Source organism: Trichechus manatus, unplaced genomic scaffold (genome assembly GCF_000243295.1).
Source record: "Trichechus manatus latirostris isolate Lorelei unplaced genomic scaffold, TriManLat1.0 scaffold00006, whole genome shotgun sequence".
NCBI classification, from domain to species: Eukaryota; Metazoa; Chordata; class Mammalia; order Sirenia; family Trichechidae; genus Trichechus; species Trichechus manatus.
The window spans coordinates 24363917-24435627 of record NW_004443942.1 but is presented as its reverse complement, the minus strand read 5'-3'; the positions used below and the strand labels follow the sequence as shown (position 1 = coordinate 24435627).

Sequence of the window (71711 nt, the reverse complement as noted above, 5' to 3'; positions counted from 1 at the left end):
TTACTGGATTCTTAAATTTAAAAAAATCCCTTAGAGTTTAGCAAGAAGGGTCATTTTCTCACTTCCAGCTACAGAGAACCTCCCCAAAATCTTAAGATTTAATCCACCTCTGGCAACCATTTTTAATTCATTTTCCATTTGCATATTTATCTAGCAGCCTAGATATTATATTATCTATACAAGAAATTAAAGTAGTTAAGGATACAGTAGTCCTGGTGATTCAAAAGAAAAGACTCAACTATATCTAAATCTGAGCTTGTCATCCTTCACATTCAGTGTATTTTAAAAATATCAATAGTCTGACGATTATAACGTGAACATGTTTGCAATTTGTTATTTTAAAAAGGCAAATGGGATAAACCAAAAAACCAAACCCGTTGCCATTGAGTTGATTCTGACTCACAGCAACCCTATAGGACAGACTAGAACTGTCCCATAGGGTTTCCAAGGCTGTAAATTTTTACAGAAGTAGACTGCCACATCTTTCTCCCGCAGAGTGGCTGGTGGGTTCAAACCGCTGACCTTTTGGTTAGCAGCCAGACGCTAACCACTGCGCAACCAGGGCTCTTGCAAATGGGCTACACTGTTATAAACTGTTTTGCATTATTACAAGTGCAGCATAGTATAGGAGGGCTTAACTAAAAGTAAAAAGACTTGCTTCTATGTATAGTTGTTACTCAATAACAGAAGCAGATCAACCACTAAATCATTTTTTAACTTCAGTTTCCTCATCTGTAAAATCAACTGTGATAGTAGTTACCTTTCTGCATAGGATTTTCCTGAGGACTGAATGAGATCATGCATGTGCAAATACAGTGTTGAAATGTAAAGGTGAATTTTTTTTAAATATTTAAAATCATTTTTAATATCCTAGAGGACAATAATACCCGAGTTTTGTTTGAACGAGTTTTAACATCTGGAAGCCTTCCTCCTGAGAAGTCTGGGTAAGAATTGTGAAAACTTGTTTGTCAGGTTCTGCTTTAATAATTTAATTGTGATCTATGGGATCACATTCATCTTTGAGATTCTTCTATGGGATGAATGTTTGCTTGAGTATGACTTGCAGGAGAAATTTCCCTCCTCCCTCAAGACTTATTTTATAAATGCCTACCTGCCATATTTTCGTACCTGTGTAGGACTATTTTTGCATAGTGATTAAACTTGTTTTGACAGGTGCTGTAGCAATTTATTATTAAATATTTTAATACATCTTTCTAGTTTACTGTATCCCTAGAAATTGATATGAATAAGTTAGAGTTGTGAAATTTTACCTTCCTTAGTCAAGAGCATTTCTGCCTTCCTTGTTTATTGAAAGTTTAAGTTTGTTTTATGTCCTTGACTTATGGGTTTGACTCTGTCAGTTTTATCATACAGAGGAACAACATGGTATAGCAGTACAGTGGAAAGGCTTTGGAGTTGAACAGTCTTGGGTTCAGATTCCAGATCAGCCAACTAGACCTTGGGCAAATTTCATAAACTTATCAATCCTTAGTTTCTCACTGAGTAACAATAATATTTACCAGTATAGGATTTTTGTGACAGCCCAGTGCTAGGTATATGATAGGCACTCAATATATTACTTTAGTATGATGCTTAGTGACATTCAAGTAGAGTCTGAGAACATTAATTTTGGCTGTTAAAACCGTGGTCAGGCACACATTTGTCCCCAGTGATGCACATTAATATGAAAAAATAGAGAAGAATCAGATTTTGGAATATATTTTTATCCATACATTGGATGAAGAATGCATCCTACATGTTATTACTCATACCACTAAACCAAATGATGAGCCCACATTATTCAGGAGAAACTGGAAATCTGTCTAGGTTCCTTTTCCAAGTCTTCCACCCAGAGTTTACCCTCTCTAAGGTAAATGTCTCTCTTACTGACCATAGGGATAGGAAGATATGCTAAATAAGTAAAAAAAATTAAAAAAAGGCAGGAGGGAGCAGGGGACTTAAATATTGAAAAAGTATTCAGGGTGAAGTATTATGATGTTTATAATTTACTTAAAAATACTTAAGCAAAGGCAAGATGAAGCACATATGGCAAAATATTCATAATTATTCAGTCTAGATAATGGTATGTAGGCATTCATTATACTACTTTTCTGTAGTTTGGAAATTTTTATAACAATAAAAGAGCTAAAGGAAAAAAAAGGGGACTTACAGCTTTTTTGTAAACGGGCACCCCCCCCAACCCAGAATCATTGAGTATTGATTATATGTATTTTCTTACAGAGAAATATGGGCCCGATTTCTAGCTTTTGAAAGTAATATCGGTGATCTAGCTAGTATTCTTAAGGTGGAGAAAAGACGGTTTACAGCATTCAAAGAAGAATATGAAGGCAAAGAAACAGCTTTACTGGTAGATAGATACAAGTTCATGGATTTATATCCTTGCTCTGCAAGTGAACTCAAAGCACTGGGTTATAAGGTATGTACCTAGGATTAAGATGTATGCTGTCCTTACTTTTTCATTGTTTTAGTAGAGTTCAGGTATAACCTTTATCCCAAAGCAAATTCAGAAATAAAAATGAATCTAGTTTTAGAATAGATTCACAGAAAACAAGAAAAATAGACCAGGGATTTTCCTTTGGTTTATGAAACATTTAATACCAAAGGTAGCTAAACAAAATGAGAAGTAAAATGAGATTAACAAATACTTTTATTCCTTCCCTGAAATTGTCAGTTTCTTTATCTTATGCCTAGTGGGGTGGGGGTGGGGGTGGTGGAAAGAAGAAAAAAGAAAATATGAATGTCTTCTTAGGTATTAAACTTCCTTTTTACTAATAGTTCTTATCAAATTGGTGAACATCCTTTGACAGGAGATCTTAAACCAAATGTAGTTCCTGTTATGTATTTTATAAGATATAATGAAGAACCATTACAGCTTGTTAAATCCATAAAAGTTCCTTGAGGGATGTGAATCCTTTAAATTGTGTTCCTTCGGTGGGTCTCCAGGGAATTAGCTTACCTAGGAATGAACAGAACTAGTGTTTATAAGAGAACAAGTCTGATAGCTGGACCTATGCAGGCCAGGGGGCAGATTAATGTTTATGCAGCCCTAGAAATAGCCCTTGTTGAGAGAAACCATTTTTCTATCATTTCTTGATCTTTCTGTGTTGTGTGAGCAAAGACCAAGATGGATATACAAAGGCAAACTATTTACACAAGAGTCTCAGGTGGTCCTTTAAGCCAAACAGCATTAGAACGTTCCTCATCATCATTCTCCACTTTCTCACTGCCCTCTTTTGGCCTGGGTCTCACTCTATCTGAACTAGTTTAAAATGTTGAGAAAAACTACCTATAATTGAGTTTCAGACCTTGTCATTAATGGGAGCCCAGTTCTGTGCCAGTCCCAGATTCCTATTCAGAACCAAGATGTTATTGCTCAGGGATGAGCAATTTCTGCTTTAGTTAACTACTTCCCAACGAAAGCTAAAGACATTTTAGCACCACTTTGTGGAATTATTTGAAAAAGCTATTTCAACTTTTCTAAGATGGAAATGGAAATTTAGGAAGTTTATGAAAATAAAGAACTTACTGTTTCCAAGTAGCACTACATCTTGAATGTGAATTTCTCATCTTGCATTTCTATTTCTATTCACACGTGGTGGTGTGTGGTGGGTGTGTGTGTACGTGTGTGTTGTGAGAGAGGGAGAGACAGGGAGAAGCAGTTCCCCAATATGCCTGCTTATTTAGATTTAGATTTATTTAGATTATTAGATTTGCCTGTATAATAGCTGGTATGATCAGTTGCATTTGTGCAAATTTTGAGAAAATGAAATGCTCTTATATCCCTGCTGGTGGAAACAGGGGCTCTTTTGTAGGCATATTGACACTGGGTTGCCTGTACCAGCAGAATTCATTTGGGGTAGAGCCTCTATTAAAAGGTAGATATACTTCTCCCTTTGATTTAGAGAGTTGTTCTCAGCCCTAGAAGGGCATTGCTAATATATTGAAAAGAAGATTGTGTATGGGTTTTGAGGTCAGAGAGGCCTGGGTTCTAATCCCCTCTCTACTTATTAGCTTTGTGACTTTGGAAAAATCAGAACCTCTTAAGCTTCAGTCCTTCTGTAAAATGGAGATGTTATTATCTACCTCATCAAAGAGGGAATAAAGGGCTAGAATTGCCTGAAAAATAATGGCTGCTCAATAAATGTCCCTTCTCCTCTATAGCAGTATATTAGGAATAGTTTTTCATTTCATTAGTCCTTTATAATAAAGATGTACCTAATGTTGGGATTCACCTAAAATAACAAAACGGTGCAGTGGTTAAGAGCTTAGCTGCTAACCAAAAGACTGTCAGTTCGAATCTACCAGCTGCTCTTGGAAACCCTATGGGGCAGTTCTACTCTGTCCTGTAGGGTTGCTGTGAGTTGGAATCGAGTTGACGGCAATGGGTTTGTTTTGTTTTGTTTAGTGTGAGGTAGGATAAACTATGTTTTAGCTTTCCTGGAGCAGGACCTCACTTAATCCACATTCTTATTTAATAAGAAACTGACAGATGTTGTTCAATTCTAGGTGTCAAAAGAATACCTAAAATTGAAATTTTTCTTCCAAGTTACTCCACCCTCTACTTAGTGCCTAGTCTTATGACTTTCCCCATTAAAGCTTGTATTTATCCTACAAATGTCCTAACTGGTGACACTGAGTCTAATGATTCTTAACTGGGGTTGGGGTAGGATTATAAAATACTGAGTCAATGATTTATCAGTCTTTAAAGTCTTGTAGCTTTCCTTGCTAAATATTTAACAATCGTTACTATCATTAAAGTTCTTGCTTATCCCTTTCCATTTTCTTTCTGCATTTTAACTCATGTATTCACACTCTACCCTCAAGACTGTAGAACTGCACATTTATACTGTATAAATCCCCTTTTCAGATTTAGGATTCTTCTGTTCTGCATTTTCAGGATGTCTCCCGTGCTAAGCTAGCAGCTATAATTCCAGACCCAGTTGTAGCTCCTTCTATAGTGCCTGTTCTGAAAGATGAAGTGGATAGAAAACCAGAATACCCTAAACCCGACACTCAGCAGATGATTCCATTTCAGCCACGACATTTAGCACGTAAGCCATGACTTTAGATCCAGTACTGAGACCTCAGTTTGTTTTCTGATTTCAAACTGATTTAAATCCAGAGGTATGGGGGTGAAGTAACATGACCTTTTCATTGTAGGTTAATTATTAACTTAGGGTCACTATGACAGGTAGCTTGGCTGTAATCTTTGAACTAAGATGAACTAAGAATCTCTCTTAAAAAAAACTCAATGATCCAGATTCTGGTAACCCATTTGGCAGTAATACTTAAAAGTTTTCAGAAATACTGTTATATACAGATTGCCTGTACAGCTGACTTCCTTCAGTGATGTTATTTGGTATCATTCACATTTCCTAATGCACTGTAGCCCCTTTGGATCTAGTCTGAGAAAGGCCCTTATGATTAAATATATTGTTGAATAACTATTTGACTTTAGACAGGATTACTGAACAAATGACTGTGGGGCTCAGAGATGGCCTTTGACAAAAACTGACTTTAGGTCAGCCCCTGGGTTATTTTCTGAAAAGCAACTTGTCTACTTTGCTGCCTCTCCATGGCCATGTGGTTGAGGCTGCTTACACTGTCTCACCCGTTTGAGTTTTGGTAAAGCAGGTAAGCACTGAAAGCAATTTAAAATGTCCTGAAGAAAGCAACATAGACATAGAAAATATTTATGTACAAATCTACTTTTGTACAATTTATTGTAGCTCCTACATGTATAGAAACTCGTCCATCCCATTTGGCTCATACTCTTCTTCCTCTCACAGCTCCAGGCTTACACCCTGTCCCTGGCGGAGTGTTCCCAGTGCCGCCTGCAGCAGTAGTTCTAATGAAACTTCTCCCTCCTCCTATCTGTTTCCAGGTATGTTCACTATTGTTGTGGTATATATTGGCTCTACGTGTTACAATAATTATATGCTTTTTCTTTTGTATCATGAGAAATACAAATTCCTGCTATTTTAACTTGTCAGATTACTGGGGATTAAAATTTATTTGTATCAAAATAGGGTCCTTTTGTACAAGTGGATGAACTGATGGAAATCTTCCGAAGATGCAAGATACCAAATAGTAAGTACTGAAAATTCCATTTTCAGGGTGGAATTCACATTGTTGCCTTGTAGCCAGGAGAGACTGTTACTCTTTGCCACTGAATTCCAAAGCTAGGCAACTTGCAGAACTACAGTGAAATCCAGGAGTGATCCGAATCCTCTTTGGCAGATAGAGGCCTGTTCGTATTCTAACTCCACTAAGTAAAATGTCATCGAAGCTTACTTTTTCTATTCATGTGAACATACACTATGAAAATAATTTTATGAAATTAATTTTAACAGCACCTTTTGTGTTTTCCTTTAATAGTGAAATGTACTATTCTGTGGGGCCCTGGTGGCACAGTGGTTAAGAGCTCAGCTGCTAACCAAAAGGTCAGCAGTTTGAATCCACCAGCCACTCCTTGGAAGCGCTATGGGGCAGTTCTACTCTGTCCTATAGGGTCACTACGAGTTGGAATCGACTCGACGGCAACAGGTTTTGGGTACTATTCTATTCTAAGACAAGTTGCTAATAGTAGGCTATAAAATTAACGGTAAAGTATCCAAACTAGTACATACGTATTCTTTCACACTAGCATAATCTTAAACATCCTCAAACGGCCCTTTCTGTTTTAACTAGCTGTTGAGGAAGCTGTAAGGATCATTACCGGTGGGGCCCCAGAGCTAACTGTAGAAGGCAATGGCCCAGTGGAAAATAACGCAGTACTCACCAAGGCTGTCAAAAGGCCCAATGAGGATTCAGATGAAGATGAAGAAAAGGGAGCTGTTGTCCCCCCAGTTCATGACATTTACAGAGCACGGCAGCAGAAGCGAATTCGGTAAAGCAGGCTCAAAACTTGCCTCTGAAAGAAAACTCTTATCCAGGATTCCCTTTTTGCCTCTTAAGTCGTATGTTTATAAGAGACAACGCTTTGTTACAAGGATCTTTGAAACAAAGTTGTATTGTCATTGGTGCCTCTATCATATGGTTCTTGAGGGAAAAAAAACAAACCTGTGTGAATTTTAGAATATGGAACAGACCTATGCTCTAAACAAAATTAGGTTTTCACAAATGTGAGAACAGTACAAACTGGCAGAACCACATTTTGTTCCCTCTTCAAGGGCGTCTGTATGTGTATGTGCCGCTTGAAGATTTGTGAGTTTTCAACAGTTTTATTTTAAAAACTGTATGGCTTATGATTGTAAAGCGTTTTATCACATTTTCTGAGAAACAGTTGTCCTCGGTTTGCTTATGTAGAGTCCTGCCTTACTGTTTGTTTTTATTTATGGCAGAATGTATGGAATCTGTTTTGTAGTTTAAAATTTTAAAACAGTCCTTTAAAAAAAATAAAAAGATTTCCAAATGTCATGCCTCCTCCTGCTTCTTTGATTCAGACTTTGTTTACAATAGCTACTTATTTTATGCCATTCAGTCAATACCGTTTGAAAATAAGTGTCAACAATACAAGGAAACCTCATCTTGTATTAGCTGTTGTATACTTAACCAAATGTCTTTTCCTGGTCTTTTTTGGTACTAACTGAAAATATGAAAGATCCATTCTTCAGAGGCAAATTAAATATTTATTTAGAAATCCTCAATGCATTTTTCCCCAATTTAATCTGCAGGCAGACTGAGATATTCTGTTATCATCTTTCATCTCTCTTAAAAGCAAAATAAATGTGGGAATCCCTCTAGCCTCCCACTGTGTTGTTCACACACAAATATATGTCGAAAGGTCCTCAGTGCTCAAGAACATTTTTTTCATGGGCTAGACATACGTAGATAGCATTAAAAAAAGATGACTGCCAATTAACCAAATTCTAATTACACTGAACAAACACTTGTCATGCAAAGTTAAGTCCAAAGAACTAGGCTTTTGTTGTTTGTGTTTGGTAGCAACATTACCTCCTCAAACTCATTTCTAGAAAAACTACTAGACAGAAAACTAGTTAAGCTTAGTGTGGTAGTGATTCAAAATGAAAGAAAAAAATCAGGAAGAAAAAGTCCCAGACAGAGCTGGAGAAAAATGTAGAACAAAATTCTAACAAAAAAAGACCAGACTTACTGGCCTGACAGAGACTGGAAAAATCCCAAGAGTATGACCGCTGGATACCCTTTTAGCTCAGTAATAAAGTCACTCCCGAGGTTCCCCCTTCAGCCAAAGATTAGACAGGCCTATAAAACAAAACGAGACTAAAGAGGCACACCAGCCCAGGGGCAAGGATGAGAAGGCGGGAGGGGACAGGAAAGCTGGTAATGGGGAACCCAAGGTCAAGAAGGGAGAGTGTTGACACGTTGTGGGGTTGGTAACCAATGTCACAAAACAATATGGGTACTAATTGTTGAATGAGAAGCTAGTTTGTTCTGTAAACCTTCATCTAAAGTACAATTAAAAAAAAAAAAATCAGGAAAAAAAAAGAGGGTAAGTATTATGATTATAAAGAAACTAATTTTGAATTTAATTCAAGTGTGATTAATACTAATCTTACATTTTAAAATCAGCTGATAGCTCCATAAAACTTTTACTTATAATGTAAGAAAGGTTATCTTAAATCATTTCCTTATACACATTTTGCAGCAAGGTTATATTTACATATGTTGGTCACAAGCATGTTTAGTTTCCTGTATTTTCCCATTGAAGCTAAAACATCCTCAAAAGCAAGTCAAATGGTTCTAACTTTGTTATCCTCTCAAGTGTCATTTTCAAACTAGGTTTTCTTTTTTTTTTTTTTAATATCATGGTTATCAACAAAATAATCTTAAAGGCATAAGTAGTACCATATGGCATAGATTTAAAATGCAGAGGTGTGGAATATTTCCTGAAGTGCTAATCTTTGGATAGTGTTTTTAAGAAGACAAAATACCCGTAAGTGGTTTCAAATACCTGTAAGTGGTCTGTAGTAGTGTCTCCATAGACTACAAAACAAAGCCTCGTGAAAGTGCATGGAAAACAATCTTTTTTGCATTGTACTGAAGAGAAAGTATTATATACACCTTACTGAAAGTGCCACTAAATACTGTTAAGGCCATTATGTATAACTGGTCTTACTGCATTTATTTCTAAGATTTTTTCCCCTAGAAATTATCTGATCTTTAAACATAAAGATATGTTAAAACCAGTTGCTACTGAGTCGATTCCAACTCATGGTGACCCTAAGTGCGTCAGAGTAGAACTGTGCTCCGTAGGGTTTTCAATGGCTGATTTTTTCAAAAGTAGATCACCAGGCCTTTCTTCCGAGGTGTCTCTGGGTAGACTCAAACCTCTAACCTTTCAGTTAGCAGGCGAGCACATTAACCATTTGTACTACCCAGGGACTCCTTATTACTTGTTAGAAGAAAACATATTCTAATGTTCTGTTATAGGTATGTATGGACTTTTAGTTTAAAAAGTAATTCTGCATGAATATAGTTTTGATATATTCATAGTATTGATAAACATAGTTTTAACAAGTTACACTGTTAGGAATCTGAATTTATCACTGGAAATCTAATGTGCAGGCTCTCATACGACTGCCACTGCTACATGTCCAAGGACACCCTTGTTTATCTGTATTGCTGGACCCAGAGAAAATGCCAAAAGATAACCATATTTTTCCTATTTATAAAAGTGATGACATCTCCCCAAGATTCTAGAACTGGAGAAAAATTTCAAGGACTAAGTCAAGTCCTTCCTAAACAAAAATTAGCCAAGTTTTGGCCTTTATGTCACACATAAGAAAAGGTTATATAGTAAAGCTACATAGTAAATTTAAAACTCTAAGCAACCAAACTCTATCAATGAAAAAGAATTAAAAAATATACTACTTTTGTCAGCCTACTGATGCTGGTCAACAATCGTGAATTTATTCGGTAGTTTTATAACCCTCTATATGCCTATGGGAAACCCTGGTGGCGTAGTGGTTAAGTGCTACGGTTGTTAACCAAACGGTCAGCGGTTCGAATCCACCAGGCGCTCCTTGGAAACTCTATGGGACAATTCTACTCTGTCTTATAGGGTTGCTATGAGTTGGAATCGACTCAATGGCAATGGGTTTGGTTTTTGGTATATGCCTATAGGGAGCCCTGGTGGCACAGTGGTTAAGCATACACCTGCTAACCCAAAGGTTGGCAGTTCAAATCCACCAGCCACTCCTTGGAAACCCTATGGGACAGTTCTCTGCCCTATAGGGTTGCTATGAGTCTGAATCGACTCAGTAGCAATGGATTTTATATGCCTATAGTTAATATGTAAATGTAAAATTCATTCACCCAATAGCAAGTGTAATAACTATGTTCATAAATTCTGTTCTTATTTACATTTCAATTTCCAAAGCAAACTTCATTACCATTGGTAGTTCTTCCTTGACTGACATTCAGCAAGTGAAGTTGTTCATTGTATACTGAAGAATTGTTGTCCGTTGCTGTTGAGCCGGCTCCGACTTATGGTGCCCTTACGTATAACAGACCAAAACTTTGCCCAGTTCTCCATCTTCACTAAGAATTAACTGACTCAGTGGCAATGGGTTTGGTTTTTGTTGGTTTAAAAAGAGGTTGAGAGGTCCCTGGGTAGTGTAAATTGTTGACACACTTGGCTGCTAACCAAAAGGTTAGATGTTTGAGTCTACCCAGAGGTGCCTCAGAAGAAAGGCCTGGCAAACTACTTCTGAAAAATCAACCATTGAAAACCCTATGGAGGACAGTTCTACTCTGACACACATGGGGTTGACACGAGTTGGAGACAATTCGAGGGCAGTTGGTGATGAGTGGTCTGGCCTTTGCTCGCTCTCAGCTACTGGGAGGTCATCTCCAGGCCCCTGGAATCTCCTGCCTGATAGGAATGCCCTTGTTTGCCTGGGAGCTTTGTCCACCAGACAGTTTAACAATGTGGTTTATGATGGGTGGCTTGGGACACACCAATCTGTTCCAACCTCCAGAGGAACTGATGACTAAAGGTATTAGGCCAACTGCCAGGAGGGGCTCCAGACTAAAGGTCAGCCACTTAGGCAGTATGTGATCGAGCTGCAATCAAAACTCTGGACACCAAAGGCTTAGCTGAGCTTTCTGGTTGGCAGTACTCTTAAGTATCATCACACATAACTGGGAAGAGGTAATGCAGTCCAGTACTCCAAAAGGAAAGGACGACCGGAAGCTTTGTGGTTGGACCCCTCCTACACTTTGCCCTATGTGTTTCTTTTACTTTGCCAGATTCTAATTTGTAATATATCCTTTCACTGTAATAAAACTAAGCATAGAGCTTTCCTGAGTTCTGTGAGTCATTCTAGCAAATTATCAAATGTAAGAGTGGTTGTGAGGACCCCTGAGTTTGTAGCCAGCCGATGTGAAGTGAGGGTGGTCCTGGGGAACCCCCAATTTGTGGCTGGTATCTGAAGTAAGGGCAGTCTTGTGGGAACTGGTCCCTCTGAGTTTGCAGTTTGGCTAACTCAGCATTTATCTTTATTAAAAACTTCAAAAGTCTTGAAAGATAATCCATACCAGGTAACTAAATTTAAAGGTGCCCTGGTGGCTCAGTGCTTAAGCACTCGACTGCTAATCAAAAGGTTGGTGGTTTGAACCCACCAGCCACTCCATAGGAGAAAGATGTGGCAATCTGCTTTCTTAAAGACTGCAGCCTTGGAAACCCCATGGGGCAGTTCTACCCTGTCCTAAAAAAAACCCACTGCCATCAAGTCGATTCCAACTCATAGTGCTATGAGTCGGACTCTGTCCTATAGGGTTGCTATTGAGTCGGAATCTACACCACAGCAATGGGTTTGGTGTTTGGTTTAATGAAACTTAGATGCCACGTTACTGATTTAAGTAAAATTTTATATATTCAACGGAAGTGCCAGCTTACCAAGTTTTGGGGAAAAAAGTCAAGAAAAACAATTCAGCAGCTTACTACATTTTCTTCTGGCAACACTGGCCAAAGTTCCTCTTTGAGCAAAAGGAAGACCCTACCTTAAAAAGCAGAGGCAACGTGAATATGAGAAAAAAGGAAAAAAAAAATGTTACGTCAACTTTAAGGTTACTTTAAGTCAGAATTTGCACTTTAAAGTTCCCAATATTTGGTTCAGATAAAGCAAAACTTTAAAATATAAGGCGAACGGGAAGTGAAATCTGATTATTGCTACTAACCTTAGACGCATCTGATTTCAAAACCAAAATCAAACCAGGCCTAAAGATTAGCTCTGGTTCTGAGGTTCAGAAGGCAATATATTTATGTCAGGTATGACAGAAACCCACATTAGAGGAAGCTTTAAATAAAATTCTGTCTGTTTAGGTTTCTGACACTTTTCTAGGACTCTGGCTATTTCTCAATGTATCAGCGAAAATGTTAGAGGTTGAGTTTATTGGGCTAAAAGGTCACCTCCCACCCATAAAGTTGCTTTGAATACTATGAATAAAAAAAGTCATTCATTGAAAGATTTATATAATATAAAATCTAACATAAATACACAATTGCAAATATCATTGTAGTTATTTAGATCAGGTTTTTAAATGAGATAGTGCCTTTAAATATGACTTTCATATCCCACCATCCACCACCATGCATTCATCCATTCATCTGTTCATTCAGACACACATACATTCGAGTAATGTAGAGGTAGAGATGGGAGAAGAAATCACTGAGGTGGATGTCAGGAGGTAAGGAAAGGTAAGATTGCCAACTCTTGTACAGAAGGGATGAAGAAAGAAATTAACAGATTAGGACAGGATGGGAAGACAACCTCCACAAGTCTGTAATATGTGCTTGACTGAGGGAAGTTCGGCACCGATAGTTGAATCTATCACTATAACAGACGTGCACCTATAGGCAAAGGGTTGTAGGCTCTCCTTTATTATTAATAAAGCAATTTTATAGTCCTTTTCCATGTACAAAGCATTTAATATCCATTATCATATTTAATCCTCACAGCAACAGTGTGAGTTAGCAGTGTTCCCATTTTACAGATGAAAATACTGAGGCCTCAGGGATATCATACAACCAGTAAGAAGGCAACAGAGGCAAGACTCAAAACCCAGATCTTCTTTAAATCAGGTGCCACAATATTATCACAGTCCAGTTAAGCCAGACTTATCACAGAATGTCAAAACTGGAAGGGAGCTTAGAGATCAAGTCTAGTCCTCTCATTTATAGGTGTTGGGCCCTGATTTGCCCCAGCTAGTATATAACAGAGGTGGGATCACACCCCTGGTTTACTGACAGTATTCAGTCTTTCCAGTCTATTACCATGCCTCAACATGAAAGAAACACTAATGATATACATATGAATCAGCACTGGATCAAACAGCAGAACAGCTATTCCCTTTGAAACTACGAGGACCCTGCTGGCAGCAATACTTCTCCCCTACTCCCAGGAATCTTATGGCTTGGAGAAATTAAAATAAGTACCTCCACAAAAACAGGACTGCTAGAATAATCCATTCAGAATTGCTGGCCAATATATGCACATTGTATACCTACTCTGTCAAATCTATTAATAATTTCTTCACAGGAAAAAAGTTCCTATACATTTAATCAGACACTATATGAGTGTGGTTCTTACCTGAAGTATACTTATTATTGGCTTATATGGTTACATAAACAGTCAGATTTAATCCATCTAACCAACATTTGCTGAGAGCCAACAAAGTAGCAGTTACTGCTCTAGACATTCATTCATTCATAAGACTAAAATAAATCTAAGAGGCTTCGTGATATTGGCCTAACTCGCAAGGCTCTCAGTTTTATCCACATGGAATGAACTACTGTCAAATAAACTTAGCAATTTCATGAAAGACACTTATCTCAACAAACCTGTTAGGCAGGAAGTCACATCACATCCAGCAAGTATGCAATATATAGAACCAATACAATTCTGAGGAAAGATAACTTATACTCCAAAGGCTGTTTTGTTCTGGAGTGGGAGCTACAGGGAGGAGCCACAAGTAGGTGCTTAATAAATGCTTCCTGAGTGACTAAATGAACTTTTCCTGGCCCTTAGTAATGATCCTATGAGGTTCCACGAAGAAAAATAGCTCACTAATCTTCAAGGAGCAAGTACAAAACAATTCAATATGAATATTGTAATTCTGAATTTTGTCACCTTCATCCTTGGCCTTTGTCACTTGTAGAGTTCCACTGGCAGACGCCAAGGTAGTGGGGGAGCCAAGAGCGTCTGGAAGCTCCCTGTTATATATGCATCAAGATTCCAAACTTAACTCTGTCAACCTAGGAACCCAAGGGAGAAAAAAAATCTTCAAAGAGTTACAGAAAAGTTATTAAGATTTAGGAAAAATGACTGCAGAAAGTAGTGATTCACTCTGTGCATCTGAGGGTAAAGCTCCTTTCCCTCATCCTTGTAGGAGGAGAAAAAACCCCAAACACTCTGAGCCTGAAGCAGGCAAGAGAGTGCTGCCCCTGGATGCTCAGAGCTTCTCAGGCCATGGAGCAACCTCTACCTCAGGGAACAATTCCAAAAGTGACCTTATTGAATCCACTACAAAAGATGAGATTTTGTTCTTTAAAAGTACTCTGATGTAAAGTGTGGCCGGACCGCCAATTTACAATGATCCCAGATTCTCCAGGGTTTTCTGCTGGAGAGCTACACAGTATCTAAAGATACACCTGGTTCTACCTTTTCTTTTTTTCCTTAAATTTACCATATCATCCTAAGATTATAACTAATTTAAAAGCTGATGTGTTTCCACATAATCTCTACCTGGGCTCCTACAGCCAGATCCAAGTTCTCTGCATGAACACTGGGAACATCAGAAAGTCTTAAAAATACTAAAAACAACAGAATTTATTCTGATACTACTAGGTCTGATATTCTTCCCGTGGAATAGCTGCTTTCCTCCCTCTGATCAGTCCTACTGCAGTACCTACCCTCTGAAGTGCAACCCAAGTGGTTCTTTAAGTCTTCCTTCAAAAATCAGTATCACTCCATTACTTACATGGAAGGACAGAGAACACAACTCCCTGCAGGGAAAAGTGCCCTTTCCCCTGCTGCCCAGGGACAGCTGCTGGCCTTTCTGAGGCCTTTATGGAATGGCTTCCAAGTTTCTTTTAGCTTCTTGTCCAAAAATCTTTATGTGCTGGTCAATAAACACAGCATACATTTCTGGTTACAAGTACATACCACCACCGGAGCAGAGTTTGTAGCAGGTATTTGGAGAAATCACACTTTGCCCTAATAATTCACGCCTGGTAGTGCTAGATGGTCTACAGAGTGAGTGTGCCCCCACCCAACTCCTCACCTTTAATCAAGGCTTTCCTTGCAGCACTTGACCCCTCGCTGTTCTGGCAGCTGGAGATCACTCCAACAACTCCATGGCTCTGCTTCTAACATAATGCCCTGTCAAACACACCCACCCACCCACACACACACACACTCTTATTGTTTTAACAGAACAGATCATCTGTGAGGCCCAAACTACTCTTTCACAGTCACAGAAGGTGCCAGGAATTCTGGTCCCTGAAGCTCCTCAGATAAATATTGCTCAAAACCAGGATTTTTAATGACCTTCTTACCCAAAAGATTAATGAGTTTGGGCTATTTTGCCTGAAAACACTTGAATCTACTTCCCAGAATTTTAATTCAATCAACATATCTGTGTATTGTATCAGCGTGAATTTTTCAATAAATCACAGACACTTGTCTTTTCATATATTTGCAACGGGTAAATTTGCTGCAAAAGACCTCTTTAAAGTGTTAAAAAGGAAAGATGTCACCCTGAGAACTAAGGTGCACCTGACCCAAGCCATGGTGTTTTCAATCGCTTCATATGCATGTGAAAGCTGGACAATAAGTAAGGAAGACAGAAGAAGAATTGAAGGATTTGAATTATGGTGTTGGTGAAAAATACTGAATATACCATGGACTGCCAAAGGAATGGACAAATCTTTCTTGGAAGAAGTACAGCCAGAATGCTCCTCAGAAGCAAGGATAGTGAAACTTCATCTTGCTTACTTTGGATATGTTATCAGGAGGGACCAGTCCTTGGAGGACATCATGCTTGGTAGAGGGTCAGTGAAAAAGAGGAAAACCTTCAATGAGATGCACTGACTCAGTGGCTACAAGATGGACTCAAATATAACAATGATTGTGAGGATGGTGCAGGACCAGGCAGTGTTTCATTCTATTATACATAGGGTCGCTATGAGTCGGAACTGACTTGATGGCACCTAACAACAAAAACAACGTATATATACATATATTTAAAAGCTTCCGCATTAACTTTCAATGCTTAAAAGTCAAAGAATTTCCTTTCTCTAGATCCCATAAGTCATAACTGCTAAGTCATAACTGCAACCATACAGGCTCAGGAGTCATTCTGTATAAAAGAACAAACTTTTTATAAATCAAATAATTCTCCTCTAGGACAAAAGAATCAGCACAAGCTCTGGGGTCTTGGCTAGTCTAGGCAGAGAGGAAGCACTAAATAGAAAGGACAAAAAAAAAGAGCATTAAGACTGGATAGCCCTTCAAACACAAAATATCCAGAGGGATGAGGAATGGAGGGCCGTGCAAGAGAGGAGCAAAAGTCATGGCTTGGATTTACTCTTGGGTGGCTGTCAGTATAAGGTATCTGAAAGAATATCTATCCAGATTGCAGAAGAGAGAGGTCCCAGTATTCCTGGAGAGACATGGCTGCTACAATCAGTGTAAGAGTAGGGAGTGAAGACACATAGGTAGTCAACTGGTTGAAAGCTGAGTGTTACCTATAAAACTCAAGATAACAAAAAGCTTCTTTGATTTGTAAACTTGCACTCATAAATACAACCCCACAAAATAGAATTCAGTGCATATTTCAATACGTCTTTTCAACACTGATACACACTATTCTTCCCTTCGGAATCAGTGCCATTAAATAGAAATGTACTAAACAGTCATTTTCCAAAGCAACACTACAGTTGGGAACAGGTATTCTGAGCCTAGTGAATAATACTGCTATAAGGAGCATACGGGTTAGGATCTGACAAGGCTCTTACTGAGGATTGCATCATAGTAGGGACTGAAGACCATCTTGTTATAGTTGACCAGGCGAACAAATTTAACAGCAACTTCCTCCAGCTCTTTCTGAATTGGACCCAATCCGCCAGGTACTGTGGGAAATGGCTTCTGATGCCCTGAGGCAAGGTAGGTTTCTAAGAAGGTCAGGATTCGGGAATCTGTGATGGAAAAGAAACTTTGTGGTGGTTTCTCATTCAGGGTGCATTTACAAACTTCTGATTATTAAACATCACCTCTTCAGGGATGTCCTCCCTGACCAGCCCCCAGGCCAGAAACCCGTAGCACCTGCACTTCTCAACATTCGTTCCACTTGTAATGCTTTGTCTCCCCCTCTAGATGGTTAGTTTCATAAGGGCAGGAACCTTGCCCATCTTGTTCATCATGCTCTCCCCAGCACCCAGCACGGTGCCTAGCAAGAAGCCTGGCTATTGTCTGAAGACAACATAAGAAAAAAGGGAGGAAAAATAAAGCAGGCATTACGAGTTCGAAAAATAAAAGAGATCATTGTAGCACTGTTGGTTTGTATCTACCTTTTCCTGCTAAGCTCACATGAAAGGGGCATGAGCTTTCTTCTTTAATGCTTATAATGGAAGACCACAGAAGACATGGGCATTTGTGAACTTGTCCAACTGTGAGGAATAATTTAGGTTGACCCTTTCTTCAGCTCATTCCCCCTGCAATATTTTTGCACTCTCTTGCATATCTTCATCAGCCAAAAAAGATTTAATTGAGCCATTACTTCTTGCAGATTTTACTACAAAAACAATTGTTGCTAGCTGCTGTAGAGCTGACTCAGGCTCATGGGAACCCCATGTATGTAGAATAGAACTGCTCCATAAGGTTTTCAAGTCTGTGACCTTTTGGAGGCAGATCACCAGGCCTGTCATCCTAGATGCCTCTGAGTGGGTTTGAACTGCCAACCTTTTGGCTAGTAGTCAAGTGCTTAACCGTTTGTGTCACACAGGGACTCACAAAAAAAAATAATTAAAAAAAAACACTCTTTGCCGTCGAGTTGATTCTGACTCATAGTGACCCCACAGGACAGAGTAGAACTGCCCCATAGGGTTTCCAAAGAGCGGCTGGTGGATTTGAACTGCCAACCTTTTGGTTAGCAGATGAGCTTTTAAACACTGCGCCACAAGGGCTCCACAAAAACAATAGGTACATTTATATTGAGTGGGTTTTTTCAAACTACATGTGCCCTGTCCTCTGCCCCTGCAGAGATTCTACTGCATTCCTAGTGAGTGGAGAATCTTCTCAGTTGCAAATGACTTAATCACACTGTAGTGATGAATCACATTCTCTCCTCACTCATCAGTACTCATAATCCCATCAAAAGCCCTCCTAGGTTCCTTTCGAAGGGCCTGTCTTCTAGCACACCTGAGAGCACACCTGTTGCCTGCCTCCCCCAAAACGTACCCATGATCCTGCGAATGGGGTCCTCGGGACTGGCCACGGCCTGGATCTGACCCTTGAGCACGGTCTCCTGGTCTGTGGTGAAGGGGGTGAACCCACACAGGGAAAGGCAGCTGCTCACCTCCACACAGACTTTCTCCCCAATGGTAGTCAGGGCATCCTTCAGATGGAAGGAGCTTGAGAAGACAGGGTAAGGAGAAGCCGGGGAAAAAAGGGCCTATGAATAAAGTGCATGTACAACCAGCTCAAACATTCCATGTCCTGACAAGAGTTACAATACCCAGTCAATGGACGTAGGCAGTCAAGGGAGAATCTGTTACTCTTCCCTGCCCCCAATCTCCCAGGCTGTGCGCACTGACCTTCTTTCACCCCCTCTGCAAGAAAGGACAGCAGGATGGAGAGGGCTCAGGTTATGACTTATTCTCCACACATTTGTGTGCTGAAATGGGCCTGGATTTGATTTAAGAACATCTTCAAATACCTCTGGAGCATGACTTAGGGGCAGTGCAAAAGAAATCAGAAATTGGATGGCTATGGGACAGAAGTGGGAGAATTTCCACTGGATACTCTTTTGTACCTTTTGATTTTTGAAACATGTGAGTATATTAACTATTTTAAGTAACACTGAAATTTAAAAGTTAAAAGCATTAGCACCTTGATTGCTTGGGCCCCAGGCTCTCCTGAGCGCTGGTGGGGAACCCAGATGTCTCGCAGTGCTGAGGCTGCGTTTCCCAGCACCCTCCTGCTTATGGGTATTCTGTGAGAAGGGAATTGCCTTTGTTCGCTGTCTAGATCCTTTGGACTGTGTAATTAGTTGAGAGTAAGGGAGCAAGCCCTGGGACTCACTTCCAGCACCAACTCTGGGCCGGCCCCCTGGCTACTGGGTGGATTTGGGAGGGCAGACCAGGCTCCTGGGGAAGCAGCTGTACTGGTTCCCCCTCATAGTTAACTTTGCCAGAGCAGCTCTACTGGGAGGGGACCTAGGTGATAGGCTAGGGATGCAAGTGCCTCAGGGGAGGCCTCACCTCAGCAAACACCCTCCTGGCCCAAGTCAAGACTACTGTACCCCTATTCACTGCAGTGTACACATGCATGCTTTGTGCAAACTCAGCAATAAAATCCCTCCATTTTGTAAGAATATGAATGTTTGGGGGGCATTTCCCTTGAAGATTCCTCTGAATTGGAACTTGTCAGATCCAATGCTTACTTAGAATCAATCAAAAATATTCTATAAATCATATAAATCACCGGACATGACTTGACTGCAGGGGTAGTTGCCACAGCCTGCACTTGCACAAATGTATTAGTGCTGATAAATAAAACAGTATATTTATACCCAGCACAAATTATCTCTGAGAAATGTGCAGAGGGCAGAAGACTTTCATCACATACATGCAACTCAAAGAATACAGCTTGCTTCTTTTTTCAATTGTTCCCTAAGGCTGTGTTTTTCAAACTGTGAGATGGTTGTGAAATCAGTTCAGTGGGTAGTAACCAGTATTTTTTTTAATGGAATAAAAGAGAACAGAAAATATCAGGATGCACTAAGCATAGTTAGGGTAAGTTTCATTTTGTGAGATTTTTTATTTCAGTTACTTATGTGTCTAAGTGTGTACTAGCTCACAGTGCAAAATGTATTTCTTATTGTGGGTCCCGATTACAAACATTTGAAAGTCGCAAGACTAGAAAAGCCTTGCTAACTCTAGTGTTGGTTCGAACTTTGACCCTCTGCTGAGTAAGTTGTGCTGGGGTCTTCACCAAATGAGCAAACAAGTTAGAGAGCAAGGTTTCCTCTAGGTTCCTAGGGAGTGGACCCCTCATCCTGCCTTAAAATGGGAGACCCTCCATTTCAGTCTGCTCTCGGCCACCTGCTGCCTCCCATCCATCCATTTATAAGTCCACTCCACAGCTCTTAGCCACTTACGGAAGATGCATATCTGTTAGCAGAATCTTGACAATCATCTTGAGTTTCTCAGCAAAATCAGCCTGGCTGGAAATTCCTGGGGCTGCCATGTTGAACGTGACCAGCAACACAGCCCCCAGGATGGTAAGTTGCTCCAGCTGGAGCTGGAGCTCTTGAAAGCGAGACTGGTCCATCAAAACTGTCTGTAACAAATATGAGAGAACAGTCATCACTGAGCTGTAGATTCGAGCTGGTCAGCAGGGGGCAGTGGGCCACAGCGCCTCCACATACTTCCATGGCTTCCCTCAAGATTTTCTAGAGTCATTTCAGAGCCATAACAGAGTCAAGTGTGAATCATTCTTCCATCTCAGAGTCCCTTCTTCCTTAGAAAGAGGGCGGTATAGCACACTGGTGAAAAGCATGAGACTGACCTAGGGGTAAATCTGGGCTCCTTCATTTAATAGCAGCATGACCCCATGCAAGTTTCTTCAGCTCAACTCTACTTAAAACAAGGATTCCTACTTAAAATGGCTGCTTTAAAGATGAAAAAAGATCATGTATATAAAGTGCCTGGCAGAGCCAACACTCAATAAACAGGAGTTATACTACTGGAAGGAGTCCCTGGGTGGTGCAAACAGTTAAGCACTCGGCTACTGGCCCAAACGTTGGCAGTTTGAACCCACCCAGAGGCGCCTTGGAAGACAGGCCTGGTGATCTGCTTCCGAAAGGCCACAGCCTTGAAAACTCTATGGAGCACAGTTCTACTCTGACACACATGGGGTCACTATGTGTCAAGAATCGACTCAGCAGCAACTAACAACATATCATTAGAAAGGAAAGAGTAATGAGGTACAGTCACATACTCATCCCACTTTGTCCAGTACTGTCTCCGTTTTAAAATTTAAAGTCTTGAGTCCTAGGAACCCCCTCAGTCCTAGGCAAACCAGGACAGCTGGTCACCCTATACAGAACATTTGAGGGAAACGGGGAGAAAATTTCCTAAGAGACTATACTTATTCACCTGGGTATCCCTCTCAGCACCCGGCAGAAAGGAGGCTCTCAAGAATGAAAAAAGAAAGAGCAAAATAAATAGTAAGTACGAAGAGTACGAATGACAGATAACAACCCAAAGCTACTCTGGAAAGCAGCCAATGAGAGCGTTTCCATGACTGCTCCTCCCATGCTTCTAGTCACTCCATGAAGATACCTCGGGGTCCTACCACACCAAAGTGTGGGATGAGGGAAACAGTAGCAGAAAAGCTGAGGAAATCTGGCTTCTGACCTGAGTTCTAACAGGTTAATCAAATGACCCTCTGGCCCGCTTGCTCTAAGAAACAGATAAACCAAATCAAGACATTAACAATTTGGTGCCTTAGCCCAGAATTCTTCTGAAGAAGCTAAAAGCTATATCCTCTGTAGTTGATAGGTCTGTTGAAGCATACGTGTCTTTTTATCAGCCTTTTTTTTTTTACTTCACTAAAAGGCAGTGTCCTTGCTTTATTGCATTCTGGCCTGCCAGAAGTATGCAGTACTTGAGCTTCGGGTCCAAAAGATTTCCAAGGATCAACTCTGAGAGGAGTAGTAGACATCTCTCCCCAGTGAATACACCATCTTCCCCAAAGCTGAGTATATTTTTAAGAAAAACCTCAACCTGGGAACTTCCCTTTAGGAGGGAAATGCCACTATTCAGAAAGGAACATAACCCTTCCCTTCCAACAGGCCTCCCTCCCTTAGATCTTCTTCCTGCACAAAACAGAAAACTCAGCAGCAAAGGTGAAACTTCTTGGAAGTAAAAATAAGGAAACTTAAATGAGACTGACATTTAGAGAAGTAGCAGGATCTGAGGCTAAAGAAGCCTGTGTGCCCTCAAAAAGTGGGGAGAAGTGGTGGTGGTGGTGGTGGTGGTTTCTACACACCAAGTCAGATACATACAGACAAAACAGGGAATCCCTTGTTAGTCATCCTCTTAAAGGAATACTACAGTTAGAAGTGATGACTGTGAAAAGCATAAATAGGACAAACCATAGCTAACAATGCAGAAACGTCAGAAGAGAAACTCGATAACTGGGAGCTCCTAAAAATCAAACACTTATGCCCCTCAAAAGACTTCATTAAAAGAGTAAAAAGAGAACCTACAAACTGGGAAAAAAATTTTTGGCTAAGACATATCTGATAAGGGTCTAATCTCTAAAATCTACAAGATACTGCAACACCTCGACAACAAAAAGACAAATAACTCAATTAAAAAATGGTCAAAGGATATGAATAGACACTTCACCAGAGAAGACATTCAGGGAGCTAACAGACACATGAGGAAATGCTCACAATCAGTAGCCATTGGAGACATGCAGATCAAAACTACAACGAGATACCATCTCTGCCCAACAAGGCTGGGACTAATCCAAAACACACAAAATAATAAATGTTGAAGAGGTTGTAGAGAGACTGGAACACTTACACACCACCAGTGGGAATGTATAATGGTACAACCACTTTGGAAAAAGATTTGGTGCTTCCTTAGAAAGCTAGAAATAGAAGTACCATATGATGCGCAATCCCACTCCTAGAAGTAAATGCTAGAGAAATAAGAGCCATCACACGAATAAACATATGCATACCCATGTTCACGGCAGCATTGTTCACAATAGCAAAAAGATGGGAACAACCTAGGTGCCCAACAACAGACTGGATAAACAAATTATGGTATATACACACAGTGGAATACTACGCAACGATAAGGAGCAGTGATGAATTCCTGAAACATCTTACAACATGGATGAATCTGGAGGGCATTATGCTATCTGGAGAGCATTACGCTGCGTGAAATTAGTTAGTCACAAAAGGACAAATACTGCATGAGACCACTATTCTACGAACTCAAGAAAAGGTTTAAACGCAGAAGAAAACATTCTTTGATGCTTATGAGGGTGGGGAGGGAGGGAGAGGGGTATTCACTGACAAGATAGTAGACAAGAATTATCTTAGGTGAAGGGAAGGACAACACACACTACAGGGGAAGGCAGCACAACCAGACTAAACCAAAAGCTAAGGCGTTTCCTGAACACATCCAAGTACTTTGAGGGACAGAGTACCTAAGGCTGAGGCCTAGGGACCACAGTTTCAGGGGACATCTAGGTCTACTGGCATAACAAAGTTTATTAAGAAAAGGTTCTGCATCCCACTTTGGTGAGTGGTGTCTGAGGCCTTAAAAGCTTGCAAACGGCCATTTAAGATGTATCAATTGGTTCCAACCCACTTGGAGTAAAGGAGAATGACGAACACCGAAGACACCAGGAAAATATTAGCCCAAGAGACAGAGAGGGCCACATAAGCCAGAGACTCCACCAGCCTGAGACCAGAAGAACTAGATAGTGCCTGGCTACCACCAATGACCACCCTGACAGGGAACACAACAGAGTCCTGGACAGAGTGGGAGAAAAGTGCAGAGTAGAACTCAAACTCACATAAAAAGACCTAACTTAATGGTCTGACAGAGACTGGAGGAACTGCCGAAATTATGGCCCCCAGACGCTCTGTTAACCCAGAACCTAAACCACTCCTGAAGCCCACTCTTCAGACAAAGATTAGACAGGACTATAAAACAAAAAATAATACACTTGAGGAATGTGCTTCTTAGTTCAATCAGATACACAAGACCAAATGGGTGGCTCCTGTCCAGAGGCAGGATGATAAGGCAGGAAGGGACAGGAATTGGTTGAATGGACACAGGGAATGCGGGGTGGAAAAGGGGAGTGTGCTGTCACATTGTGGGGATTGCAACTAATGTCACAAAACAATGTGTGTAAATTTTTGTATGAGAAATTAACTTGAGCTGTAAACTTTCACCTAAAGCACAATTTAAAAAAAAAAAAAAAGAAGAAGAAAAGCATACAAAGGAAAAACTATTGCTCAGTATATAGAATATACCATGGACTGCCAGAAGAACAAACAAATCTCTCTTGGAGAAAGTACAGTCAGAATGCTCATTAGAAGCAAGGATGGCAAGGCTTCATCTCACATACTTTGGACACGTTATCAGGAGACCAGTCCCTGGAGAAGGACATCATGCTTGGTAAAGTAGAGGGTCAGCGTAAATGAGGAAGCCTCTCAATGAGATGGATTGACACAGTGGCTGCAATAATGGGCTCAAGCATGACAATGGCCCAGGACCTGGTGGTGTTTCGTTCTGTTATACACAGGGTCACTTGAAGTCAGAACCGGCTCGACGGCACCTAACAACATTGCTTAGCATGGAAGGGAGAGCAATTTCTTTAGATAAAACTGGAAAAGCGGTATGGCTGTTACAGCTGTGGTTTTAATTAGATGTGTGAAACAGGATGGAAGTTTACCGACACAAATTGGGACTCTCACACATGGCTAGGATTGTAAAGATGATGCAGCTATTCTGGGAAATAGTTTGGCAAGTCTTCAAAATGTTAAACATAGGGTCATACCAGCAATTCCACCCCTAGGTATATATCCAAGAGAACTGAAAACACTGTCACACAAAAACTTGTACATGAATGTTCATAGCAGCATTATTTACGTAGCTGTTGTTGTCATTAGGTGTTGTTGAGTCAGTTCTGATTCATAGTGACCCTATGTACAACAGAACGAAACACTGCCCAGTCCTGTGCCATCCTCACAATCAGGTTATGCTTGAGTCCATTGTTGCAGCCACTGTATCAATCCATCTTGTTAAGGGTCTTTCATTTAGCAGCACTAGATAACTAAGACAGGCATTGATTGTGGATACAAGTAAAATGAAATCCTTGACAACTTCAATCTTTTCTTCATTTATCATGATGCTGCTAATTGGTCTAGTTGTGAGGAGTTTTGTTTTCTTTATGTTGAGGTGCAATCCATACTGAAGGCTGCAGTCTCTGATATTCATCAGCAAGTGCTTCAAGTCCTCTTCACTTTCAGCAAGCAAGTTTGTGTCATCTGCATGACGCAGGTTGTTAATGAGTCTTCCTCCAATCCTGAGACCCTGTTCTTCTTCATATAGTCCAGCTTCTTGGATTATTTGCTCAGCATACAGACTGAATAAGTATGGTGAAAGGATATAACCCTGACGCACGCCTTTCTTGACTTTAAACCTCGCAGTATCCCCCTGTTCTGTTCAAATGACTTCCTCTTGGTCTATGTACAAATTCCTGATCAGCACAATTAAGTGTTCTGGAATTCCCATTCATTGCAAAGTTATCCATAACTTGTTATGATCCATACAGTCGAATCCACACAGGTAAACATCCTTCTGGTATTCTCTGCGTTCAGCTAAGATTTATCTGACATCAGCAATGATATTCCTTATTCCACATCCTCTTCTGAATCTAGCTTGAACTTCTGGCAGTTCCCTGTCGATGTACTGCTGCAACCACTTTTGAATGATCTTCAGAAAAATTTTACTTGTGAGTGATATTAATGATATTGTTCAATAATTTCCACATTCTGCTGGATCACTTTCCTTTGGCATGGACACAAATACGATCTCTTCCAGTTGGTTGGCCAGGCAGCTGTCTTCCAAATTTCTTGGCATAGACAAGTGAGCGCTTCGCGCACTGCATCTGTTTCTTGAAACATCTCAATTGGTATTCCATCAATTTGTGGAGCTTTGTTTTTCGCCAATGCCTTCAGTGCAACTTGGACCTCTTCCTTCAGTATTATCTGTTCCTGATCATATGCTAACTCCTGAAATGGCTGAACATTGACCAATTCTTTTTGGTACGGTGACTCTGTGTATTCCTTCCTTCCTCTTTTGATGCTTCCTGCATCATTTCAATATTTCAACTCAAGGCTTGCATTTTCTTCTTCAGTTCTTTCAGCCTGAGGAATGCCAAGCTTGTTCTTCCCTTTTGGTTTTCTATTTCCAGGTCTTTGCACATTTCATTATAATACTTTACTTTGTCTTATCAAGCTGCCCTCTGAAAGCTTCTGTTATAAAAAAAGCTCAGCAGCACAAAAGAAATATAAGCAGTTAGAATACTCAGAAGTACTTACTTCAGGGAAAGGTCTCTGGAGGTGGTCCCATTTCAGAAGCTTCAGGTATGCATAATTCTGGACAGCAACAGGACTCAGCATGGTTGCATCTCCAGAGCCAGCAGCTCCTCCCGCAGCTGGCAGGGAATTTTTATACTTCTGATTCATAAGGTCATCTGAGGCTTCTTCTAGCCACTGAGTGACAAAGTCCAAGGAATCTGTGAAAAATACAACTGCGAACATTACTGTGACACTTAGGAGTTATGTTTCCTGGAATTACTTTAAGGAAGATCATTTTGGCACTGTGGTAAAGTGTAAAGTGTGGACTTTGGAATGAAATAGAACTAGCTGAGTGATCTTAGGCAAGTTATAAACACTCCGAATATCAGATTCCTAATACAAAGAAATTTACAAACACAACACCCACCTCACTGGCTGCTGTGAGGACTAAATAAGATAATGAATATAAAGCACCTACCTACGGATCACCACATACCAGACTATCAACAAACACCGGTTCTCTTCTCATCCATCCTGACCACTGCATGAGAGGTGATGACTCTAATCTGTGAGATGGCAAAAAGTCTTGCCTAGAGACAGATGGCATGAGTCTCCCTAGGTAAAGTAACCACTGCGCTGAAGCTGAGGCTTTTTCCTTGTCTTCTAGATCTTACTCTAGTTTGAATCTGGTTTACGGTCTGCCGTATAGGAAGTAAGAGCTGTCATGTGTTTGATATGTATTTATTACACAGAATTTACAGCCCTGTCCTGGGGAAACACTGAGGTGGCTTTAATCTGCCATCATGCTCCCTAAACTCTTCTAGGCTGAGAAACACACTGGGGACTCTGAGGGATACAAGAGAAAGAATATCTGACTCTTTCCTGGTTATTTGAGAAACAAATGCCTCTGTCATCCTGGGAGAGGTTGCAGCTCTGCCAGTGGAGGTCTCCTTAAAACCAAGTGGGCACCCAGGTCATGGCTGTAGTCTACTCTTTTGCTGATGCAAGAGGAGGCACCTTCCGGCTCCATCAGCACACTAACCCCACTGAGCTCTCAGCTCTGAGTCCTGGGCCTTTTAGCTCCACTCTCCCTCTAGCCTTCTGCAGACCAGCATTCTCTGTAGCCCACCAGTTTTGGGAAACTTTAGTACTAGACTCTGACACTTCCACTCCAGCACCCTGGATTCCAATACCTGGCTCTCATACTAAGATTATTCAGCTTGCAAAACTGTTCCAACTCCTAAAAAACAGTACAGTGTAATGGCTGAGATTGTGAGCTGTATGGTCAATCAATTCTGGTCAAAAATTTCTCTAAACCTATTTCCACGTGCGTAAAATGGGGTTTAAAAGTTGTGCCTCCTTCACAGGCTTACTGTGTGTGGATTATATACAATAATCCTGAAGCCTTTTGGGACTTAAGTCAATACAAGCCACTCTTGTTTTCTACTACTACTACTTCTACTCTGCTCTTTGAGGGCTCCTCCTGGCCCCCAGCATCTCCTCAGCCTTCTGTCTGGGGCTCGATGAACCAACTTCTCAGACTACCATTTTCATCTTGGGATCAGGAAAGTGAGAGGCTTAAAGGGAACTCATAACGAATTACATCTGAAGACTGCAATTTTCCCAGAACAACAGATGCTAATGCAGAGACAAAAGGGAACCCTAGAAATCCTACTAGGACTGTTTTTCTACAGTCATTTGAGAGGTTCATAAAAATGAGACTTTTTCTTGAGTGTGAAACCAGAGGATTTATGCATATAGAACAGAAGCAAAGTAAAATTTTCTGCTGAACTTCATAGGGAGAAGAAAAGTGAATTAAACTATTCACAAGAAGTTTGTTCTGTTTTTAAAATCAAGACCAAGAATGCAGTTTACTTCAAACTGTGTTTTTATTAAAAAACCATTTCTTTTAGTACTTCTTTGTTCTTTTTAATCTCTGTTCTTATATCCTACTCAAACTTCTCTTGTATGTCAATTAAGTTTTCTTTCCAAGGCTTAGCAACTCCAGAGGTATTCCTAAAATTTTACGTTTTTACTTCTTCAAATTAGACTACTCTCATACTAAAATTTCATTTTTGTTTTTAAACAATAGTCATTATGCAATAAGCTACAGTAACTGAAATGAAAAAACACAGACAATGAAAGAGCACCACAGAACATTAAACATACTTGGCTGCTTCTCCAAAAGCTCTTGAAACTTCTTCCTTTCATATTCAACTGACTGCTGCATGAGATGTGGCCTAATGCTAGTGACAGCAAAGTTCGCCATGTCCACTTTCATTAGGTCTAACACAGAAAAAATTGCCCTGAAAGAAAAGAGATGAACGGATTTAGAACTGGGCGCTTGTAAAATAAGCATCATTTTAAAAAGAATGAAGCGACCTGATTTGAGGTAAATCTTTTCATCTCAGAAAGGGTAGCAAGGTAAGTTAGAAAAGTCATGAGAAAAGTATTAAGAATAACAAATTTAGAATACATAAAAATTTAAATAATTTAAATGTTTGAAAAGGATAAAATTTTAAGCCCCTTTCTGTCCTTCCACTTACCTCCCAAGCAAACATAAGTCCCCCCGCCCCGCTGCCTTTCTGGCCCAGAACTCATTCCTTGGCTCTGAATGGGCCCTTGTGGCAGCCACAGAGGAAGGAAAGAGCCTAGGACCCAAGGAGAAGGGTACAGAGCTTATCACCACAGCTTCCACATTCAAATAGGTTAATTCACTTTTCTAAGAAAATTAACTGTCTCTTCTCTCCCTACCCAGTCTCTCTTAGTTTTAAGGTATGTTTAATGCTCTGGTTCTGAAGGTATAATTTCTAGTTCAGACTCTGAATGTGCCCAGTGATTCCTTCAATGCTGTCTGTCATATACCATTAACCACTCTTGTCAGCTGTCAAGAGCTGTTGGTGGCCTACTTGCAGGAGGTAGTTAGTTAAGAACCCAAGATGCAGGTTTGTGTGTGGCCTACACAGAAGTAAGAACAGGATCAAATGTCCTCTGAAGTCCCCTGAAGCCCTCTGGGACTGGCCATACCATATGTGACAGAATAAACTCACCTACACACAATGTAATTATGTATGGGAAATGATACACTGAGGAATAATTAAAGCCTTCTTCAAATTCTGAGCCCTGCCCCTGTCACTCTGTCCATCTCCCAAACACACGGGGTAGTCCATCTCTCTTGGAGGGCATTCTGCCCTTCCTTAGAGGCATTTCCAACAGTTCCTCAAGTCCATCTACAAGAAACCAGAGGCTTTTAGAAACTGCCCACTGGTGGCCCACTAACTGGAAGTAACCCTCAAGTATGTTTTGTGCTCACACAGTGCTTTTGAAAAATCTGGATTTCCAGTTTCTCTTGAGAAATCAAAAGATAATCTGGATTTCCAGTTTCTTCTTGAAAAACCAAACCACAGGCCCATGATCCATCATGGCCACAATCAGCTAGAACTAAGTGGCCACTGCTGTCTCCTTTATACAGGGCAGGTACTCCCAAGTTTGCCACAATTCCCTGAGTCCTCTTTATGCTTTATAATAGGAATTTGAGTTTGCTACAAGATATTTCCCCAGAGGACTCTCTTCCAAGCAATTCCTCATCTAATTTGATTATAGATTTTAAGTTCTTATCCACTATTTTTTTTTTCCTAATGTCTAGCACCATGCCTGGCACATAAAAGGTGCTCAATAAAAGATGTGGCACGAATGAATAAACTAAGGACTATTCTTAGTGGGTCTTTTTTAACCTTATAACACAGGGCATTTTTGTATGTACTAAAGAAATGAGAAAGAATATGCCATCTGTTCTCTTTCATGATGGACATCAAGAAAGAAAATGAAATTTTTATTGCTTACAAAACACTTATAAAACAACTTAGTAACATGCAATGAGAGTCTTAAAACTGTTCATACCATCTGATATGGTAATCCTGTTTTTAAGAACCTATCTTAAGGAAATAACCTAAAATACAGAAAAAATATTTTGTGCACAAAAATATTCATTGTCCAGTTCAACAGTAAATAATAATAAATAATCTCATTGTCCATCTTAAGGAGAAGCAGTTAAGTAAATTTATGCAAATAAATATTTTACAGCCATTAATAATGCTTATGGGCAGTTTCAAAAAATAACATAAGTTGTTTATGAAATGGCAACATGAGAGATCTTGTGGGGTTAGAACTGTTCAGTATCTTGACTGTTGAGGTGGATACATGAACCTACACGGGTGATAAAATTATATAAAACTCAATACACACATACACAAAGGCATACAAGTGAAACAGGAAATCTAAATAAAATCAGTCGATTGTATAATGTCACTGAATTGTACATGTAGAAACTGTTAGATGGCATATATTTTGTTATGTATATTTTCATCACCCATACTCACTGCTGTCAAGTCAATTTTGACTCGTAATGACCCTACAGGACATAGAAGAACTACCCCACAGGGTTTCCAATGCTGTAATCTTTATGGAAGCAGACTGCCACATCATTCTCCCACAGAGCCACTTGTAGGTTCAAACTGCTGTCCTTTTGGTTAGCAGCAGAGCACTTAGCCACTGTACCACCAGGGCCTCCTTGTATTTTCATCACAGTAAAATAAATTTTTTTTTAAATCAGTGGATTGTATCATTGACAATATCCAGGTTGTGATATTACAACTTTGTAAAATGCTACCACTGGGGGAAACTGGGCAAAGTATACAAGGGATTTCTCTGTATTGTTTTTCACAACTGCATGTGAATCTATAATTATCACAATTAGATTTTCAACTAAAAAATAATTCAAATGACATGATTATCATTAACAATGATAATGCTACCGGAAAAAATCAGGCCTGCAATGCCCACTGGGGGGTCTCAGGTTCAACTAAACATTCACACTCACAAGACTACCCTAGGCCACACTTGGCATTACCTACTCCAAGAACAAAGAACAGGAACACAGCTTGTCAACAGGGCAGCACCAGATATCCCTTTTCTACGGGAGTCACATTCACAGTCATGCAACAGATAGCTCAGACACAAGGAGAGCCATACTAGGAGGGTGCAAGAGGCACCTGGCTTAAAGCCTCATGTCCCACAGGAGCCAATATATTTTTAACAAATTCATCGCATGGCTTCCAGGGTCTCCAAGAAGGATACATCCAACTCTTACAGAGTTACCCCACTCAGGGAAGTCCAGAGTACGGTATCTCCATCAAGTACTTATAGCCTGCTATCGTTTCTTTCAGTCCAGATGCAATTTACTAACCAGGGGTCATTTTCCCCACATAAGCAATGTTGCCTAATGCAGCCCTGGTGACACAGTGGTTAAGCGGTAACTGGCCCTATTTCCAAAAAGTTCATATTCATAGGTACCAGAGGTTAGGATTTCAACATATCTTTTTGGGGACACAATATAATCTATAAAACACATGCACACATACTTAAATATATGTAAAAATAAAAAGCAAATATGATAAAACATTAAAAACTGGTAAATCTAAGTGAAGGATATATGTATGATTGTACTATTTTGAAACTCTTCTGTAGGTTTGAAGTTTTTCAAAATAAAAAGTTGAGGGAAAAAAGAAAGATGAAAAATATAGACGAAAATGATAACAGTGATTGTCTTTGGGTGTTAAAATTATGAGTGAATTTTTTTCTTCTTTCTACTTTCCTATATTTTACAAAATGTCTGGGTTTTATTTTTTAAAACTTATGAGTACCTAGACATAAAAACCCAAAACAAACTCATTGCTGTCAAGTCGATTCCAACTCATAGCAACCCTATAGGACAGAGGAGAACCGTCCCATAGGGTTTCCAAGGAGCGCTTGGTGGATTCGAACTGCCAACCTTTTAGTTAGCAGCCATAGCTCTTAACCACTATGTCACCAGGGTTTCCACCTAGACATAAGGAAGTCCAAATTTAAAAATAGGTTCTGCACTGGGTGTGATTAAAGGAGCCCTGGTGGCACAGTGCTTAAGCACTTGGCTGCTAACCGAGATCGGAAGTTCAAACCCACGAGCCCGTCTGTGGGAGAAATATGTGGCAGTTTGTTTTTGTAAAGATTACAGCCTTGGAAACCCTACAGGGCAATTCTACTCTGTCTTATAGGGTCACTATAAGTCGGAATTGATTCGACAGCAATGGGTGGGTGTGATTAACACAATTCCATACCTGAAAAGAGGCACTATTTCCTTAATGTCCTTCAGTTTCTTTACTTCCTCATCTCGAGCAGGTGCACACAGTGTCCCCATCATGCCAATAATGAATTCTGCCAGCTTGGAAATGTCCAGGGCCCCATTTTCTGCTTCCTGCTTGATCAAGTCCAGATCCAAGACTTCTGTTATCTGGTTTCTCAGTCTAGTGTGACCGGGCAGCAAGAAAGATAAGAGTGTCTGCAAGAGAGCATAACTAAATTTAATCAGTTTCTTAGTCAGACATCATTTTTCATTATATATAAAGGACTTTACAGCTACCCAAACAAGGGCTTAACAATTGCGAATGCAGTGTTGTACATATTTTAATCTCATGTTCTGCAAGTCCACAGAAAAACAGATGTTTACAAATCATTTAGAACAGCTATTTAAGCTACCTTCTATTTAAGCTCTAAGTAGCAATCAACTGGATACAAAACGAATAAATTGTTAAAGGTGACAAGTGCAAAACACATTTATTAAGTGTGAGCCTGTGAGCCAACCACAGATGCCATTTCCATGGAGACATATCTTGTTCGAATACTACTAGTAAAACCATTGCAAAAAGTCCATCCTTCCACCAAACGTTTCATTTATCTCTCAGACTAAATAACTTAAAGCCATTGTAAACTGAATGTGTCCATACCTGTTATATGCTATAAATAATTTATAAATCACCTAGACTTTGTACAATAACTTTTATTTTATTTGAATAATTCTGTTCTTTTTTTCATTTACAAGGATAATGCCTTCAGGTTATCATGGCTTGCTTAAAATAAAGAAGGAAAAAAAAAAAATAGCAAGGTCCAAAAGGCATTAAGCCAAAAATACTCTTATATTCATATTTCCAAATAATTTGACTTCTTGATTCTTTAATTTTTCTTAAAGTCTTCTGGCACAGTAACACAGAGAGGTTGAGTAAATACTCTTAACACACCAGAAAAGCATCATTATTTGCTCTGATAAAGAACTCACCTGTTTGATCTCTCCTACCAGTTTGATGGCATGGTCATATGTTGGGGGGTCTTCACTTAGCTGGGTACTCAAACAATCCCAAAAAGCTTTATGTACAATATCCTTTACTCTCTTCTCCAAGCTGCAGGCACATGAAAAAAAAAAGGCAACAGACAAAATACTTGAACCTCAAACCACTTTCAAAAGCACAAATTCCATGGGTTTAAGGGTTAGAAATTTTAAAAATAATTTGAATCAAGGAAAGATTTCTCACACATACTTAAATCAATGATATACTTTATTTTTAGTGGTTTTTTTTCTTTTCCAATAATTACCTCATTGAAAAGGATAACTTTCAACTAATCTGAAAGCAGCCATTAGTGCCATTCGCAGTATGTAACTATTATTTTATTGTGACTTAGCAGTGTCACAATAAAAACACTGGAAAATTCAAAACTGTTTTTCAGTCCCCTGATACTAGCAAGTTGCCTAAGATATTTATGATTAAGTAGTTTATGGTAACAATTCAGCATGTATACAGGCTGAAGAACTTTATTTCCTAAAAATAGCCTACACATATATGATATTGGGATGACTGCTTAACCAGGTACCAAACTGTAACAAGTTACATATAACATCTTATTAAAACGAATCTTTTTGTAATGAGAGCAAAACAAGTAATTCTTCATTGCTAATGTGAAAAAGCAAGTACTATGTATATAGACATACATGAAACGTCTGTAAAGTCATATTTAGAAGCCTCCTCAGGGAGCAACTATAGCTTGCCAACTCAGCAGTCATTCCTCCTTTTTCTTTGCTAACAAAACCTCAATGTTTTTCAGGGTAGCAAAATGCCCTGCTTCTGAGAATTCCAACCCATTACTATCGAGTTGATTCCGACCCATAGCAACCCTACAGGACAAAGCAGAACTGCTTCATGGGGTTTCCAAGGAGCAGCTGGTGGAGATGAACTGCCAACCTTTTGGTAAACAGCCGAGCTCTTGACCACTGCACCACCAGGGCTCTGCTCCTGAGAATATACCATGATTAATCTAAGCCCATCAAGGCAGTTCTGTTCCCTTTTGAGAGAGTCAAGCTTTCCCAGGCTTGAATCTTACAGCTGGGGTAGCACGTGACCAAGTTCTAACTAAAAAAAACATTAGAAGTCTGCTGTGTAACTTCTGAGAAAGATGTTTCCCTCTAATAAAAAGAGAGCCCCGCTCATCCACCCTTTTCCTTCTTGCCTAGAATGCTGGTGTATGATGGGATGTTCAAAGCTGCAGCAATTTTGCAACCATGAGGAAAAGCACAAGCAAATCACAGATGTACCATCCCAGAGTCCTGCCATCAGTGAACTGCTGAAAGAACGGCATCTATACCCATATTTTGTTGTTTATAAAATAAACCCTTTCACCCTACATTTTAACGTCTCTGAAACTTAGATCTTTCTTAAAATTGATGGCAGTTTTACAGTTTTAATGGGTAGTGTTTTTTTCCTTTATTGTGACAATACATTTTAAAAAGATGTCCCTTACAATCAATGGAGTTTTAGATTCAATGAAATATAATATGTGCCAGACACCACGGATGCAGAGAATAATGCACAGTCCTTGCCTTCATGGAGTTTACAATCTGGTGAAGACAGCACGTAAACCAACAACTACAGTACAAAGAAACATATGAAATGACACAAGAAAACACAAAATGAGGCAGTTAAATCATAGAGCAGGAAGAAGATGTCAAAAAAGACTTCCAGAGGAGATTTCTGGACCTTTTACTTGCATTTTGAAGGATCAGTGTTCCTGAGATCTACCTTCACAATCTAGTAATTCCTAGTATATGAGAATTTTTTAGTAATAATGTTCAAAAGGAAAAATATGTTTGAATATACTGGCATTAACTGAAAGAAACATCTCCAGACCAGGAAATGACAGTGTTCTTCTATGTAACGAGACAACTCCATTAACCACTTTACCTGTCTTCTGGTAATTCAACTGGTTTAATCCGAAATTCTCCATTTACTGCGATTTCATGGGCTAGAGCCATGTTAGTGACTCCTTTTGCTGTCTCCAGGAGCTCTTCTACTGTCACAAATCGAGGAGGACTAGCTGTAACAAAACCCAGTGTAAGACATTTGCTTCTCTATATTAGAATCTCTATTAAAGAGAAGGGAATGATTCTGGTACCAGCCAATCATTTCAGTTATGCCTCTGTTCATTAAAATGCTTTGGCAATTTCAAACAACAATAATAGCATTTATCTATTTCATACTTATTTTTTCTTTTAACCTAGGATCCTAAAAGCAGAAGTTAATTTACAATACTCAAACATCTGGTTTTTCCTAAGACTAGTCAATGGAAAATGATTACAGTAAATTGGGGCTTGAAAATTTTTTTAAGTTGCAGACTATCATTTTCCCAATAAACTGAGAGTTCATTTTTTAATCCCTTTGCCTCCAGTCTACCCTAAAATAAAAAAAGAGGCACTAGATTCTCAAATCTTCTCTTTTGTCCCCACCAGCAGTTTCTATTTTATACCATCACTAACACTGTCCTATGAATTAATCTCCCCAAATTAAAATAGCATGGAGTTACTTCAGGGCATCAGGTGCTGCTTAAACTATGCTAAACCCAATACCCTACACAGCCTACTAAGGAAGAATATGAGAGTTCTGAACTGACCACTGAACAGAGCAGAAAGCATGACATGAGTCAAAATCTTTAGAGTTACCTTTGATTTCTCCCTTTTCACTGCCCACCTATCCAAGTCCTGTGTATTTTACTTCTGTGTTCAACTGTTTCATAATTAGTCTCCATATTTTTCTCTTTTGATAAGGCTCTTACATAAAAACCTCCCGCATGTAAATCTCCCCAGGTGTTCTGATCCAAGGAACAAAGGGTAATTTTTATTCTTAAAAAGTCTATGATATTGGTTCTCAAACTTTAGCCTGTATCAAAATCAGGGAGGGGTTCTTAGATTGCTGGACCCAATTCTCAGGACTTCTGATTTACCTGGTCTGGGCGGAGCCCAAGAATTTGCATTTCTAACAAATCTCCACCTGATGTTGATGCTGTTGGTCCCAGAGACCATGCTTTGAGAAGCACTAGTCTATAAGATGGCTATTCTAATTGTAAGTGATGATGGTAATATCTGGGTATAAAATGAGAGAAGTAATGTCACTCTCTGGTTTGCACAGGGTTTAACAGTTATAAAGATAACTGATCTTCTTATGTTAGTGAAAAGTTATTTTCCTTCTTTTATCCTTTCTCTTCACTCACCCAAAAAAAAAAAAAAGAACCAAATCTAAGAGCTGGTCATACCCTGTCTGGTAAAAATCTTTATTTGGTCAATGTTATGGATTGAATTATGTCCCCCAAAAATACATGTTGTAAATCCTAACCTCTATGCCTGTGGTTATAATCCCATTTGGGAATGGTTTACCTTTGTTATGTTAATGAGGCAGGATCAGTGTAGAGTGTATCTTCAGTCAATCTCTTTTGAGATACAGAAGAGATTAAACAAGCAAGCTAAGCAGAGACGGGGAAAGAAAGATGCCAAGCAACATGAAGACTGCCCAGAAGCAGAAGCTCAAAGAGACAAGAACCTTCCTCCAGGGCCAACAGAGAGAGAAAGCCTTCCCCTAGAGCCGTCACCCTGAATTTGGACTTCTATCCTCCAAAACTGAGAGAAAATAAACTTCTGTTTGTTAAAGCTACCCACTTGTGGTATTTATGTTACAGCGGCACTAGATAACTAAGACAGTCACATAGAGGGAAGTTGGGAAAACATAAAATTCCTCCTCAAAAAATTCTTCTCACCATTTCCAGAGAATACTAATAAGAACACAAAATAAATAAAACTTGCTTAATAAATACTGGCAAAATATCCAAAATCAAAGTCCAGATATATCTTTTCAATTCTCAATATTGTTAAGATGTCAATTTTCCAAACTGATCTACAGATTAAATGCAACCCCAATCAAAATCCTAGCAGGCTTTTTTTGTTGAAATTGACAAACTGATTCTAAAATTTATATGGAAATGCAAAGGACCTAGAAAAGCTAAAAGAATTTTGAAAAAGAGCAAAGTTGAAGAATTTACACGAACTGATTTCAAGACTTATGTAAAGCTACAATAATAAGACTGTTTTTGGCATGAGAATAGATCAACTGAACAGAGCAAAAAATCCAAAAATCTATCCAGATTGACCTTTGACCTCACATGATAAACAAAAATTAATTCAAAAAAGTGAAACTATAAAACTTTCAGAATAAACAGATGAAAATCTTTGTCACTTTGGGTTAGGCAAAGATTTCTTGGATAGCATATAAAAAGTTCAAACCATAAAATAAAAAAAGTTGATAAACTGGATTTTTTATAAAATTTAAAACCTTTACTCTGTGAAAGATTCTCGCAGTGCAATTGATTACTTTTGTGTGTGGTCTTTCTAGACATGGTCTTGAAACTCTCACCTAGGTGACTGGGCAGGACTATGTGATAGAGTAATTGTGGCCCACCAAGGGGATTGGTCAATTTTCCCTTAAATGAGAGCCAATTCCAGAGCAGAGAGGAGGATCCTACCACCACCAAGGAAGAACAGCCAGGAACAGAGAACATGTTCTTTGGACCCGGGATCCCTGCGCTGAGGAGCTCCTGGAAGCAGGAGGCTGAGCAAGAGAGCAAGCTGTAACCCTGAAGACAGTGAGAAGCAGTGGCAGGAGAGACCTGGCAGCAGAAGACAGGGTGGTGGACTTCCCCGCACATGGAGGGGGAAAGCTGAGTGCCTTTGGGTAGAGGCCTAGGGCCAGGGAAAGGTGTGCCCTTGAGCACGGCTGGGAAGAGGCTGTCCTGATAAAAGAACTGTATCCCAAGTGTTCCTGAGCCTGAATTGTAATTGTTACTTCCCTAATAAACCCCATAATCGTGAGTATGGTTTGTGAGTTCTGTGTGATCACTGCAATGAATTATCGAACCCAGCAGAGAAGTAGAGAGTGCTCTGCGAGGGGCGGTTGGTGTCAGAATTGGTAAAGATGGAGGAGAGAGGAAGCTTGTCAGGTCTCTGCCTCATGAGTGCCAGCCTTGCGCTGCTGATCTTGGTTCTCCTTTCAAACCCTTGTGAAGTTAAAGGTCAGACACCACCCCCAAGCTGTTTTTACAATTCTATTAAGAAAATGAAAGGCAATACACAGGAGAAAATATTTGTAAAACATATATCTGATAAAGGGTTTGTATCTAGAATATATAAAGAACTCTCACAACCCAGTAACAGAAGACAAACCACCCACTAAAAAATGGGATAAGATTCTAAAGGACATTTGTCCAAAGAAGATATACAAATGGCCAATGACTAACAAATGCAAAATCATAGATGAATCTCAAAAGCATTATCTCAAGTGAAAGAAGCTAGACACAAAAGACCACATACAGTATGATTCTATTTATGTGAAATTATACAAAAAGCAAAATTATAGTGAGAGAAAGCAGATCAGTAGTTGCCAAGGGCTGAAGAAGGGGGAAAAAATTCACTGCCAAGGGGCACAAGAGAATTTTGGGGGTGATGGAAATGGTCTAGTTCATGATTGTGGTGGTAGTCACATAACTGTAAATGTATTCGTCAAAACTCATCATATTGTACACTTACAATTGGTGGATTTTGTTATATATAAATTATACCTTAATAAAGTTGATTTTAAAAGTCTAAGTTACTCAGTAGTTTAGTATATACATATACATGTAATGACTATTAAAATTCTTCAAGACAGTATATTCTGGTACCATTTATCAGAAAATGGAACTTCCACTGTAGATATATCAAGCATCAGGAGTTATTAAACTCCATCAAGTTCTTATCTTTTAAAAAGAAATTAGAGGCTGTCACCCCTTGTAAATATGGTGTAGTGGGGGCATCTGACTGCCTCTACTTCACAAGACTTAAGGAGAAATAATCATTATCAGCATCAACAGCCTAAGGCTGATTCCTATGAGGCAGAGGTCAGACATACCTCCTCTGTCCAACCTTTCTTCCACTTCTGACACTTCAGTCCCTCCCATGGCACTCTCTACTTCTCTGCTAGGTTCAATAATTTGTTACAATGGCCACATAAAACTCAGATCACACTCATAGTTACGGGGTTTATTAGGGAAGGAACAGGTTACAATTTAGGATCAGGAATGACTCAGGATACAGTTCTTGATCAAACACAGTGTCCTCTCAGCCATGCCCACAAGTAGGCCTCTTTCTGGCCGTGGGCCCCAACTGTTACAAAGCTCTTTAGATCTGCCAATAAGTGCTCGAGGGCACCCCGCTCTGCCAGCAAGCCTTGGCCTAAGGGTGCCTAGCTGACAAGTGCCTGGAGGCATCTCACTCCACTAAGAAGCCTCCTGCCCAAAGGCACTCAGCTCTCTCACTCAGTGGGTCAGCACACCCACTGTAAATGCCTTACTCCGTGGGCCCAGAAGCTTACTGTGCTATCTTGCACTGGTCTCCTGGTTCTCTCCATCTTGCACCATCTCCAGTGTTACAGCTCTTTCTGTCTCCTGAGTCTAGGAAGTTCTCTGTACAGGGATCTTAGGTACACAGGACATGCTTTGCTCCCATCTCTTCTTGATGGCAGTGAGGTCCTCCTTGTCTGCCTCTGGAATGGCTCATTTTAAGCCTAGAGGGTTGGCAAAACTGACCAATCCCCTCATTAGGGGTCCATATACCTTATTTGTATGGTCCCACCCCCAAAAGGGTGCCATGCACTTTATCTGCATTATTAGCAAACTATCCAACCTCCTTGGTGGGCCACAAGCACTTCATTTTCATAGTCCCACCCAGTCATTTGGTGAGAGTCACAGGATCACGGTGAAAAAGGCCAATTAAAAGTGATTCATCGCACTGCAGGCCATTCCTTGGCTTTTCTAGCCCTGGTTCTTTCATATTTGGAAGATAACTTCCCCCTCCAATCATTTTACTAGTCCAAAACAGTCATTAACAATTAGTCCTTCAGTAGGGCAAAGAGTCCTCAGGGTGAGGTTACTCAGGTACCAGCCATTCAGGTTTGCTGCAGGTATCTATCTGATCTGGTCAGGTTCTCCAAAAGTAATCTTGGCTTCACCCTTCCTGGCCTCTGATAAAATTTAACTGAGAGAAGAGTGTTCCCTTGCTCTAAGCCTCACAAGGCATCAGCATAGCAAAACCTTTAAGGGATTTTATGTTTGATCACTGCACTCCAGTCCAGCAGTGCCTTCCTTAGTCTACTCTTTCACAGTTACTGCTTCTACAATTAGTTTTTATAATCACAATTAACTGTTAACAATCATTACTCACAGCTAAACCCAGTAATTGTATCAGCATCTTCCCCCACCCTCTCTTTCCCAGACCCATTAGGAAAACAGGAAACTACTTAGTGGGGATCCTCCCTTGTCCTCCTCATTTTGAGTGTAAGGACACCCACAAAAACATGTAAGTTAGCCACTTCATACCTTTATCTCCCCCCATTCTAGATACCCAATGTTTAAACTGTCCATCCTGATCAAACCAGTACTCTGAGGAGACAAGCATGTTCCTTGGTCTGAGGAATCTTCTGTTCCAGTTGGAACTTTGAGCATCTTTATCCATAAGCAAAGTCCAGTCCATAGCAAGTCATCAAATTGCAGCAATTACACCAGCTCATGGTGTCAAACATCTCTCTCTTTTCATTCGGTCAGATTCTGGTCAGCTCATTCCTAGCCCCTGTGGGCTCAATCAACAAGCACTACCCATAGGCTCAGGAGTCCACACAGCTCCCCGCACTTCAGACCAGGCAGCCCCTTCTTTCTCATCCCCAGCCCCCATGGGCTAGGTCAACAGGTGCCAAGAGAACATGTCCAAACTCAGCCCATCTCTTTATTGCTGTGCCTCCCCCACTTCCACTCATCGAGTGGACCCAGGTGATCACCACAAGCAAGTATACAGGACTGACTACTTGCCAGCTCCCTTTAACTTCCAGTCCTAGAAGGGGGTTCTTCTGATGAGCACTGACTTTTCCTGACTCGATGCATCCAACAGCAAAACCTCTTGCTCGAAATTCAAAAAGCAAAACAATCATTTTTTTCCGTAGGTCCTTCTTTCAAATGCAAATTTCCTGCTTTCTCAGCAGTTATGGGTGGGTCTGCATGTCTTATCAAATACAAATTTCCTGACTGCAAAGATTCTGCGAGGGGCTCAGGTTTTCAACCTGTTGATATTGTTATGTGCCTCCAGTCAGTTCCAACTCACAGACACCCTACGTACTAAAAAAAACCCCAAACCTACCGCCATCAAGCAGACTCTGACTCATAGCGACCCCACAGGACAGAGCAGAACTGCCCCATAGGGTTTTCAAGGAGTGGCTGGTAGATTCAGGTTGCCAGCCTTTTGGTTAGCAGCCGAGCTCTTAACCACTGCACCACCGCGGCTCCACCCTATATACAACAGAGTGAAACATAGCCCTGTCCTGCGCCATCCTCAAAATTATTGCTGTTTGAGCTCAGTGTTGCAGCCACTGTGTCAATCCATCTCGTTGAGGGTCTTCCCATTTTTCACTAACCCTCTACATTACCAAGCATGATGTCCTTCTCCAGGGACTGGTCCCTCCTGATACTATGACCAAAGTACATGAGACAAAGTCTCACCATCCTCTCTTCCAAGGAGCACTCTGGCTGTACTTCTTCCAAGACAGATTCGTTCATTCTTCTGGCAGTCCATGGGATATTCAAAATTCTTCGCCAACACCATAATTCAAAGGCATTAGTTCTTCTTTGGTCTTCCTTATTCACTGTCCAGCTTTCACATGTATATGAGGTGATCTGCTCCAGTAAAGATTACAACCTAGAAAACCCTATGGGGCAGTTCTACTCTGTCACACGGGGTTGCTATGAGTTAAAATCGACAAGACAGCACCTAACAACAACAATACAATGATGCAGAGGTCCCTAGGTGGCACAAATGGTTTGTGCTCAACTGGTAAACCCAAAGGTTGGCAGTTTAAACCCATCCAGTGGTATCACGGAAGAAAATGCCTGGCAACCAGCTTCTGTAAATATTATAGCCAAAAACCCTATGGAGTAGTTCTACTCTGTAACACATGGCATTGCCATGAGTTGGAATCGACTTGATGGCAACCAACAACAACAACATAGCGATATAACTTAGTGAACAACATGGCAGACTTCACCTCAACTTTTGAAGAGAATCTGAGTTGTAATAAGAGCCATAAAAAAGCAGTAAGGTTACATATATTTTACCCTGGAGTTTATTTTACTATGCTATATAAAGCTAAAACTGTTACTACATCGTTACAGTGTTTGTGCACTAATGCCCTGTTAGAGAAAATGAAAACCACATTAAGTTAAACATGTCCTTTGGGAGGCTGACAAACAGATTTTCTTTATTTTAAAGATGAGAAAACAGAAGCTAAGCAAACATACTGGAGACAAGCCTAACATGTACATTATGTTATAACATATGTTATTAACAGCATGTTTCCACAGATACAATTTGACCTTGTAGTGTACTTATCAAAATCTGTGTGATAATACACCATGATAAAATGGGGTCTACTAATGTTTGCTAAAAGAATGCTATATTGGTTAATAAACTACTTGGGAAGCGCTCTGATCATTTAGAAGAAACACACTCAAAACCCAAAAATGTTTGCACTGCTTCCAAATATGTAGAATTACTGATCATCTACACTTTAAAGAGATAATATCAATACTGACATTTTTAGACTATGAAACTCCCTCTTAAAACTTTCATTTCTGGACTCATTTCAAAAGGCTTAAGTATTCTTAATAAAAGATATGAGCCGGGGCAACTGCTGGGGAGATGCATAGAAACTGCCACCCTTTCATCTCCTAGGCTTGCTCCCTGCCAGGGCTCTGAAATGACTTCACTACACTACATACATTCTGCAAACTGAATCTCCTCAACCTCATGGGAACTAAGCCCTCACGTAGTGAAGTCAGGGTGTGGTGAACTCACTCACATTCAAAAATCATTATTTTTTTCACCTGCACAAGTACTGTCCTGGCTGGAACAGGCCTCAGACTTTTCAAACACTCTTTTAATTAAAGCTTCAATTTGCATTCCACTGTCCAATTTCTCAGAGCACTTCACAGAGACTGGAATGTCAGCAAAGGAGAAAGACAAGAACATCTGGGACATTATTCTAAATTTTAATTTCTCATGCAATTGAACCTGCAAGTGGCTAGGCTGCCAGCCTAGAAACTATTGCTATTTTAAATGCTAATTATTGTCAATGTTATCATATTATTAGAACCTAGCTCAGGGCCACAAGAACAAGGAAGCCTAGTAAAAATATCATCTGAAAACAGTGATAATGCTTTCTTTTAACCAAAGTCAAACTTGCTTACAGTGAGGTCTTTGCACTCTTTGGGGGCTAGGAGAGCCCGGCTTTATTCTTTTCTCTAAAGCTTCATCAGAACCTTCCACAGCTCCTCCGAGGTCTTGCTCAGAATCATTTGATTTTCCTGCTTCATTTATGTTAGACTGGTCAAGGTTTTCAGACATTCTTAATTAAGTTTATTCACTGTCCTAGGAAAGGAAAAAAAAAAAGCAATGAACCAAAAGTGTTTCAATTCTTTCACCAACTAGCAGTGTGACCTTGGGCATATCATTTAATCTCTTTGGGTTTCAGTTTTCACATCTGTAAAATAAACCGTCTTGCTAAGATCTTAGCCAGTATAAGATTCTACTTCAATGATTAAATAGGTACTTGTGAAATGACACTTGAAATTATCAAATTTATGGACTTGTATCTCAGACAGGAGCCCTGGTGGCACAGTGGTGAAGTGCTCAGCTGCTAACCGAAAGGTTGGAGGTTTGAACCCACCAGCTGCTCCATGGGAAAAAGACATGACAGTCTGTTTCCGTAAAGATTTACAGTGTTGGAAACCATGTACGTAGATCTACTCTGTCCTAGAGGGTTGCTAAGAGTTGGAATCAACGCGATGGCAATGGATTTGGTTTGTTTTTTTTTTTTGGTACCTCAGATAAACCAAACAAAAAACCCATTACCATCGACTCAATTCCAACTCATAGCAACCCTCTAGGACAGCGTGGAACTGTCCCATAGGGTTTCCAAGGAGCAGCTGGTGGATTCGAACTGTCAACCTTTTGGTTTGCAGCCGAGCTCTTAACCACTGCACCACCAGGGCTTGGTAGCTCAGATAGAGAGTGAATGTTCTTGTCCCACTCCTGAGTCTCATGTCACAAGAACACAGGGCCTTAGACTACTATAACACTGTAAACTGTCTCCTTCTATTTTAATCAAAGATAGTGATTAAAGCTTAAATTTTTTACTTTCATTCCCAAGAGCTGGTAGGAAAACTTCTTGGAAACAATGCCTTTAATCAGGCATTCAAGTGAATACACTATGCCGAGGAGTTGATTCCCTGATCCTATCATGTGGATAAGATACCTAGGGATGACAGACAGGATGTAGTATCTTATGAACCATGTGTTCAACAGGAATTTGTGGGGCAGATGCTTTTACTACTTCCTTGCTACTCAGCAGGAAAAGATGCTGAGTAAAACAGGAAGCTGCAAACAACCAAAATGTATGTGGTTGGATACGATTTTATTTTTTTTATAGTTGATATTATCAGTTACCAGCTGCCTTCGAGTCAATACTGATTCATGGCTATCCTATGTGTGTCAGAGTAGAATTTTGCTCCATAGGGTTTTCAATGGCTGATTTTTTTTGGAAATAGATTGTCAGGTCTTTCTTCTTAGGTACCTCAGGCGGACTCGAATCTCCAACCTGATGGCACTCATTAGTAGCTGAGCGCATTAATCAATTGTACCACCCAGGGACTCTAGTTGCTGATTAGAACAGGAATAACACTTGATATTTTGGTACGGGCCAGTTAATAAAGTCCTGGAATAGTAGCCTTTCTTACTTACTGTAAAAAATTGTCAGCTTTTTTTCAATTTTTTCCTCCTAGGTTTCTCTATTACTATGGTGTTTCTAATTAAGTGGGAAGAAAGACACAATGTTCTTGCATTTACAATACTGAAAATAATCAGCATTTCTACTGTTAGCACTCAAAGATCACAAAACATTTTCATAAACACTAATTAGGCTTTATTACATACCTGGAAGGTAATCCAGGGATCAAAAGAAATGTCAACTGCTTTAAGGTTTGGCAGAGTCTCTTCTGCACATTAGAGAAAGAAGAAATCACTTGACATAATTATCTGAAATCTCAGACCACCATTAAATGGAATGAAGTTGTTAGAATTTAAATTTTCAGATCATATTATTAATATGAAGGATGCTTTAATGTATTTCCCCTTTCCAGTCCCACTTTAAACAGCACCTTCCAACACCTACTCCAGACACCCATCTTCTCTCTCTCCTAAATCCTATTAGCCTCTGAAAATGCTCCAAAATCCAAAAGACAACATTACTAGCATATTCTATGAAAAAGGAAAAACAAAAACATTTCTAATTTTATCGCCTTCACATGCTAAGAATGAGCCCAGAAAAGATGAAGTAACTCATTCTGTGCAGGGGGAAGAAAGGCAGGCATCTCCAGGTCTCCAATACTTGGCTTAGTAAATTAACCCCATCCTTTCAAGATTCAGCTCAAGTCCCACGTTCTGCTATGACACTTCCCCAACCTCATCAGTGTTTACTCTTTTCTCTGAAGTCCTGTAGGGCTGGTTGCTAGACAATTGGCATTCATCACTGCCTTAAATTCAATTTAAAATATGCTTATCTAAATAGGGATAGAAAGATGAAAAGACATTGCCTAGAGGGGGAGACAGATGTACTTTAAAAAGTAGCTATAATGTAACTTAAGCCTTAGTGGTATTATGAAATTACTAAAGGAATATAGCTGAGAGATAAACTAATTCTGCCTGGGAGGAGGCTGGGAAAAGCTTCCCAGAAAAGGTGACATTTGAGCTGGTCCTTGACAGGAGCAGTAGGATTTCACGCAATTAAAAAATGTCTGGGGAGGAGGGGAGATGAAAAGAAAAAGGGCATCCACTCAGAGGACATGAGCTCAAAAGCACAAGAAAATGTGTAAAAGTAGAGTAGTAAGTGGTAAGTGACGAAGTTGGAAAGATAGGTTGGGGGCCAGATCATAAAATTACTAGTTTGTTGTCCTTCTTTTTCTCTCTCTCTCTTTTTAACTCTTCACTTAGATTTTGAACTTCTTAAGGGGCAGGATCAACCATATTCCCTGCATAATGCTCCATAAGTATATGACCCAACCACTGCTTTGTTGATAAAGATGAACCCCTATCATCCCAATGATCTCAGTGTATTTGGGAGGATGGGCATTGATCTCAGACATATCTGGGTCCCAATATTGGCCCTTTACTAGCTCTGTAACTTCAGTTTCCTCATCTGTAAAATGAGCTACCTACTTCCTCGGTTTGGGGAAGATCAGATGAGTGTGCATAACAGTGACCGGTATGTAACAGCCTTTCCTTTCCACAAATGATAAGCTAACTACAGGGCTACAGGATTCTGCGTGGAACCATTTAACTGCTTACAGCGTGCTCACTCATTCAACAACACCAACCCCTAACACAACAACAAAAAATCCACTGCTGTCGAGTCCATTCCGACTCAAAGCGACCCTACATGACAAAGCAGAATTGCCCCATAGAGTTTCCAAGGCTGTAAATCTTTACGGAAGCAGACTGCCACATCTTTCTTCCGTGGAGAGGCTGGTGGGTTTGAACTGCTGACCTTCGGTTAGCAGCTGAACACTAGCACTTTAACTACTGCGCCACCAGGGCTCCTGGTACAGTGTCTAAAAAGGGAACGGAGGGTAAGAGGAGCCTCACACTTGCCATGGGTTCGTCTTCTATCCGAATTGCACGCCGGGCCTTAGCTGGACACAAGAGACTCCCCAGGAGAAAGGGCCTTTCAGCAAAGGCCGACGCCGGGAATCACTTCCTTTGGCACTCGGTGTCACTTATCTCACTGTCCGTATTCCGCTGTAAACAACTGTTGGGCCTGATGAGGGAGTGGCAGGGCCGAGAGCAAGCAAAGGAGCGGGGCGCGCCTAGAGGACGGCCTTGAGGGGTGGGACAAAGGCTGCCCAAGCCTCAACCCGCCCGCCGTCCCTGCCTCTTCCTCTTCTCCACCCCGACATCACCCAGGTCCAACCCATCGGGAAAAGCCGAACACGTGCCTGTGATTTCGACCTCGACTCTCCGGCGCGGGCCCAGCAGAGCTGCCGGCCTCCGCGCCTGCTTCTCTCACCTGCTGTGGAGCCGGCGTTCTCCCTCTTACAGTTCCCGCCGTGACTCAGGCGATGGCCAGAGCGGCGGCGGAGGCGGGGAGCGATGCGCGGCGGGCCGGGGCGGTTCAGTTCTGTTCCTCCAAGGCTTCATCGCTCGCCGCGCTGCCGGCGCTCCACCTCTACCGACTCTGGTGTGCCAGGGCTAGAAGGGCCGCTCCTCAGCGTCGGGAAGTGGGAGGCCGCTCAGAGCTGGGCGGTGCCCGCCCGACACAGGACGGCGCCATTTTACTGTACGGAAAGGCGGGAGGCGCGGCCCAGTGCCTGCTGAGGGAACGCAACAGGCAGGCGGCCCGGAGCCGAGAGCAGTCTGTCCCACTCTGGGAGGCGCCATGTTTCCGTACGGAAAGGTGGGAGGAGCAGCTAGGTGCCTGACAAGGGGTGCAGCGGTCAGAACCCGCAAAGACCGAGGAACGTGAGACAGAGAAAGCGTGTGAAGGAAAAAGAAAGGCCTTTGGGAGCAACCGTGTTCAGAGCCATACTCGCCTGGGTTTTAAAATTTAAGTATTCATACTTTGTAGCTACACTAGCAGCATATTCCTTGGTCCCAGATGGTGGATGCCGTGACTGTCTAGTTGCTGCTTCAAGAAAACCATGCCTTTCTCAGCCGATAGCAGTAGGATAGCCAACTAACTACACAAATAGAAACAGTTTGTGTTTGTGCCTTGTCTTAAAAAATAAAAGGTATGTGAATCTTATTATGTATAAAAATGCTTTAAAACTTAGCATAAATGATGTATGCCTTCGACAAAATGAAGATAATAATCCAGTCTCCTTAATACTTGTTAAATTTAAATAACTAGAACAAAACAAGATGCAGTGGAATTAGTGCTTTCAAACACTACTTCTAAGTAGATCACATGTAAGCAATTATTCCTAAAGTATTGAAGGCTGTGTGCAATACAGCACCCTCAAACCATTCACTAACTAGCATATTAACATATTTTTTCCTTTAAAGAAATAAAAAAGTTCTCATTTTAGGAGAAAAAGAATTCTTAAGATAACTGCAACTGTTAAGATTCATGAGGAAACCATTCAGTTCTCACTTGAGTCCAGACTAATGTACAATAAAATGGTTGTCAACCCTGACTACACTCCTGGTGGTAAGAGTTCTAAAATTACCATACCAAAACTCTGCGGTAATGCCAGGCAAGGATTTTTAAAAGCTTCCCAGGTGATTCTGTGTGTAACGGGGCTAGAACCACTTCTCTAGCAAGATTTAACCCGCACCCCCAAGTGAGAGTCCCCTCTTTCCTTGAAGGAGTAATCAATTTTCACTTGTGGAGGCAATACCAAAACTAATTCTAATATGATTTGGAATCGTTTACCGTTTATCTTTAGATATATTTGAATTGTTTCCTTTAAGTATTAAAACGTTGACACATGTTCCAGTTTGATCTTTGGCTGCAACGACTGGAAACTCAAATTACCTCAGGGCAAAGGGAGTTACTGCAAGGCTACACAGGATTTGGAAAGAGAAAGTGGGCAGCTGCTATAGAGATGAGCTACTACTCTATCACCTCCCTAGGCCACAGAGGATCTCGCCACATCTCTGCTTTTTGCTGCAGTCTACTCCTCTTTTTTCTCTACACTACAGTGGGGTAAAGGGGTCAACTTTATCCAAAGAATTTGGGCTTTTGTCCTTGGTTCCTGAGAGACAACCTCTAAAACCTTAATATCTTTGATGAGACCTCCAGACCACACTCAAGAGTTTATGCTGGCCTAGCCAGGCCAGAAAGACCATCTTGTGATGGGGGGAGGGGGAAACGGGGACATGAAAGCTTTCTTTTTGGGAACCCTCCCAGAACTCTCCTTATGTGTCTTCATTTGTGTCCTTTTTCCTGTAATTGTAATTTTAAGTATAGTGCTTTCCATGAGTCCTGTGAAGTTCTAGCACATTATTGAACTCAAGGGAGCAGTGGGAGCTAACAGGTCAGATGTGAGGGGGGTCCTGGGGGCCCCTGAGCTTATAGCTGGTATCCTGTTAGAGGGAACCCCCAAGTTTGTAGCCAGCAGAAGTAAGGGTGTCGTGGGGCAGTCCCAAGCTTGCAGCTGGTGTCTGAGGTCTTGGGCAGACTTGGCAGTCTGGAGGATTGTGCCCTTGTGAGGTCTGACCTAGTTCCGGGTGGTTAGGGTCAGAGGAGGAAGTGCTGCAAGGGCAGCCCGTGTCGGAACAGAAGTGGAACAGAAATACTAACAGATTGCATTGATTTGATCAACAGTTTGGTATCAGAAGTGGAATTTTGATCTTTTCCAAGCAACTAGACTGGTTTCTCTATTTTCTCAGTTGTTACTCCCTCATCACTTAATTTGTCGTTAGGTACCATCAAGTCAGTTCCAACTCATAGTGACACTACGTACAACAGAAGGAAACATTGCTCAATCCTGCACCATCCTCACATTCTCACTGAGGGTCTTCCTCTTTTTCATCATTTAATTTACCTATATAAAATTTGATTGGCCAAGCTGATTTTTTGTGCACAGTCAGTCTCATTAGCCTACAGGTAGGCTACCCTTGGATCAGGTGCTCAGCCCTGGTCTACTCAGCTTGGTGGTGGAGCCTGACAGTCGTCTAGGCATCAGAAGTATAAATGGGGAAGGTCTCCCAGAGGGCATCATTGATGAATGAATGAGCCATAGCAGTGATTAACAGTTCTAGACTGACACAAGAGTGTTGCTCATGGCATTAAGGGTAGCGCTGGACCAACAGTTTAAAACTTGGACAATGCTTGCAGTGAACATGACCAACTTTTCTTAAAACTTTATCCTATTCTTGCTTATGCAGTTTGAGGTAAACTGATTTTTGTTTTTGTTTTCTTCACACAGAGGTATAATCCATAGTGAAGGCTGTAGTCTTTAACAACTGCAATTTATGGACTTTATTTGGATCCTTATTGAACAAATTGTCAAAATTGTAACATTTGAACATTTACTGCATATTTGATATTAAGGAACTGTGGGTTTGTATGTGATAATATGGTTATGTTTTTAACGTCCTTAGCCTTTAGCAATACATACTGAAATTTTACAGATCAAGTTGTATGTCTGAAATTTGCTGGCATGGGGGTAAGGAATGGGTGGGGGTATAGACAACACAAAATTGGCCATGAGTTGACAATTGTTGAAACTATGAGTACACGGAAGTTTATTATTCCATTATCTCTACTTATATATGCTTGACATTTTCCATAGCAAGCTTAAAAAATGTTGAAGTTTTCAAAAGCATTAGGATAGTTGAGCTTATGATTTGTCTACAGTTTATGGAAATTAGAAAATTCATTTTTATTATAGCCTAAGTTTCTATCTTATATCTTTAAGGAGTACCTTTCAAAGGTACATACAAACCACACTCTTATTAACATGGAATCACAAACTTACTGTTTAATACTTTCTTATGTAAACGCTACAATGTCACATTATCTAATTCCTATGATGTTCTATAAAGTATCGTGCAGAATAATTCTAAATTAAGTAACCAAAGAGAGGTCAATGTTAACAGCAATACACCTGTGGTGCAATGGATCACTTTTGTGTGACCTTTCTCACCATGGTCTTATAACTCCCACCCAGGTGATTTGGTGGGACTGTGTAGATGAGTAACTGTGGCCTAACGAGGGGATTGGTCAGTTTTGCCATCACACTGGGCTTGAGGTGAGCCATCCCAGAGGCCAGAAAGAGACAGAATCCCACCACCACCAAGGAAGAAGAGCCAGCGCGTCTTTTAGACCTGGGATCCCTATGCTGAGAACCTCCTGGAACCAGGAGAATGAGAGACAGAGAGCTGTAACCATGAAGATGGCAAGAAGCAGTGGCAGGAGAGACCGGCAGGAGACTGCACAGTGGGCTTCCTGGCCCAACGGGCAAGAAAGCTGAGTGCCTTTGGGCAAAGGCTGACTTGATGGAAGAACTGTATCCTAAGTGTTCCTGAGCCTGAATTGTAACCTGTTACTTCCCTAAGAAACCCCATAATCGTGAGTATTACCTGTGAGTTGTGTGTGCCACTGCAATGAATTATCGAACCCAGCAGAGAAATACAGTGCTGTGGGAGGGACGGTTGGTGTCAGAATTGGTAAAGATGGCAGAGAGAGGAGGCATGTCTGACCTCCGTCTCATAGGAATCAGCCTTGGGCTGTTTGCTGATCTTGATTGTCCTTCACCCTGGTGAAGTTAGAGGTCAGACACGCCCCCACACTGTTTTTGCAATACCATCTGACTAAGATTCAGTTTCAGCCATACAAGCTTATAAAAAAAATTTTTATTAAGTACACTTTCATATTTAGAAGAACTTCCAGTCTTACAAATGTGAATGGATCTTTGGGATACATGATTTATTCTTAAAATACACAAGTTATATACAGACATTTAAAACTCAGGCTCCAAAATACTCAATAAAGATGTTTGGGTGACACTTATAGAACTGACCTAGCAGTTTTTTCTTCTCTTTAGCAGACAGTTTTGAATCCTCATCAATAGTTTTTAGTAAATTCAACAGCTCATCTTTGGTTGTCTTCTGTGTACTGTTGGCATAGTCACTTTGATCAATTCTCTGGCAATAAATATATCCTTAAAAGTTTAAAAGTAAAACGTTCAGTGAATGAATCTATTCCTCAGATTTAACTAGAAAAAAAAATCAAGCAATATTTTTATTTTTTTTTTTACTCCTCATTTTGTAAAATGCATTGAAGATGCTAAAAAAAACCTAAACTAAACCCGTTGCCGTTGCGTCGATTCTGACTCATAGCAACCCTGTAGGACAGAGTAGAACTGCCCATAGAGTTTCCAAGGAGCGGCTGGTGGATTCGAACTGCCGACCTTTTGGTTAGCAGCTATAGCTGTTAACCACTGTGCCACCAGAGCCCCAAGCACTAATTTCCTAACCCTGGTCAAGTTGCTTTTTGATATAGAAGGTTCTCTGCTAAGTCTGGTTAACTCTGAGGAGAATGTTTAGAGTTTAGGTTGAAATAAAAGTGCAACTATTTACAGCAAAACACTTTCAAATAAACACTAGCAATATATCATTGGAAGATCATGAAAATAATATTTCTCAGATTACCTGTTTCGTTGTTTGGATCTCTTCCCTCCTGTATAGCCATAAGCTTAACACTGACAATTTTATGTAGAGTTCCAGGAATCTTAAGAAAAAGAAGGGACATAGAACATCATTCAAATTCATTTTAATCTAGTGATCAATTAACATAAACTTAACTACTTTCAGAGTTTTACCTTAAAAACATCTTTTTGATGATCCATTAAAAAGAGTACTAGAAGATCAGTTTTGCCTTTGGATAAATTTTTATTGTCAACAATAGCTTTTGCGAATATCCTTTTCACAACCATTCGGTTGTCACTCTATAAAAACAAAGCAAAACACACCCCATAGTATATATTTAAAAGAACACTTTTAGTATTAAAAGGGGATATTAAATAATTCCTATTATCCATTTCAGCATATTTGATGCAAAAAATGGAACAATCTGACATAAGGGCCCTATAAATATTAAAGATACTGAATACCATTAACATTTAGACAAAAGACTTACTTCTTTCTGTAATTTAAATTCAGAAGGATGTGCTGCAACAGCCATGAAATACAGTAGTCTTCTAAATTCTTCTCTATTTTGGGAATCCAAAAGCTTTAGAAAGAGCTGAGTAGCTTCTAGTGCTATTTCAGTCTTCCCATTCACTTTAGCCAAAAGAAAAAACTGGTGTTAATTCTGACCAAACATGAGCAATATCAAAGGAAACAAAATTCAAGTTATAGCTTAAGCTAAACAGTAAACTTACTAAAACCAAAAGCAAACAGACAAACTAGGAATTACAACAACCAACCAACTCCACAAAAGCAGCTGGTTTTCAAACCGGCAACTAATACCCTTAAGTCCTTATCAAATAATTATTATCTTATCCACTGAAAACTCATTGCTGTTGAGTGGATTCTGACTCACAGCGGCCCTACAGGACAAAGTAGAATTGCCCTACATGGTTCTAAGGCTGTAAATATTTGTGGGAGCAGATTGTTAACATCTTTCTCCTGTGGAACAGCTGGGTTCAAATTTCCAACCTTTCAGTTAGTAGCCAAGTGCTTAACCACTGTGCCACCAGGGCTCCTTAAATACTATCTTAGGACTCTGTCATGGATTGAATTTTGTCCCCCAAAAATGTGTATCAACTTGGCTAGGCCATGATTCCCAGTAGTGTGATTTCCACTATTTTGTGACCTGATGTGATTTTCCTATGTGTTGTAAATCCTACCTCTGTGATGTTAAAGAGGGGGGATTAGCAGCAGTGGTTAATAAGACAGGACTCAATCTACTAGATTGTGTTTTAAGTCAATCTCTTTTGAAACGCGAGAGAGAAGTGAGCAGAGAGACATGGGGGACCTCATACTACCAAGAAACAAGAGCGAGGAGAACAGCATGTCCTTCGGACCCGGGGTCCCTGCACTGAGAAGCTCCTCATCTGGGGAAGATTGATGACAAGGACCTTCCCCCAGAGCTGACAGAGAGAGAAAGCCTCCCCCTGGAGCTGGTACCCTGAATTCAGACTTCTGGCTTCCTAAACTGTGAGAATAAATTACTCTTTGTTAAAGGCAGTCCCTTGTGGTATTTCGGTTATAGCAGCACTAGATAACTGAGACAGACTCTAAATTTTACTCTTTGCTTTGTAGATAAATTTCCAGCTGATATTTTTCACTAATTCAATACATTTTGGGGTACTGATGTATCCCAAAAATACCTGTACATGAGAAAAACAGAAGGGATTCTCTGAAACCCCATTTTTTCCAACAAACCATGGCTCATTGGTAGAGGGCTAAAACATTATCTGCCACTTTGAAGAGACTGAAGGGGGAGTGACAGTGGTGATGGTAAAGTTTTTTTAAAAAAGAGAAAATTACTGTCTACATAAACCATGGCCTCATCTACTCTGAGACCAGAAGAACTAGATGGTGCCTGGCTACCACTAATGACCATTCTCACAGGGCCACAACAGATGGATCCTGATAGAACAGGAGAAAAATGTGGAACAGAACTCAAATTCTTAAAAAGTCCAGACTTAACTGGTTCAGTTGAGACTAGAGGACTCTCCAAGACTACTGCCCTGAAATACTCCATAAACCTTCAACTGAAACTACCCCCTTAGGGCACCTTTTAGCTAAATAACAGATTGGCTCATAAAATAAAGAAAATTACCAGTTAGTACTGCACACCTTTAAAAAATCATCCATGTGAGATCAAATGGTCAACAATCACTCTAAAGCAAAGATGAAAGACTAAGGGGACAGCGAAACCAGATTACTGGAAGTGAAACATCCAGAAGGGAATTAATGAGAATGTTAACACATTGTGAAAAATGGGACCAATGTCTCTGAACAATTTGTGTAGTAATAATAATTGTTAAATGGGGACCTAATTTGCTGTGTAAACTTTCACCCAAAACACAGTATTATTAATAAAAGAGAGCGAGAGGGAGAATTGCTGCTCTGTGCCTAAACTTCCAGTGAACGAAAGCAGCTTTCTCTTGTGGCAACCAAAAGTTTCTGTATAACTTTGGTGGTGTGCAGCTGCTGTTCAATCACTTGACTCATAGTGACCCTACAGAACAGAGCAGAACTGCCTCATAGAGTTTCCAAGGAGTGGCTGATGGATTCGAACTGCAACCTCCTGGTTAGCAGCTGAGCTCTTAACCACTGTGCCACCAGGGCTCCTGCATAACATTAGAGCTTGTTAAAGCCTCTTTCCAAATCAGCCCTGAAAGTCTTTGGAATACAGACATTCTGTGAATTAATTCAGATCCATTCTCCGCTTGAAGTAGTAAATTCATATTTTGGTGATTTTGAAGACAATTAACTTTTTTCCGTTTCCCCCAAAAGACCAATTCTAGGATCCAGTAAGATCTTCCTTACCTAACAGTTCTGCAATTCCATTATGAACATCAGATAAATGATTTAACAGAGGTTCCCTACTACTGTAATAATTGCCAATGGCATCAAACAGAAGTTCTTTCACTACATCTGTTCTATCTGGTGGCTCAGGAAAGTTTCTGCTTATATCCACCACCGTCTGGTCTGGAAGGTATTCCAAACAGTCAACTGCTGCAGAGAGCCACTCATCTTCCCTAGGAGGAAAAAATATTATTTAACAAAAGCAAAGAATAACAAATATACACATAGTACCTTATTTACTAGCTATTTCAAGTTTGCCACCAGGTTAAATTTCTACACACTTAAAGATATATGTAATTCTTTTTTAATATATAGTGAGATCGTGTATCACAGATAAAAAGTTCACCTTAATATATGTTCTGATACTATTTTTTTAAGCAAAGACAGAAGCTATCTACTACCATAGAGATGAAAAGGGCATCAAATTTCAAGCTCTACTTTTCTAAATTTTCAGTGGAGACCCAGGAACTCTAAGTTACTTGCTCAGGGCCCCAGTGAAGAATTGATGCCAGATCTGACTTCTAGAGCAGTATTTTTCTAATATAATGTTGCTTATTTCGGAGCTCTGTGTATGCTCTATCATCTCTCACTTTGGCTAGAAGAAAATAGAGGAAGATAAAGTTTCAAAATAATTACATATTAATTACCATTTCCAGTAAACTGTCAACTGGGTAGCCTCAGAAAATTATGATATTTCAAGAAATAAAATGCTTAACTTTTAATATTCAATTCACTAGTTATTATAGTTAAATAATCATGTATTCCATTGCCATGGAATCAGGACAACTCATTCTGCTGTGACCCAGGTGTGTTACCTTGGGCAGTTCACTTCACCTCTCTGGTCATTGGCTTGATCAAGTATATAATAAAATGCAGCTAGATGATTTTTAGGGTCACTTCTAGCAAAAATTCTGATTCTGTACTATAAAATTAAGATACTTATAAAATATTTCCACATGTTGCTTTAGGTTGTAGAAACGTAATTTAAATTTTTATAATGTTTCCTATTATATATGCAGAGTTCAACAACTAGTATGTTAGGATTAACTTTTTCACATAAGGTTTTAAACTACCTTTTCACATTCAACTGTTTGTTAATAGTTCATTGGAATGTAAAATTGGTGAAGTGCTGAAAATTTAAGTTGTGTTCCTTTCAAACACTTCAATCTCCTTAACGGGGCTGGAACACTATTTGCTAAGGCAGAACAATTAAAAATTAAATAAGCTAGAAAATACAAGAATTTATTTTAACCTTTAATAATTAGGAGAAGTCTCAAAGTTATGAGCAATAGAAAATTCTTCCTTAAGGGAAAAAAGCATAATTCCCTTAGCACTTGAATTTGAGCCTTGAAACCTTAAGATTTATTTTCAGGGGAAAGGTAGCTGGAGGTGAAAGTGAGTTACTTTCATTATATTTCTTTTTGACTGATTTTTAAAATCGCGTACAACTTCTTTAATAAAAGTTAACTGAAACTGCATATTTAAGAGGCATTCTAGAGGAGTATAAAAGCACATGTAGCCGAAGGATACCAAGAATTTGTCAAATCTGTTAATTTTGTTCCAGGTCCCTTTGAGGAACCTTGAGAGAACAGACACCTTTACATTTTAACAAGGATAAGAAGATGGAACATAATCATTTTCTTCACTTGATGAGCAAGTAAGTTATACGTGGAGCAAAAATGAACATGAAAAATAATGAAATTTAAATCTCTTGCTCTAATTTTGACTAAGATAATTTTGTTCCTCACTTCCCAAATATCAAGAGTATCAACTAACAATGCATATCTGATCTTATGGAAAGTAGGATTAAAAGGAGTACTTTAAACATTATCAATAATCTACCTACAAACACACTCAAATTATTGAATGTATTTCTACATACTGAGAGTCACTATAAGCCTTGAGAATCCCTCGGTCCAGATAGCTACTGTTGTAGATCAACTCAGGCTGCCTCTTAGGTTGAGGAACTTTAGGTACAACCTCTTGCTGTTTGAGTAAGGAGTCAAGAAGTGGAAGATCTACAAGTTGTAGTAGACGCCCAATTGTTTCCTCTTGCCATACTTCATTAATAACTACATAGGAAAAATGACAGTGAAAAGAAACAATTAATAGTCACTAAATGCTCACCACAATATTCTTCTAGGAAGGTTTAAGCCAGTGAGTTGGTGGCAAAAGAAAAAAAGAAGTCAACCTTATGAAGTGCTTTCATATAACAAAGTAAAACAATTCAAGATTTGTTTAATGTGTAGGAGAATAGACTTTGGACAACAGGAATTCTTTTCATTCTTTGTACTGTAAAACGCAATCTGTCAAAGATAAGAGACCAAGTCATGTAACATGTTAATAAGGGACTTTGGAAGAAAGAATGATTCATTCAATCTAAAAAGTGGTTTGAAGTGATTGGCTGCAGATTATTCCACTCAGGGTTTCTGCAACAGGGATGGGGGAGGGAGGGTGGAAATCAAAGTCATTAAACTACATTCCATCGCCACAGACAAGGAAGAACACAAGAATTTTCTAATATTTTAATGTAATTTTCAGATTTTTATTTAACCTAATACAATCTTAGGCAAAGAAACATTTGAGAGCATTTTTTAAAAATAAATAAAAGTCTCCATGCAAAACGTTTCAGATATGAACCTCTGCCAGCTGACAGGACAAAAGTCAGTGTTCAAGAATTGCAACACTGATTTATTTGTTAAATAGACCTCTGTAAAAACTTAATATGACAGCTTTAATACACAGTGTGCTCTCTTTGCACTCTGAATATATTTAAATTCTAATAGAGGCTAAGATTGAAATTTTTAAAATAATTTTGTTTGAAGCTAGCCTTCTATTTCTTACCTCGTATCATCTTTAGCTTACCTTGTGGAGACAAGGTTGCAGAGATATTTACATGAGGGGAGTTAGCTGGCTTTAAACTCAGATTTTCCCACAGATCCTCTAAATTTGCTGATTTGATATCAGATGACTTAAATAATGCATCTGCACACCTAAAATGAATTTATTTCATAAATTAATGATTATTAGTAAACCCACAGAAATATTTTAGCATTTGAGAGTTAGTTTCTAGAGAGTTTACGTATTTCAGAGCAAAAACACAACAAATGCAAATTCTAAGTGATCTTTCTCAAGCCTAAATACACTCTGAATGAATTCTCCTTTGAACATTTATTTAGATTTAAGTAATTCAATGACTGAAATTTTAGTCATCGATTTTAAAACATAATCAAACACAATCACCTTCCATTATGCTTCTGTTTTTACCAGTTATCTCCATTTATGGGGCATTCTTTGCTGGATAGTGCCCATCATTTTCCAAATACAGATCTACAGTCCTTTACCTGCAATTCTGAAATCCAAAAAGCTTTGAAACCGAAAGTTTATTCAAAACTCATATGGTGACCAAACCTGTCCTGAGGTTATCATAGTTTTTATTTATCCCAATTGGTATGAGTATTCTAGTTTACTGCAGAAATATTAATGTGTTTGATTACCAGATGCTGTCCCAAATGCCTCTAGGGGTTTTATGTAAAATATATGTACAAAATTACCTTCCTAAAATCTCCAAAGTTCCATATTCCTAAACCTACCTGGTCCCAAGGGTTTCATATAAAGCATGCAGACCTGCACCTGAAAAGTGCTGACCATGCCCTACCTCATCCTCATATTTCCTTCCTGTACAGAGAGACAAATTTTACAATGTTTCAGGCACAGAGTTAAAAATATCTGAAAGTCAATACACTGAAACTCTGACTTTAGGTCAGATCTGAATTGTAAGAGTTTCGATTTTACCACCGCAAAGTTTAGCTGAGGGGAACATAGAAGAAAAAGTAATTTTATTTCATGACAAATAACTAAGTTCACTATGTACTCATCACCCGCATCCACTTCAATCACTAGGTTCTACAATTCTGTCTTTCCAGTCTCCCTTTAAATATTCCCTTTCTCCCCTACTACTGTTTAGTTCAGTCTTCATCTTCTATAGATTGCAATATTGCAACAGACTCCTAACTAGCTCTCCCCAATAAGCTATCCACACAGTTGCCAAGATAACCTTTCTAAAATATAATCTCATCATTCTTGAAATATTTCTGTGGCCCACTTAACACCTGTATAATCAAGTCCAAATAAAGCCCTTTGCATCCTGGCTTCCACCTGCCCTTCATGCTTCATTTATCTGCAACTTTCTGGATTCTAGTGATACCCTACTATCTTAATTATCTAGTGCTGCTATAACAGAAATACCACAAGTGGACAGCTTCAACAAAGAGAAATTTATTCTCTCACAGTTTAGGACATCAGAAGTCTGAATTCGGGGTACCAGCCACAAGAGAAGTCTTTCCCTCTCTGTTGGCTCTGGGGGAAGGTTCCCATCATCAATCCTCCCCTGGTCCAGGAGCTTCTCAGGACAGGGACCTCAGTTCCAAAGGATGCGCTGTGCTCACGGTACTTCTCTCCCGGTGGTACAAGGTCCCCATCCTCTCTGCTCCCTTCTCTCTTCCACATCTCAAAAAGAGATTTTGACTCAAGATAAAACCCAATCCGGTAGTTTGAGTCTTGCCTCATCAACACAACTGCCTCTAATCCTGTCTCATTAACATCATAGAGATTAGGATTTACAACACATAGGATAGTCACATCAGATCACAAGATGGTGGACAACCACATAATACTGGGAATCATGGCCTAGGCAAGTTGACACATATTTTTGGGGGACACAATTCAATCCATAACTCCTACAATCTGGAGTTTTCCCTGTTGGCCTTTACCTTTACTCTGTTCTTATAACACTTTACAAACTCTTTAACTTTTTTACCCTATGACTTGAAGCAGAAAATCCAAGTTTGTGGATTGTTTCTGCCAAATATAAAATATGAACAAACAAGAATTTTAGGAGATACCCAATAAGGTTAACAAAAGTATACTGTACTTTATAAATTTACCCACGGACCCAGATTTTACCTCAACTTACTGTTTAGAAAGTTAACACAAAGCCAGTCAGCATCTCATAAAAAAGTAGATAAAATCCTGCCAATATCCCTCAGGTAACCTTACATTACATACTAACCCAGAAGGTGAGTGTAGTTTGTTCTCTTTGCCTAGTTGACTGTCTTGGTTAGGTATCGTTGTGAATCTATAAAGGCTAGAATTACTATCTTCAAAAGTAGGTTTTTTGTCTTTTCCAAAAACTTTGGTTGGAACTGCTTCAAATACTTTGTAGTCCATAAGTGCTTGACACACTCTCACCACTTTGGCGCGAGGAATATCTACATCACCAAAATACTTATTCTGAATTAGGTGAGAAAAAATGACATCCACAGCTTCTGAACCAACAAAGCAGTCATTGTGTCTTTTTAAATGGTGCCTTCGTTTTTTCACTGCCACTTGTGTGTGAAGGGCATTTATAATGCTGCTCCATACATATGTGGCTCCAAATGGCTTCTGGGCCACACTGAAACCTGGAAGGGGAGAAAGAGCAGAGTTAATTGAGATTTAGCACCTTGTTCATAGCATCTTGTTCATTTGTAGTAAGATCTAAACAGTCCTTAAGCAAAAAGCAGCAATTTCAAAAGTTACTAATAAGGACCAATTACGAGAACAGCTTATTATTAAAATATTAAATTATTCATAGCAATTCATTTTAAAATGCAGTGCCTGTTCTAAGTGCTAGGATACAACAGTGAACAAAATAAAGCCCCTGTTCTCATGGACTTAAGACTTTGTGGGAAGAAATAGACAATAAATACAGTATGTGTTACATCAGTGCTAAGAAGAAAAATAAAGCAGGGTAAGGAAGAGAATGCTATTTTAGCTGGGATGTCAGGAAAGACCTCTCTGATAAGGTGATACCTGAGCAGAAACTTGAGTAAAACAAGGAAGCAAGCTGTGCAGATACCTGGGGAAAGAGCAGAGAAGAGAAAGAGTGGAGACCCTGAGGTGGGAGTGTGCTCTGCTAGGAGAATACGAAGGAGGCCAGCCTGGCCTCTGTGAGCAATGGAAAGAACAGTAGGAAGTTTGAGATCAGAGAGGGAGTAGAGATGGGGCTTGGAGTGGGGGTGGGAGGCACATCAAGTAGGACCTTGTGGCACTTGCCAATTCTGTGCCTTACGTAAGTTATCTAATCTTCATAGCAACCCTATGAGGTAGATTATCATCTCTAGTTGAGAGATGGAAAACACTTACAGAGGTTAAATGTAACTTCCAAACATTATATAGTAAGAGGTAGTACTTGGATTTGGCCTCATGGTCTTATGACTTTGAAGTATTTATCAGTCTTTTACTCACACACACACACACACACACGCCTTTTATGTCATATATTCATATATAAACATGTATATGTACATAAATATAATGGTTGCAGGAATAAACTAATATTTTTTAAGCTTCCCGTTATGCAGGTTTATGAGTTAAATACTTTGTAAGCAGGGTAAACTAATGATTTGGTTCCTGCCCAGTAAGAGCTTATGACCTATTGCAAAAATATGGTGGGCACAGAAATAAAGCAAGATTTTAGCCAAAAACAAAAGAAGGAAAACAGGCTTTTAAATTTTTCCTATCATATTTTTTCTCAGTGTAATAAACCGATACTTGGCAAAAGTACAAAGAAGAAAAGGAGAAATAATCAAAAGAAAATGGGCCTTTGGTTTTAATAAGCTGATTGAACTGAGTCTAGCTAATAATTAGCTTATTGTCTGACTTGCTTTTTTACATAAGTACTGAGTATGCCCTTTTATGTGTGATGATTTTCAATAATTCTCTGAAAATAAAGTGGTCCTAATTTTTTAAGCCTCCGTTTTTGTTAAGCACATTACTTCCTTTATTTTTAGGATACTTTGGCAGAGAAATTGAGAAGTTGTTACTTCTCTTAGGATAGTCTAAGAAGAAAAACAATATGCATCAGTACAATAGTAAGGAATAAGGGGAATTATAATTAAAGGAGCTGCTACTTGAAATTGCCTTCATGCCTTTTTAGACAAAATAGGATGTGTAAGATGAAAGCATAAGATAAGTTCCTGAAGGACATTCATATTCCATTTAATGCCCTAGAGTCATAATTTAAGTGGGTCATTTGGAATTCAGCTTTTGTGTTGCAATAAATATAAAGAGTGCAGTGAACCACTATACTGTATTTACTTATAGTATAACTTTGTTACATAGCTACTAACAATTTTAACATCTTCACCATGAAAATTATTAACATACACAGTTTATTAGTGTATTTCCAATACCAAAAGTAGATGAATAATTTACCACCTACCTATAACTATGATGTTAGTTTGAAATTATCAGCAAGATTGTTTTTAATTATCAAAACTGAAGATACTCCATAAGCCAGTACTAAACAAAGAAGGAAGTAAGAGTTACCAGTCTTCCAAATACCATGTGAACAATTTCAAGAATTGAACTGTGGAGAACTAACTACATAGATAAATCAAGCTGGAACTATATTTACTACTGGTATAATATTTAGTCTGTAGGGAATACAGCCGGAATCAAGCATCTGATGGAATCTCAAAACAAGTCCAGGTCATTCCTGGTGTCCAGGACCCAGAAGTAAGCTGTATTATTTTCAACCACAGGACTAAATAAAAGGAGTGTTAGCAGCTAATACTCTTAACTTTCTAAAATACCAGGAATTATAACTGAGACTTAAATGAACTTAATGTCTGCTCTTTAATCTTTTTAAAAAATCTTCAATGTATTATTATTAAAATAGCTAACATTTGTGTACCTACAACGTGACAGGCTCTGCTTTCTCTCATTTAATCCTGATAAACTTCTTTGTGAAACAGCTATTAATTATCCTATTTTGAAGAAATTGAGGCTCCATGAATTAAACAAAATTGCCTTCCATTACATAGCTAGTAAATATATACTAGCTTTTCACAGTACTTAAATATAACATTAAAAGTCATCTACCAGGTAAGTTGTAGTGTTAACCCTTCATTTGAGACTTTGATTAAATGGAATAGCTTTAAGAAAGCAACAGAGATTAAAAGAAGTAAAACAAACAATTCTAGGATTAGTGAACCTTTAACCAAGGTATCTAAAAACGGTCAGTAGTCACTACTTCTAAAATAAGATAGGATATTATAAACTGCTATAATAAATACTATCCATAGTACACAAGCGGTAAGACAGGAAAGGAAGACAGACAGGCAAGATTCACATTTATAAGAGATCAGACTGCATTTTATATCCTAGTAAAACAGACTCTGGACTAGTGACAGTATTAAAAATGAAACATCTCAGTCATAACATCTGAGCTACAAGTAGGTTACCATATAAATCCTAAAAGATAAGGCTGAGTCACTTATTAATTTGAGATCAATAAGACAACTGAAGGGGGTAAAGGTGGTGAGAGGAGGGGATATAGCCTCAATGATGTGGAAAAGGTTATAATCTTCACAAGGGAATTAAGAGGTAAAGAATAAATTTCCCCGTATTAACTTGCTGCTTAAATGTGGGAAATCAGGAAGTTTTGCAGGTTGTATAAGGTCGTATAAAAGATTAAAGAACAGGTTAGAGCAGGAGAGTAGGCACCTGTGAACCACATGATGTTTCCAGAGTCCTCCAGGCATGATACAATCCAGCCCTTTCAGGTCTCCGCTGTTCTCACTGACCATTAATTCCCAGCCACTGCATCCTGGGATATTTCCCCTCAAGCATCACCACCCACAGACCCAAACTAGCTCATGTTCATACAGATACTTTAATATGTAATATACCCTGGAATTGACAAGTAAATGTGCCAAAACCCACACCAGGATAACCTGCTTTTTTTTTTTTTAATGCTGACTTCACCAGATGAACACAAATCCCCCAATATATTAGTTTGAAACTTCTTATTTATCATCATCTAAGACAAAATAAGAGCTAAAAATGAATATTGGTATAGCAGACCATAGCCTGGTAAGAAGACTGTGATTTCTAAACAGGATTCAAGATGCCAAAGTAGACAGAGAATGCTTTGTAAATCTAGCTATCAGAATTTATGCTTCATCTTTTCTTCAAATCTCACTTGCACGATGAGCTGGACAACTTTTTAAAATTAATTCATCACTATCTACATCTTGATGCTTCCTTATTTACATTTGGCGAAGCCATTTTTTTTTTAAAGCATCATGACCAAAGGAATCAAAAGGTCTAGAGAACAGCTGTGATAACCCTGGATAAGAGACTTCATCTCTGTAGGTTGGTTTTTTCATCTACTGATACAGGAGTTGAACACTATGTTTAAGGTTGGTTTCTGGTCTAAACTGCTGATCTTGGGATTTCAGAGACTGAAGTTATACCTCCCTCCATTTAGAGCACCAAATAAAATATTGCAAATCAATAGGTAAGAAATGAAACATAGGGACAAATTTGACCCTATCAGATACAAAGCTTTTTGGAAGGTGACCTAAAAAGAGGCTCAGAAATTGTTTTATGCTAAATCTATAGCATACTATACATGTTCTTAAGCACTATATAAATCTAGGCTTTATTTCAAGCAGTCTCATCTTTATTTGCTTGAAAACAATAGCGATTTTTCAAAAGCAAAGACCTGCCCATTTTACGTATTTGACCTCAACCAAAAATGTTTACCAATAATAAATGCACTACATTTCTAAGACAATATTAAACATTGACATAACATTTGTACTACTACTAAGAACCATCTTTGCTTCTAAGAATGCATGCTAAATAATCAACTTATTACAACAATAATCCTAAAAATCAAGTCAGGAAGCAGATATATCAAGTAAATTACATTTACCCAAAGTTACAAGGGTATAATCAGCATCAATCATAATCCACACTGCCAGCATCAACTATGGCCTTGCTGTGAAAACTATTTAAGGTAAAAAAAAAAAAAATCAATAATCACTTCAACTAGTGAGATCATATTAAAATCCCTAAAAGTAGATCAGTGTGCACATTATAAAATTACAACCCAATGTAAACATACACACAGAATTACAAAAACACACCAACTTAAATGAACACTTAATTTTATTTTCATTCTGACTTAAAAAAAAAGAAAGAAAATTCAGATAGCCTATGTTTTTCTACATAACTTTAAGAAACAGTGAGCTAATGCCTTATTTCTTTCAAATTTCCTTACAGCTTACAGAGGTTCAAATTATTTAATTGCCTTATAGATTGTCTCAACATAGTACAATAGGTTATTCAATACTTGTTAGTTGTAGATTATCAGCCAACTACTAAAAAACATTTGTTAAGTAAGGTTAATCCAGTGGTTCTCAGTAGGCAATTTTACCCCTCCCCACCATGGGGCATTTGGCAACATCTGGAAATATTTTGGGTTGTCACAACTGTGTGTGGGGCAAGTGCTACTTGCATCTAATGGGTAGATGCCAGGGATGCTGCTAAATATCCTATAATGTACAGGACAACCCCCAGAACAAAGAAAATGTTGCCAAGGTTAAGAAACCTTGGATTGAATGAAGGCTGTTCAGACATGGAAACGTATGCTGATGCAGCAGGCACAGTGGTAGGTGCTACAAATAACAAAAAGACAAGAGCATGGATTTTGGGGTCCCAGAGACCGGGGTTCCATCATTTACTCGTAATGCAACCTTGGGCAAAGTGCCTAACTTTTCTGTTGCAAAACAGAGCTAATTTCACTTAGTTACTGTGAGGATCATATGAGATAATATGTGTAAAGTGGCTAGCACAGTGCCCAAAAATGAACATATATAATTGAAAATAAAAAGGAGAAACTGTCACAGCATAGAAGAACCTAAGGAAACATGACAACTCAATGTAATGTGGTATCCTGGATGGGATCCTGGAACAGAAAAAGGATATTAGGTAGAAACTAAGGAAATCTCAATAAAGTATGGACTTTAGTTAATAATCATATACCAATATTGGTTCATTAATTGTGACAAATGTACTATACTAAAAAAAAAAAAAAACCAAACCCACTACGTCAAGACGATTCTGACTCATAGTGGCCCTATAGGACAAGAGTAGAACTGCCCCATAGGGTTTCCAAGTCTGTAAATCTTTATGGAAGCAGACTGGCACATCTTTCTCCCACGTGGAGCAGCTAGCAGTTCCAACTGCTGACCTTCGGTTGGCAGCTGAGTGCTTTCAGCACTGCACCACCAAGGCTCCTCCACACTAACAGAAGGTATCAATAATAAAGGAAACTGAGTGTGAAGCATATGGAAACTCTATTACTAACTTTATGACATTTTTGTAAATCTATTCTAAAATTTTTTAAGTTTCTTAAAAGGGAGATTTCTTTCTTCCTCTTCCTTCCTCTGAACTCAGCTACACAGTCCCCACCCTCAGAGTTTCTCCTTTACCTACTCATATCACCTAGAGATGATGTCCAGCTCTGAACAGTACTCAGTAAAAGGAAAATCAATAGATTAGAAAACACAATGTGACACATACCAGAGGATTTAACCCTTCATCAGAAAATAACAAATATATAAATCCTAAATGATTTAGGATTTAAGAGAATTTTATTTAATAATTACTTTTTCAAAAGAGGTTTTAAAACATTACTCAGAACTGTGAAGACAAAGGAAAAGGACTACACCTTTTGGGCAGTAACTGAAACCTCTGAAAACAGACAAATGTAAAGACAACTATGTTTTGAGTGTTTAAAACTGGGCAGCTGTGACTGAGTGGAAAAAACTTCCTATTCTATGATACCAACGCTGCAACACTTTTACTGGATATTTATTTTGTTAGTCAAAATTTATATTTCCTCCTATATGGCACTAGAAGTTTCATGCTGAAAACTGAGACTACTTCTGAAAGGAAGGCTACATAGAGGCAGATAAAACATGCAAAACAAATCTCTTCTAACGAGCACAATTTTTAAATATGTTAAGAGAAATAGCAACAAAAGTAGGCATTGGCCACTGCTTTAATTCATACAGATTAATGAGATAGCATATGGGAAGTATTTTGAGCTCCCTGGAAAAGTGATACCAGGCAAATTCAAAGAATTAGGTTACAGTATAAACGGATAACAGAATAACATACCACCTTCTTGTTGCCTTTGTCTGTGTTAAAAAACCAGAGTCTTTGAAGTACTCGCCAAAGGTTAGCATGTAGACCTTATTTCTACTACATAAATCAGGCTCCTGGTTTTTACAGCCTCTTTAAGGTATGGAAGAGTTACTCATAGGCCAAGAAACAAAAGTACAGAACTGCTTGCCAGAGCACAAAGAAAGGGAATGGCAGGGAACCAAAAACCATGGGCTCCCATTACCATGCTCACTAGAACTATGACAAGGCACCTAAACGGTGGAAGAGGAATTAACAAATGCTAAGTGGTAGGAACTCCAACTGTAACAAGCAAAACAACTGCACCTGTGTGCAGAGGACAGCAGTCTTTTCTTTGGGTTCAAATCCACAAACCAGCACTTCAACTCTTCCTTCTGACAGTCATCGACTTGATTTTTGAATGCATATTCTTTTATACCATCTAAGAACGTGTTCATAAATGCCCGATGCCTAGAGTTGGTATTTCAGCTGTTAGAAAAGACAGGTGCCATTGTTTTAATTAGGTAAAATCTGGTAATTTCTTTCACTCAGAAGGTGAACCTAAGGATTTCTCAAGACTGTTTCCAAACCCAAACATCTTTTGAAAAGGTTTTTAATTTCTAAATGCTGAACTATTTCCCTTCACTCCACAATGTAAAACAAGGCAAAATTCTGAATACAGCTTTTCTGAATAATTTAAATTGGAGCAGAATAAGGTCAATATTAAGATCTTCCTTAGAAATGTACAGGTGAAAAGTGGTTCTCTATCAAAATCTATCATTAGCATTTTGAAGATTAAAACGAGCATTAATTAGTAACTCAAGGCCATGGAGATGCACCCATTTGATCTATGCCAGTTCACTGACCGCTGTCACCTTGAGGAAGTTTCACTGGCTGGCTTTTTACACGTGAAACGCTTTTGTCAAATGGGGAACCAATTTTTTGATCATCCCAAATAGCAGTTTCAGAAAGGAGGAGGGGTAAATTGAAACTTATTTAAAAGGAAAAAAAAAAAAAAAAAAGAACGCCTAGCGTTATCCGGATTATCGTAATAGTCATTTGAGTCACCCCTTTTTACTGCGTTAGAGATATGCTAGAATCAGAATTTTAGAAGTGATCATCCGTTTCCATTCACTTGTTTGGCCATTTGAAGAAACTGATATCCTAAACAAACTGCCTGAAAGATATGATACATTATGATTAAGGTGGTGGCAGAATCTACCAACTTCTCTCCTAAAGTCATGTAACTAAAAAAAAAAAAAAGTCAGAAAGATCTATTCGCTGAAATACTGCTTATACCTTTTACGCCAAGTTCTTGCCACTAGAATTTATATAACAGAAACCTCTCATCTCTCCCAAGAAGAATCTGGGGTGACGACCATGATTCCTGAATCCTACCAATCTGGAGAACAAAGTAGGCAGAAAGGGCAACTGGCCCCTGTCCATATTATGGAGCCAAAGTTTGTGGCTGAGACAGAGGGACAAAGAGCTATACAAATTCCTGATAGCATAGTTGTCAACAGTAATAATGTGCGGCATATGCTGGAGACCTGTTTCGAGCGCCTAGCACCTAGCGGGCGCACATACAAACGCACGGTGAAGTTAAAGTTCGTGTAACTTAGCAAAGGTTGGGCTGTGAGGGCAAACAGGCGCCGGGGTCCTGCATCCCACCAGCGGGAGAGGAACCCGACGCGGCCGCACTGCGGGGGCGCGGTCCCAACTGGTCACAGCTGTCCGGATCCAGCCGCGGGGTCGGCCGTTCCGGGCGGGGGCGCGGGCCAGGGGCGCGCCCCCACCCGCCCATGCCGCCCACCCCGTGCGGGACCGCAGCGCCCGTCCCTACCCCGCCCTGGAGGGGGTCCTCGGCACCTACCGGGAGGTCTCTGCGCGGGGCTGTGGAGAGCTGAGAAGTTGAGCGCGGCCGCTTTCTCCCGCACGGTGGACATGGCCGCGCTACCCCGCTGTTACCTCCTCAGACTTCAGCACCGCGAAGACGGTGCCCGCAGCAGGGCCGCCAGTTAACTGCGTCGGGGTGGGGCTCCCACCAGGCCCGCCCCCTCCCACGGCCCGGCCAGCCAAGGCTGCACGCCCCGGCCTGCGGGTCACGTGCCTCCCGAGCCGGCTTATAAACGGTGGCTTCGCGGTTCCAGGGAGAGGTGTGGTTCTTGCCCTCAGGGATCCTTTGGGCCTGTTACTGGGTGAGCCAGGTAGGAGGTATTTCACTGTGTCCAGCCCTGCAGTTCTGCGTTGTCGCCCACACCGCCTCCCAGAACCGCCCAAGCGCAGGGGTAAGTGCACGGCCAGCTCCTACCGCCTGAGTTCACACCTCTCCCTACCACAGATTAACTCTGGGACCGGTGCAAGCTACGTAATCACTCTGTGTCTCGGTTTCCTCACGTGTGACTTCGAGGTAATATTAGTACTCACTTTGCAGAGTTTTTGTTTCTGAGGGGGTTTTGTTTTGTCTTTTGTGTGGGGGTGTGTGTGTGTGGATTACGCAAACTAATCCATGCTCAGGATTTATTAACTGAGTCTGGAACATAAACGCTTAAATTGATGTCATGGTAATAAATACATGGTGTTTTTCACCTGTTTCCCCCTGTAAAGAACAAACAAATCTTTATATGGCTTGAGAGAGCAATGTCTAGAGGTCACAGTCAGGAGTGCAGAGAAAGAACATCCTGGCTGCCAAGCAAATCGCAGCCTCCAGAGTAACTGGGTCAGTTGGGTAGGGTCAGGGTTTGTTGTGGAAAGGCGTGGAAGAGAAAAAGATGGGGAGGGGGAGAGAGGGCAGATAATGGGAAGCGTCTTAGTTGCTGGGCAAGTTCAAGCCCGGGAATTCAGGCTAGCAGTTCAGTGCTGGGATAGGCAATCCAGAAGCTGGAGTTAACTCTGAAAGAATGAGGGTGTTTAAGAGATCAAAAATCCAATAGCCAGAAATTTTGTTGTCATTTAAAACCTTTCTTACATATAATAAATGTTTTTTCTTAGTGGAGAGAATGTTGTGTGATCTGGTTATAAATTGGAGCGGGGTTTAAGTGGGAGGTTATTACTTAGCTTTTTGTAAGAAGCTCCTACTTATGGTTGTTTCAGAGAATACATTCTAAGAAGCTGTGACCCGGGGACCAGGATTTATTGGGTGGGATGCGGGGAGCAATTGCTGCTCCCAAGACTTAGGAAAGGTTGCCAACCAATAGGTCTTTTTTTTAATGTGCTCTCTCCCCCTAGTGGTAGCAAAACCCGGCTTCACTTCTGTTCAAGGAATTTCCCGTGTAATTTCTCAGTTGGCTACTGCTCATAGAGATAAGATGCAACTCAGGACCAGTTTCAGGCACCTGACAGACGAGTGAACTTTCGTCTGTCCCATCCTCACTGCTTGGAAGAAAAAAAACCTCATCCTACTTCTGAAAACAAATCTTAACAAACATTAACTTTGGGTCTTTTGAAAAAAGCAGGTGACCTCAGTGACCATTTTGACACCTTATATAACGTCCCAAATAATTTTTCACTAGCTTGTGCTATATTTGGCTACCTCGTCTGGAATGCTGTGTTTCCTTTTCTCTACCTACCCACATTCTATACATCCTGGAGGCCAAATACCACCTTCTTCACTGGACAGATTTTCCCAGGTTACCCTGATGTAGTCCTGCTCTGACTGCTAATGGCACTTACCAAGTCCACTAATATTTAGCCCCCACCCTATTTTTACTCTTAAGTATTTCAGTGGGACATCTTGATTGCCTAACAAAATTAGAAAATTTGTTATTTTAATTTCTTAGATTTCTTTCAGCATCTGTACAGTGTTGAGCATATAGTAGATGCCTCGATTGTTCTCATCAAAACACAAGAGCTTTAAAAAAGATCAGCTTCATGCTTTTTTTTAAGTTTAGTGTTTAGGAACCTCTAGATTAACAAAAAAAATCCTCTCATATCTAGCAAGTGTCACAGTCAGTTTGTGACATGAAAGGAAATATCTTTCATCCCT

At 39.8% G+C, this 71711-nt stretch overlaps 3 protein-coding genes across 16 annotated transcripts in view; 1 reads left to right on the top strand and 2 right to left on the bottom strand.

Annotated features, from left to right (window-relative positions):
* CSTF3 (cleavage stimulation factor subunit 3) overlaps window positions 1-7429 on the top strand; it is an 83555-nt gene extending 76126 nt beyond the window's left edge. Inside the window, exons 16-21 of one of the 3 annotated variants that reach the window (XM_004369768.2) lie at window positions 875-944; window positions 2242-2437; window positions 4919-5072; window positions 5811-5905; window positions 6051-6111; window positions 6712-7429. In XM_004369768.2, the coding sequence (XP_004369825.1) occupies window positions 875-944; window positions 2242-2437; window positions 4919-5072; window positions 5811-5905; window positions 6051-6111; window positions 6712-6914 (779 nt within the window). In that variant the 3' untranslated portion in view covers window positions 6915-7429. The remainder of the gene's footprint in view (window positions 1-874; window positions 945-2241; window positions 2438-4918; window positions 5073-5810; window positions 5906-6050; window positions 6112-6711) is intronic. The other 2 variants (XM_023738096.1, XM_023738103.1) reach the window with 2 other exon arrangements.
* A 5982-nt stretch (window positions 7430-13411) lies between these two features.
* Window positions 13412-48014, bottom strand: TCP11L1 (t-complex 11 like 1). Of its 12 annotated transcripts, none has more exons than XM_023738128.1 (13): window positions 47727-47908; window positions 47312-47468; window positions 45599-45660; window positions 43855-44035; window positions 35451-35583; window positions 33497-33617; window positions 32502-32722; window positions 28516-28652; window positions 26368-26579; window positions 20389-20570; window positions 18468-18640; window positions 17027-17206; window positions 13412-14263 (listed from the first exon to the last, which is right to left on the bottom strand). In XM_023738128.1, exons 4-13 carry the CDS (start codon window positions 44009-44011, stop codon window positions 14259-14261), a joined length of 1521 nt encoding a protein of 506 aa, XP_023593896.1. In that variant the 5' UTR covers window positions 44012-44035; window positions 45599-45660; window positions 47312-47468; window positions 47727-47908; the 3' UTR covers window positions 13412-14258. The 12 variants fall into 12 exon arrangements, 11 of the variants coding, with proteins under 11 accessions (XP_023593896.1, XP_023593880.1, XP_023593874.1 ...); XR_002825211.1 differs by lacking the exon at window positions 13412-14263 and adding an exon at window positions 17334-17480 and having other exon boundaries at window positions 17105-17206; window positions 47727-47906; XM_023738112.1 differs by lacking the exon at window positions 13412-14263 and having other exon boundaries at window positions 16146-17206; window positions 47306-47468.
* A 3994-nt stretch (window positions 48015-52008) lies between these two features.
* DEPDC7 (DEP domain containing 7) lies at window positions 52009-69688 on the bottom strand. Its single transcript, XM_004369766.2, has 9 exons — window positions 69600-69688; window positions 60777-61167; window positions 58571-58698; window positions 57588-57777; window positions 55667-55878; window positions 53304-53446; window positions 52987-53112; window positions 52817-52895; window positions 52009-52326 (listed from the first exon to the last, which is right to left on the bottom strand). Exons 1-9 carry the CDS (start codon window positions 69670-69672, stop codon window positions 52133-52135), a joined length of 1536 nt encoding a protein of 511 aa, XP_004369823.1. The 5' UTR covers window positions 69673-69688; the 3' UTR covers window positions 52009-52132.
* Window positions 69689-71711: the final 2023 nt, after the last annotated feature.

Excerpts from the sequence above, each read along its gene's own strand:
- DEPDC7 (XM_004369766.2), bottom strand. The coding sequence starts at position 69,672 with ATGTCCACCGTGCGGGAGAAAGCGGCCGCGCTCAACTTCTCAGCTCTC. Across the intron at positions 53,113-53,303 it reads AATTTAAATTACAGAAAGAA|AGTGACAACCGAATGGTTGT; the intron begins GTAAGTCTTTTG and ends TTGTTTTTATAG. Across the intron at positions 52,896-52,986 it reads ATCAAAAAGATGTTTTTAAG|ATTCCTGGAACTCTACATAA; the intron begins GTAAAACTCTGA and ends CTTTTTCTTAAG.
- TCP11L1 (XM_023738112.1), bottom strand. The coding sequence starts at position 44,011 with ATGTCTGAAAACCTTGACCAGTCTAACATAAATGAAGCAGGAAAATCA. Across the intron at positions 32,723-33,496 it reads TGGTAGGAGAGATCAAACAG|ACACTCTTATCTTTCTTGCT; the intron begins GTGAGTTCTTTA and ends GCTCTCTTGCAG. Across the intron at positions 26,580-28,515 it reads GCTTTTGGAGAAGCAGCCAA|TTGTATTTTTCACAGATTCC; the intron begins GTATGTTTAATG and ends TAATGTTCGCAG.